The sequence below is a fragment of the Biomphalaria glabrata genome, chromosome 11 (assembly GCF_947242115.1).
Source record: "Biomphalaria glabrata chromosome 11, xgBioGlab47.1, whole genome shotgun sequence".
NCBI classification, from domain to species: Eukaryota; Metazoa; Mollusca; class Gastropoda; family Planorbidae; genus Biomphalaria; species Biomphalaria glabrata.
The window spans coordinates 19,074,002-19,133,827 of record NC_074721.1 but is presented as its reverse complement, the minus strand read 5'-3'; the positions used below and the strand labels follow the sequence as shown (position 1 = coordinate 19,133,827).

The 59,826-nt window shown below is 32.7% G+C and overlaps 2 protein-coding genes across 3 annotated transcripts; both read right to left on the bottom strand.

Annotated features, from left to right (window-relative positions):
• Positions 1–12,449: 12,449 nt before the first annotated feature.
• LOC106054803 (collagen alpha-1(XII) chain-like) lies at positions 12,450–20,797 on the bottom strand. Of its 2 annotated transcripts, none has more exons than XM_013210833.2 (8): positions 20,714–20,797; positions 20,252–20,352; positions 20,052–20,084; positions 18,591–18,820; positions 18,077–18,233; positions 15,961–16,143; positions 15,373–15,402; positions 12,450–12,580 (listed from the first exon to the last, which is right to left on the bottom strand). In XM_013210833.2, exons 2-8 carry the CDS (start codon positions 20,316–20,318, stop codon positions 12,576–12,578), a joined length of 705 nt encoding a protein of 234 aa, XP_013066287.2. In that variant the 5' UTR covers positions 20,319–20,352; positions 20,714–20,797; the 3' UTR covers positions 12,450–12,575. The 2 variants fall into 2 exon arrangements, with proteins under 2 accessions (XP_013066287.2, XP_013066288.2); XM_013210834.2 differs by having other exon boundaries at positions 20,252–20,335; positions 20,714–20,784.
• A 5,866-nt stretch (positions 20,798–26,663) lies between these two features.
• Positions 26,664–37,639, bottom strand: LOC106054789 (chymotrypsin-like elastase family member 1). Its single transcript, XM_013210818.2, has 6 exons — positions 37,526–37,639; positions 36,907–37,055; positions 35,567–35,791; positions 32,387–32,620; positions 27,487–27,621; positions 26,664–26,776 (listed from the first exon to the last, which is right to left on the bottom strand). Exons 1-4 carry the CDS (start codon positions 37,590–37,592, stop codon positions 32,396–32,398), a joined length of 666 nt encoding a protein of 221 aa, XP_013066272.2. The 5' UTR covers positions 37,593–37,639; the 3' UTR covers positions 26,664–26,776; positions 27,487–27,621; positions 32,387–32,395.
• Between the last annotated feature and the right edge of the window lie 22,187 nt (positions 37,640–59,826).

Here is a 59,826-nt window from a genome sequence, read left to right as displayed (position 1 = left end):
GACCAATCACACGAATTTGTGGAGATCAAGTAGTTCTGTTTAAGGACTTCTGGAGAATGACCCCAGTTTTCCTGAGGTAGAAATATTTAGAAGGACTAAAGGCAGCACCCTCAGCAAAATCATTGACAGCTAGTTGAAGCTCTTGATCTATATACGTATGAAGGGCGCAAACATACGAGCATCTTGATGCAGATGAAAAACATAATAGCAGTACCATATATTATATGTATACAGCAATTACCACCATTGTCCGTGCCAAAATGACCACAGTGCCAAAACGATAACAGTGCAAAACGATCAATGTGCGAAAAAAAATCAATGTAAAAAAAGCCAACACTGCACCAAAAACCTTCGTTGTATCAAAACGCCCATCTCAGCAAAAAACGCCCATTTCAAAATGACCTCTCTGCTATAAACGGCTACGTCAAAACTTTTATGCTTTGCCCCCTTTTCTATCTTTTTTATTTCTGCACAATACCTCTATTCAAGTCAGAACTTCATGGAAACTGCATCCAGTATCCTGGACATCTGATCTTAAAAAACGGCTCTAATGATTTTCCTAAAAATTGTTGATGTATATCTCTAAGAAAAGAATTACTAGCTCATTGGCCACATGGAAAAACTCTAGTTTGACCGTTATTAATTTTTCAAAGTAAAAAATAAATAAATGTTAATTTGGCTAGAGACACATCTAGGTCTAAATCCAGCATCGGTTTTGAAAGGACTATCGCGTTCTTGAAAGGACTATTGCGTTCGCGCATTTCCGAATATAAGGCAAGTCTAGATTTAAAGGCCTATCCTTGGAAATATCCAATAATTTAAAAAAACAAACACACGATGTAGTTGTCGTGCGTTTTTGCTTGGTTTGTTTCTTTTGTTCACCATAATAGTTTGTGCACTGTTGGTAAGGACGCGCTATTTTGGCTATTTTGGCGCCATTGCTTCTTTTTGTTTTGCTAGGGTAGCAGATCATTGGCTGGAGCTCTTTATTTGTTGTTTTCTTCTCCAGTATTGGGAAGGCATATTTTTCTCTGCTAGAGTCAAGCCTGATCTGTAGACTGTGTTATTGCATGAAACCTAGTTGGCATTGGGGAGTGGGCATCGCAAGCCCAGGTTGGACTGACGCACTTTAACTAATGTGTGCTTGCATACTAACAAGATCTATGATTTGTACTTATTACTTTTGGTCTAATCATCATTTATGTCATATAATATGATCGATTCATTAATGATTTGTTATTTAAACTCTCGCTATTGTCTGGTACTTATATATTAACTTGCTAAGGGTGCCCAGGCAGACGAGCCACGGAGAAATTTAATAACTGAACAGTAAGGGGGGGGGGAACCCGTTGGAGTATGTCATTCCCTAAATGAAACCGTAAAACTCACCAGTAGATGTCAACATAATAATATCAATAAATAATCGAAAAAATTTGCATTGCTGCTGGCCGATTCACTTAGCACGTACCTTCACGAGTTCTATACCCGGTTTTAATAAAATATTTTTAAAATTAATTTAAAAAAATGTTTTATTGTATTTAAGTTATATGATGCTGGTATTTTAATGTATTTTTTGATGTTTTCCTTTTTTACTTTTACAATATCTCTATTTAAGCCACTCCTTAATGGAGATTGATGATCTAAAAAATTGCTCTAATGACTTTCCTAGAAACTTAACAGTCGATTTTGAAAGGACTATCGCATTCTGAAATTTCCGAATGTAAGGCTTTACATATTCAAGAGTTTAATAAATTAATGTTCAGGAAAATTTTGCGCATTGTCTTCTAAGTCTAGATCTAAATGTTTATCGTTGGAAAATTAAAAGGTGTGCAAAATCTATACATTCGCTGCACCAGAATTCTTTCCCGTGGAGAAGAGGGAAGGAGGTGGGTGTACAAAAATGTTTTTCAAATCTAATATTCATTAATTTCAGTGAAAAACAATAGCTCAATAATTGTATTGTCTGGAACAAAAAATTTATATTGTTTTTCCTTGGTTTGTTTCTCTCTTATCACTTTGATTTAATACGTAAGCTTCTTGTTATACAAATTTTTATAAAAAGTATGCCTAAGATCAAGTGCAAATTAATAAACAAGCTTTTTAAGTGTAGTCTTTGTACAAGATACGAGAGTTTAAACAATATGTATTTTAAAAATGTACACACTATTTTGTGTACATCATTACAATTTTTGTATCAGATTGTTGTGCTTCGATCCTTGTAGTATACATATGTTTTACTTGGCCTAAATGATATTTGAATAGAGTTTCCTTATGTTGTTTTTGTACGTATTTCAAAATTCTTCATTTCTTTTTTATTCATTTCTTACATTTTTCCTACATACAGCACTAATTTGAATCCATTTCGATTTCTCTTTTTATTTCTGTTACATATTGCTAAAAAAAAGATGCCCATAGAAATTGGAAAGGTTCTTATAATTCAAAACGGAGATTTCAACAAAGTGAAGCAGTTATTAAGTTAATTAAATTCTAAAGTATAAATAATATTTATGTATAATATCCTCCTCCTAATAAATTAAATATTTGCATCAACAAAATAAATAAACGTAATTGAAACTATAGACGTATGCAAACTTTAATATTTCTATTGAGATAAAATGTCTGGTTTAATGAATACCAGTACATTGTAGTATCACTGTACAAATTTAGAACCGTTGTCATAGATCTTATTCAAGAAACTAATTAATTTGAGACATAAAATCGAAATCGAAATTCGCTGACTGAAGAAAATGGTTTACTGAAATTGGGTCGCTCTGTCACGTATAATTAAAATACAAAAATCATGTAGTTGTCTGTAAATGCACGTTTTGAGACGTGGCGTTGATATTGTGTGACATGTATTACTAGAAGGAAAATAATAATAATAATACTGCACTCCTTGTAAGTTACACAAGTCTATAATAAACAATCCTATCCGAAAAACAGTAGTATCAAATATATCCAATACGTTAAACTCTCTAGAGTAGATTGCAAATAACTTTCGCATCTCAGCGGGTAACACTGTACAGAATAGCTACTAGAAATACATGTCTCCAAAAGACCACTGGCATCAACTGCCCAAAAGTTACTACCTAACTGAAATTATCGCTCGACTTTCTAAGTCGCTATTGTCCGACCAAACGATACTACTTGACTGCCCGGTCCAAATGATACCACTTGACTGACTTGACTAAACTCAAAGTCAACTTTATTCATTTTACTTCCTGTTTTCTACATCAGGAATTCCACGTGTCTTTTAACCTCTTAACATGAGGTGAACATTAAATCAGGCAATGTCAACTGAGACTGTGACAATGTCTTATCTTATAATTTACAGCCGTGACTTCAAGAGAGAAGAGAATTACGTCTTATGCATTTTATTTCATGTGTCAATCATTTATGTTAATCAGTTCATTAAACTCTGCTTAGTTATTGGTTATTGAGGATGATTCAGGTAACCCATTCCATGTTAAAACTAAACTAAAAAAAAAAAAAAAAAAAAAAAATGCCTCTGTAGCGGTAGCATATGTAACGAAATCTGCCTTTATCTTTGTGTCTTTCTTAGTATTTAAATAGGTTTTTGTATTTGTGAATTTTTTTTTTAAAGTTTTATGGACTATTGCTACCCTATTTCTGTTCTGAAGTGGCTCTAAACCTATATATTTTTCCTTCGTTACTCTTTATAACGGATATTTTTTCTGAGTGGCAAAAACATGCTCCAATTTGATTCCCATTTCTGTAGTTATACTAATTTTCTTTATAAAATTCAGTATTTTGTGTTGGTTTTTATGTCCTATATATAATGCAATCGTCTGCAAATTATCTGAATTTTGTTCCTGAACTAATGTCCTTTGGAATGTAATTTATGTAAATCAGAAGCAGTAGTGGGCCAAAGCTGTTCCTTGAGGTACAGTAATTAATTTTATTGGTATTGATTTAGAGCCCTTTATTATTACAGTTTATAATTGCTTTCCCTATTAGAGAAAAACATGAATGCATTAATGCAATGAACCAGGAATGCCAAAGTATTTTAATTTTTAAGAAAGCTATGGTGGTGAAATTTGTCAAATGCCTTTAAAAAATCTAATAACATGGAATCTACTTGTTCATTAGTATCTAGATCTAGGCCCTTTGAACAGTCAGAAATTCGTCCTATTAATTAACCTAACTCAATGTTTCCTAAAGGACATTATGTTTATATACTCTTCTGGTATGGCCGTTACATGTGTTCTAGTACTTGACTTGTGATGCTGGTTAGTGATACTGGTCTATTGTTTCCAGGATCTGATTTGTTTTCATTTTTTTTCAATAGGGGAGTGGCGTTAGCTTCTATGAAGTTCATTGGTACTCTATCCTGATTTAGTGATGCTTGAAAAAGTATGTTGAGCACTGATAAAACTAACGTTTCCTTTAAGACCATATGATTTATGGGGCTGATGGAGTAAAGGTAATCTTTTTCTGTGGCCTACGGTTAACGAGGGTGTCATGTGGACAGTGTCAGGAACATAGACACTTATGATTGTAATAATAACTGACGCCCAAGGATCATAAACATAACATAAATTGTTGATATATATATATTAAACAAAAACAAATAAAGTAATGATAATCTATTCAATGGGTAATCACCAAAAATTGACAATATTCAGAAAAAAAAACAACAACTAAACTTAACTACATAAGGTTTGAAGGTTTTATTCAGAGGTTACAACCAAAACTTGTCTTTAGTGTTGAAGTAACTCAAGAGTCTTCTATCAACATACAACTACACAAACATCAACTACCTCTCGTGTAAGTTCTTCATTTTTTTGGAATATACAAAATTTCCGTCATCTTCTCACAAGGCAATCACAGTTAAGACCCAGGCACTTGACCTATGAAAGTAAAATTGTAACAACTCGATATAGTCTAACCAGGGGCGTAACTATGGATTTGGTGGCCAGAGGGGGGTTGTCCTCTTTTGGGTCCCTTGCATTTTGACATTCGACATCATAATAGATATATATAAGGCTAAATTCAAATTGGTATAGTATATCAGTAAAATTAACAACAAATAATCATTAAGATTCTTTTAATGAATATTGCCGTTGTTTATTGGCGAAATAATGCACCAGTGAGAAATCTCAATTCATAGAGGTTGCAAGGTTTGAGCACACATCATTACCATATGAAGCCAGCTTCCTCAAAATGTCATTTGGTGATTGTGGTACTGTTTTGTTGATGAAAAGTGCTCATGCATCAATGACATCATTGAACAAGCAATTTGCCTGTATTTTATCATAAAAACAGGAAAAAATAACACCGTGTTTTTCATAAGCGTGTCATCATCCTTAGACTCCAAGAGGTGTCTTGGTTCAAGAAGAAACATAAAGGTGTCCACATGGTTTTCCATATTTTGAAATATGTCCTTTATCTGCAAATGAATTCTGTCCAGCACTTCTGTCACAACACGTTTGAATTGCAGTTCTATTAACAGTCCTATGCTGAACTCAACTCTTCATCAAGTCTTTTCTTTCTTCTGTTAGTTTTGATTACAGAAAATCCATAGCATTCATTTATTTTTTCAACAGCTTCCAGTATGTGCAGACCAGACGTTTGTAGTTTCTTCTGAACTATATTAAATGGGCGCAGAAGATTTAATTATAATTCCAGATAAGCAAAAACTTCATAATTTTCCACTGCATGAAGAAGATTGTGTGCACTGCTTCTAGTGTCCATTCTTTCAGTTGTTGATTCAGAAAGTTTCTCCAACAGCTTGATGAATTTGTCGAGATACAAGGAAACTGCCGACGTAGCTTCTTCTCTTGCGTATCACCTTGTATTACTCTTCTTTTTTAAACTCCAGGCGTCAGCTTCTTTCAGTTAGCCCATCTCTGGGGTGAATTGGAAAAGTTGAACAATTCATGTACAGTTTTAAAAAAGATGAAGATTGCTGGATCTATCTCAGCAGAATGAAGAGCTGCCAGGTTGAGAGAGTGATTATCACTTTTGATTTATGTCTAAGAGACGTTTCGGCAGGCAAGACAAACGGCCACTCTGCGTTATCATAGATTTGCCCTCTGCACAGATCTGAGTCCAGTCCAATGTCTTTAAGAATTTTCAGAACAAGTTCTTCATAATGTTGTTCATCAGGTTTCAAAATTTCAAAGTAACCAATGAATGACTCTTTTATTTCGAAATTATCAACATCCAAGTAACGAACTATTAGGGATACATGTTCTTGATGAGAAACATCTGGGGTGGAATCAAGCATCAGAGAAAAGTAACAAACTTGCTAGACTTTCCCAACAATTGATTCCCTAACATTATTGCCCATCAAATAAATGAACTCATTTTGAATTTCTGGTAACAAATAATGTGTCTTCCCATACTCCATTCTATGTAAGTGCTGTTTCGTAACTTTATCAAATTCTCAAGAAACTTCAAAGATGCTAGGAAGTTTCTAGGATTAGGTGAATTCAGTATTCGTTATGACCACGAAAGCTTGAGTTTTGTTTTTGATAATTACTTAATAGCTGCTGCTACAATGTTTTCAAAATTTGCGCTTGAAACATATGAGATAGTTCATCTGGTTCTGCTTTAAGCTTTTCTCCTTATAACTACCACTTTAAAAAGCTTGTCTGTGGTGGACTCCTTCTTCATTTTTTTCAGTCTCTCAGGTTTCTTCCATTTAGTGAAACCAACTCCAGGTTAGCTCAATGCACTAGATGTCTTTTCTTATGCCTCAGAAAAAATTACACATGTAAATAAAACATACATCTCAAGTGTGGAGATCGGTTGCAAATTTCTTCTGTTGAAAGCTTTCTAAAGCACCATTATGATGTCAAAAACAAACAAGTGAGGGACCGGAGGAATCTTTAAATTCTCCGCACACGCTAGCTACGCCAGTAAGTTCAACTGAACAATTAAATAATATCCTCTACAACAGTGGTCTTCAACGGGGCGCTATCGCCTGAAATTGGGGGGCGCTGGGAGCCAATATGGCAATATGGGGGCGCTGTGCACAATAGCAGGCGGTAAGGGGGCGCTGGTCGTAAAGAGAGACGTAGAGATGAAAAAAGAAACCTAGAGGTGCACTGAAACAAAACAAATAAAACATTTCTTCAAAATTAAAGCTAACAAACTAAATATAGATAAATTAGAGTTAGCTTTCTTCTAATTTAAAAACAGAAACAACGTTAGAAATTGAGTTCGGGAATCCCATTTTCTATTTTTAAAATTCTTACTCTGTTGCTGTAATCGGACGGTATCTATTGTCCTTAGATCTTGCGCGCGAAAACGTTTATGATTTGATAACAAACTAGTTAATACACCTTTTAGATTATAGTTTATTTATCTACACATATGTTAATATATGAAAATGTAAATGTTAATTAAAAAAAAAACGTTAAAGCTAATATTCAAATAGAATAATTGAACCTTTTTTTAAACAAAAAAAAAAAAAAAACATTGACCAAGTGTTGCTACGAAAACTCGCTGGTATATAGAGTAGTACGGGGTGGGCAGATTACGGCCCGCGGGCCACATGCGGCCCGCCGGAGGGTTTTATGCGACCTGCCGACATCTCCAGAAATCAGGTGTGCCCACAGTATATACACATAAAATGCAAGTATTAAAAATAATATCCATATAAGTTATTGAAACTTTCTCATTATAAAAATTTCAAGTAAACAAAGATTATGTTTATTGCCTATACATCAATACACTCAATTGAAGACATAATCTCTGAGTGTTGGGTAGGCTAAGAACAAGTTCACAAGTGTGTGTTTTTTTAATAAAAAATATCCCAACCATAAACTCTAAACAAGAAAGTTTGCATGCAGCTGCATAAAATTTCCTCCTTATATTGGGAGGTTTTATTGTAGTTATTAATATTTTAAGAGCTAGGGGTTAACCACTGGTAGTTCCGACTGATGAACAAAATAATGCAATGTATCCGCTTGCAAATGATAAGAATAATGTATCTCAAAGAAGAATTTGTTCTGTAACTTGAAGGACATTGACTGTGACTTTGTTACCAATATTTCTAAAAGGAAGAATGGAAGACACATTTAATGTTTTTAATCATTTCTATTGCAATTGGTTGCTTGCAGATAAATGCAAATGAATGTTAAATCTTTTCAAACAAGGCTTTCCCATTTCTACAAGCAAGAAAAATAAAACCTTTTGTTGTCATTTTCATTTGCTGAAAGGCGAAACTATTTCTAGTGAAATGATCAAAAGTACAAGACTTATTTAGATTTCTTAATTGTGCAATTTATAAAAGCAAAGTTCAAGTCAGTACTTGCATGGGAGTCTTATGGGTGCCAGAAACTGTATTTCCACACTTGAAAAACCTTGCTGCTGTTCACACTATTCAATTACACATACATCTGTTCTTCTTCTTCGTTTTCACCTTACATGTTGCAGGGTTCAGATCAGCAATCCTATTATATCTGAGTTGAACCGCGCAGTGGGTCAGGCAGTCTTTAAATGATCTTCCGGCCAGAGTCTTCTTCGGGTCTCCTGATTTAGTATGCACCATTGAAGGGCATGGTCAGCATTATCTGGCGATGTTCCCACAAGGGCAGGTTTCGCTCGTCCCGACATTTAACTTCCGGAACATATATTGACTCATTCAGTGAGCAAGCATTTTTTTTGTGGAAACTAAACAAGTATAATCACTGGTCAATGTTGACTGACATTAATTTCACAGCAGTCACAAGGTTAACAACTAGTAAGCAGGTTTCACAGTTCCGGAACATTATGCATAAGTGTAAAAAGTAAAATACTGCAATTAAGTACAATTGTATATTTGTGGGGGATATTGTGGTATAAAATGACAACTGCAATTTATAAAAATAGTTAAATTAGTTTCAAAAATTCCTTAATCTTGTAATTTTTCAACGAGGAGTGTGGGTAAAAAAGAGACAAAATCGTGACTATAATACAGTGTAAATATTAAATAGAAGACATTCTACACCGTTAGCTAACTTTCTAAGTTATATATATATATATAAATATATACATGTGCGGCCCGCCATTCCGAATTTTTTAAAAATGTGGCCCTCGATACTAAAAGGTTGCCCACCCCTGGAGTAGTATGTTTATGAGTTTTAGTGCATCGACACTAGATAAAAAAGTTTTCCAATGTTCTACTTTGAATGACGACATTTTCAAGTCTGCTTGACGAACATATAGCAATATCCAAAAATAATATAAGAATATTCATGAACAATTATAAAAATCTACTATTCAAAACAAAAAAACTGCCAAGCAGGATATGCTTTTGTTGCGTCTTACAAAAAATGCATAGCTTTTAAAAAAAAAGTCTTATAATATTGTTTGACAATTGATGGAAACTAAAAATTAAAATTGTTAAAAACTTATCAGTGACACAAAATAATTTTTTTTAAAGTGATGAAATATTATTTCCAAATTGTCTAGTTATGTAGCTTATGACGACATGTAGGGAACCATCAAGTGGTTGGACGCTACAATGGCTTCATAAGTAATATAGAATAAACAAGGTTACAAAGACAGTTTGTGTGGACACAAAATTAAAATCGGCCCCCGAAGTGGTCCAACTAGAAACAGAAGGACAGATCTAGACATTGGTAGAGGATAGAACATATTAGGCTGTAAAAAGATATCTAGACTAGAACTCGTATATCTATGTAGATCTGGCCTCTATTTATTGTAATTTAGATTCAGATTCTTGTCAAGTGTATAGCCTAATGAGGATGTGTGAAAACTGCGAGGTAAAAAGTAGTGTGTTTTTTTTTAAACTTACAATTGAAACGAAGTTCGTATCAAAATTCTTTTTAAATATAATATTTGAATCAGTATTCTATTCAATGAGTTTGATAATTAATGGAAAATATATTTTATAATGATCCATTGACACTTTTACCATTGTGACCTTAGATGCAAATGTTTTGTACCAATGCGCGAATCTATGAATGAAGTTGCTTTATTAATGAAAAAGCTTGTGAAGTTTTTCATTGAAAAGTGGTGTAATTTTTTGAAAAATCTGCTTGCATATATAATTTTTTAAATTAGATGGTTCACTTTTGGAAAAGAAAAAAGTAGCCGTTGCATCAGAACTTTGAATGATCTAAAATATCTTGATGTCCGATTATCATTTTCTCTTCTAGTTTCTGAGATCTAAACGGGACGACGGACAGACGGACAGACAGGCCACACACAACTAATAGCGTCTTTTCCCCTTTTGGAGGCCGCTAAAAAAACAGATCTATCCACTATTAACCTTGTGAGTTATGATACACAGGCAACATTTTGTTAAAATGTTAGCCCGCAGTTTTATTTCTATTTGAATCTAAGTATAAATATTGTAAATAAAATACAAACCAAAGCCGAAAATAAGCTCATCTTTCAAAATGCTTTGAAACAAATGATGAGCAACATGTTAAACTTTTGTTGTAAACTGAAGTTCACTGGATTTCGAAAGGGAGTTGTTATTGTTTATTTTGTTAAGCTCTTAAATACAATTTTGGAATTTTTTTTTTTTTTTTTTTGAGATACAGGAAGATTCATCTGTTGGCGATTACTTAAAGCAGGCTAAAAATGTGTTTTACATGGTAGGCATCTAATGCACAAGAATAAAACCAATCTCCGACTGCAAGGAAAGAAATTTACTTTTATTGAATAAATACTTTTCTCTTTTATCGAAATATTAAATCTATTTTTAAACGCTTTACAGTCTCACATAGCTTGTTTGTTGACAGATGAATTACTGCCTATGGACATCGATATCTTTGCAATTCACACAACAAGGCTCTATGAAGAAATGACGATTCGCTTCTAGGATGTAAATAAACAATATTAAATATAAATGACAATTATTAAACTTCTGTTACTGATGTTTAAATTAAGCTGCAGGAAAAAATTGATTTACAAAACTATGTCTTCAGTAAAACAAATAACAACATAAGAGACACAACAGGTTGCACTTAAATGTTTCATTAAAATTCCAAAACTATGATTGTAAATGAAAGTAGCTTTAGCGTTTCCATCAACATAGATGGTTAGACTAGATTTAGTGTGTAACAAAGTTAATGAATAAGCAAAGAAATTGGGTGTAGCCACTAGAGGAGACTTCGCTTCGCTTTGGCTAATTTAAAGCTTGAATTTTCTAATATTGTCTGACTGCAGGAGGCGCAAGGTTCCCATTAGCTTAATTTAATTTTGTAGTGAATTCAGCAATAATAATGTTTATATAAAAAATAAAACTAAATTTACAATTAAACCTAAAAACAGTAGGCCCTAATGTTCAATAAATTTAAAAATGGACTATTCTTAGGATTAATGACAATAAGATTAATTTTTCTATGTAATCACTGCAAATAATTTGACATTATTTTTGTATAATGATAATAATTGCAATGTCTTCGATTTCGAAAATTCCATAAATTAATAACTAAATGACATTTTGTTCGAATTTGCCTTCTCACACTTCTGTATAAGTGTTTTTCTTAGAGGGGAGCGCTGTCGGATTTAAAAAAAAATACGAAAAGATGGCGGTAGGCCAAAAAAGGTTGAAGACCATTGCTCTAGAAGATGTAGCATAAACCAAAATCTAACAAGACCGACATCTGCAATTAACTTACCCACTAAAAGTGGAAAGATGACAATGGTTATAAACAACAAACTTAACATATGACATTAGTAAAACAGGGTTACGTCAACAGCATGGCCCCTTGTTACAAGCTAAGGGTCCACTTACCCTCTATTTACAAAATAACACAATGGTCATCTTCACAAATCAAAACATTAAGGAGTCATTAAAAAAGAGGTCATTCAGTGTCATCTAGACATAAAGTCACTATTAATAAATGGAATAAAAATAAGTAAAAAGATACTGACAGCCAGCATAACGACTAACCGCCTTTACTTTAATTCTTTGAGCAATCTAGCTGGACACTGACAACATTACACAACTAACTTAATTAAGAATATGTCAACTTGAAATCCAAATAGCGTTAGACTGAACTATACTGTACCTGACCGACTTCACTCTGAACTCAAAGTAGCGGACGGAATTGACTCTTCTATTTCTTTTTAAAGGGTCTCCCAGGCATTCACTAAAATGACAAAATCGCCACGGTCTTGTTGCCAGCTCTTTCTAGCGTCTAGACGATCACAGGACCATTGCATGGCCATTTTCACGAGCAATGTTCAGTGTTCATGTCAGATCCTGAAGGTCTATTCCTCATCACGGCTGATCATCCACGTCACGTTGACCTGATTCACGGCTACTCCAATCTACGTATCTTACCTAGGTATCGTACTTGTCATCGTATCTTATCAATGTACCCTACCTAGATATCGTACTTGTCAGTGTAACCTATCAGCGTATTCTATTGAATTATCGTAATTATTCACGTGTCGTATCAGCGTATCGCATCCATGACGACTGCTACTTGCTTCATACAAAATAAAACTCAAGTCAATTGTGTTGTTTTAATACATTTTATTTCATGGGTTCATTTTGATATCAATTATTTGGCGAGTGTCTTGTAAGTATTGCCAACTCTTGCTTAACGCTTTGTCCAGCTAGTCTCAGAACTGATTCACTTTTATGCTAAACGAAATAAAAAAGAAAAGAAATTGTTAAGGTAGCATTTAAAAAAGTAGCAACATTAAGCTGCTTGCACTGTGGAGTCAACACAATCTGTTTGGGATACAGGAGGAAATCGGAGGAAATCTACTCAGTATATTCATCAATCTTCAATTAACTGAGAGGAGGATATTTGTAAGATCCCTGGCCACGTGACTAAGCCAAAATTTTATTGAGTTAAGCAAAATGAATAAGAATAAAAAAAATGGTCTGATTAATTAAATTAAATTATATTATTTTTTGTAAACATTACACTGTTTGAGACTTTCCCGGAGTCTAAAAATATTTTGAAATCAATTACTGACATATAAAGCATATGGTGTATAACTATATCTTAACTCATCAGGGGCGGACTGGGTATCAAAATCGGCCCGGGCATTACCAAATAAACTGGCCCACAAATGGTATGTCATATATTTTCGGTGTTGGGGGGGGGGATTTTTACCCCACTCCGCAGTTTATATATATATATTAGTGTGTGTGTGTGTATGTAATTAATCTTCATTACATTCTGATCTTTCATTCTTTCAAACATTTTTTCTACCCTAGAATACTCTCTTCCTATAATTAGTGGAAAGACAGTACACAGCGCCTAAGGGCAGCTAGGGAGTCCGGGGGAGCGCTGTGAGCTCCATCCAGTGGGCCCCGGAACCAAGCATTATTTCCGTTATTTTAAGCTTTAAAAATGCATATTCTGAGGTATCTACAGTCCAATTAGCCTGCTACTCTTCCGCTAAAAAAATTAAAAAACCAAATCTGCTATTCAATGGAGTCCAGCGACTGGTAGAAAAAGCTAAAATGCTTTAGTTTTTGTATTGGAGGGGAAAGGGAAACCACAAAACCCCTTTTGGCTACGCTCATGAAATTAGGAAACTGTAGTTTGCTTACATTGGCTGCACTGGGGTGGTAAGTAAAGTTTCCCTTTCAGACAATGAGGTCTGAGGCAAGTGATGGTTTGAAGACCCTCCCCTCCCGGCTACGCCCATGTGTTATATTATAGGTGTAAGCCTATTTCTCTACAAAATATATAACGTTTGATAATGCATCGAAAACTGGATGTACGCGATTTGAATATGAATATACCATGACCCATTATTTAAAATATAAATCTCTTTTCATTAAATATCGGATGTGACAGCGCTATATAAATTATTGGAATTATTTTCATCGTTAATGACTTCATACTAAGCCAAAGTTTGCCATTAATTACAATAGTATAAAAATTGATTTAGATCTAGATTTATTTTGTAATAAATTTTTTTTTTGTAAGCCTTAGCCTTAAGTGTTGTATTTTTAGATCTATGTTATTAAAAATAAACAAAAAGAAACCTTTTCTTTTCAAATCGCAGAAAGTAGAGCTTTATAACCATATTGAGCTGTGAATAAGTTGGGTGGTTTGCAATTTCGCGGCTGTGTGTATGTGTTAAAGTTAATTTCTATTAAGTATTGTTAAAGAGTCGCGCCTATCTTTTTTTTTTTTTTTTGCTGCGTTATATCAATGTTTTCTAACTTAATCATCCCTCTTTTTGGTTAAATTTCAATGGACCATTAAAAGAAGAGGGAGGGAAGGAGCCAAAAAAAATGGTAGTGCCATCAAAGGCCTATGCCGACCAGCAAAATGATTAGGCCAAACACAACCTCGAAGACATCAAAGCATTCCATGCCGCTCGTGCATAGCAGAAAGTACGGTCTAACGTTTTGCTAATGATAATACATACAGTGTATAGTGTATTTTTTTTTTTTTATATTCTTGTTGAATTTCAAACAAAATTAATTGTAATAAGAATTTAAAAAAAAGAAAAGAAAACGTGTTCGGGCCTTTGTGTCTTGCTGCTGTCACTTATTTTTTAAGTTGTCTGCATTGAATTTTTTGTTCTTTGGTCGTGACCAGACCGGCCCATTTTGTACCGGCCCACCGGACATTTGCCCGTTTGCCCATATAGCCAGTCCGCCTCTGTAACTCATCTTATATAATACAGACGTTACTTCAAACTATATTTCTCCTTCCCTGGCTGTCCCCTCCTCTTTCCTTTGTTCAACAAAAGCTGGTTTTGTTGTAATTTCCAAATAAGGAATATAAAAAGAAATTGTTTCCTTTTTTTTTAGTAAGCTAAATATTTAATTTTTATTCTTATAATGTTCTTAACCCTGCATGAGAGAGGCTATATGCAAAAGAAATATTGTTAATACACGGTAATAAGAAATAACAATATATTTGTTTGCTCCAATAAGTACCATTGGGTATAACGGAAAATTTGGAGCTTCATAACATTCAGATATTTAAAAAAATACCTTATGTTTTAATCAAATGCGTTGTGTTGTATTTGATCCGCATGAGCAAAATCTCAGCTCGATATGATATCAAGTAAAAACAAATGATTTTATGGATTTTTTTTCACTATTTTGAAGATTTGAGGAGTAAAATAGTTGAAATAAAAAGGATATACATTGTACGTTTCTCTTTTAAAAGTTTTTATGAAAGAAACTTACAAAATCATCTATTAACTGCGTTTTTTTAACAATAAAAACTTCCAGAAATGTGTTTATACGCTCATGTTACATTCATTTGTTTTTTTACTCGCTTACATTTCCTTTTTAAAAATGAAACACAAAGAAAGCATTTTATCCACTTATTGGCCTCTCTTATTGTACGTTATCAAAGAAGATTCTCACACTAGAGATATGTTACACTAAAGATGCACAGAAAACAGTCACTAAATACTATGTGACAATGAGTAAGCAAATAGCAGACTTACGTTCTTCTGGAACCTGGATCCCTTTAATCACTGTGGGAAAATACAAAGTTAAATATCAACATTGGACTTTTTTGTTTTGACTTAAGATAGGCTAGGAAAGGGGACAGTGAGCTCGTGACTTGGCTGGTAGGTCCATAGACTTTGTATTAGCATATGAATCTAGTGATGTCATAATTTGTGCAAATGTGTTGGTTTGACAGGAAAAGATAGTGTGGATAAGGAAGCTAAAAATAGTTTGACCTAGATGTGGCTATTTCGTCCACTCTATTCTTAAAATTTATTATTTTCAATATATTTCTTTAAACATAAAATTTGCTACTTTTATTCTTCTTTAGAAAAGCAAGAAATTGTCGACATTCAAAAAAATATTATCTTGATTGTGAATATTGATTCTACTAGTGTCCGACTTGTCCTGTCCAAGCAAAAAGTCGATTTAAGTGGGCTTTGTCTAACTACGCATCTACTTATCTATTATGTTTTACATAAAAATTGATATTTTCGTGCAGTTCAATATGTTTAGTATCCATACAAAGAACAATAATCCAAGAAAGCTTACATCAGGCCGTATTAAGTATTAGTCTCCCCTACCTTCACATGTTTTTAGCATCAGACTAGACAAAGAAGAGTGAGCAGCGTCAAAGCTCGTAGCCTTGAATATCAAGGTGCAATCTCGGGTCAACTTCATTAGCTCTTCATCACTAGCATCTGGACCAATGCCCACACCAATGACCTTGACATTGTTCTTATGAAGAAGTTCAGCGACTTGATAAGCTGTATGTATAGAATAAAAGGATATGTTTATTGTGGGTGTGAGTGTGTGTGTCTGTGTTGAATGGGATAAATGGATGTGTGGTATAAACCGCTTAAATACACAAAAGGCTTTAGTTTATATCCCGATGTAGACCAGGAATTTTAAATCGAGATAAGACTCGAACTTGTGTTTGCTGAGCGAGCCAAAGCGCGGATATTTCGTCGCACTCCATATCTCCATCCACGTATTCACTTACAAAGAATGGACCATGACACCAAGTCCTTTTACATTTTAAGTGCCTTTTAATTGTGAAGCATTTCAACATAACATATATACACGGCAGACATTGTATACAGATACCCAACTTCACTAGCTGACTTCCTCTCTTCTTGTTTACACACTCGTCACTTCCCCCCAAGTCCCCTAACTCTCCGATACCCAACACTTGACCATGTGTCACGGTTGACCACACAGTAACCGTATCACAAGATTCTATATCTAGATCTAGAATTAGATATAGACTTAAATTTAACTCTAGATCTAGACTTAGATCTATTTCTAGATCTAGGCTTAGACTTAGATCTTGAATCTAGATTTAGATTTAAAACTAGGTCTATATTTAGCTAGATCAATGTCTAGTTTGTATGACAAATGACAATGGAGATATTAATTTTTATTTGCGAGTGGAAAGTCTTGCCATCTGTACACAATTGTAGCTTAAAGAAGTTCAAGAATTTTTGTTTCCTGTTGCCAATTGATCTAATTTTGTTAGAAGAATATTTTTTTAAAATTTCTCTTATTACAATTTAACATATTATTAATTTTGAATGTATGGATAAGGTTAAAAATTATTATTTTAAAAAATATAAGTGTACGTTAAATGAATATATGGAGATGCTGTGGCTGAGGGGTAAAGCACTTGGAACTGGATGTCCCGTGTTTGAATCCTGGTGAAGACTCTAGGTGGACAACTTCGGGAGCCGATTTTGAGTTTGTGTGTCCACACAAACTGTCTTTGTAGCCTTGTTTAATCACAAAATAATATGATTGTATACTTCACTATATTACTTGGGCATAGAGAATAATTTATTTTTGTAGAGATGTCAAGCTTTAAGTTTTTTTAAACTACAAGACTAAGTTTTTTATTGTTATCTGAACTGCTTAAAGTAATGTAGTTTGTGAAACGCATTTATTTTTTTGCAACGTATATTTTATATGCAATGAATCAAGAGACTGAATGAGTCCTATGATCTTTTTTATTGAAGATTTTCATATATGGATCCACATCAGTACACCTCAATCTTCTTGGTGTACCCGGGGTACAAAATGATGACCTGTTAATAAGCGAACTATTTAATAAACCATAACATATTTTTTTTTTCATAATTGTTAAATTTCTAATTATTTTTTTTTTTAGTAACTAACAGGGATCTTTCAATATTACGTCCTTGACATAATTTCTTTGAAAAACTCTTGTGATCTTCCTCCATTCATTTTCTGAGGTTTTACTATAAGCTCCATTACATCGCCACAGCATTTCTTAACTTTAGTGCTAAAATCCCCAATGGTTTATCTTATAAATTATATTCTTACTTAATTATAGTGTAACCCCTTTTCATGTTTGTGGCTTCGGAAAATGCAGATATTAAAGTGTCGATAACGATTTCCTTTAGTCAAAAGAATGTAGACCCAATTCTTACCACAGCAAGTCATAACACGACAGTATTATCACTTATAACACGACAGTATTATCACTTATAACACGACAGTATTATCACTTATAACACGACAGTATTATCACTTATAACACTACAGTATTATCACTTATAACACGACAGTATTATCACTTATAACACGACAGTATTATCACTAACTTGACATTGTTCTTCATATGCAGTGTTTATTTAGTATTTGTAAAGAAATGAGAACTCTTTCTGTCGCAACATCACTTACTTCTTTCTGGGTTGCTGGAGCGTCCATCAGTCATTACTAGGACTGTTTTAATGGCTTTAAGTCTTCCGCCTCCAATGGGACTCAGAAGATTATAAGCAGCGGTCAGGCCTCTGTCTAAATAAGTGTTACCACCGAGATACTTAGAACTGATCATTGCCTTGATAAAATCAAGTGTGTATATTGGTCAACGAAAAGTAAAACAATAACAGGTCTAAAAGTATAACACACTAAACCTAAAACGTCTATCTATAAATACTATATATAAATGTACAACTAGAAAACATAAATACACACACACACATACAAACAAATATATATACATATATATATATATAATATATATATATATATATAGATAGATAGATAGATAGATAGATTGATAGATAGATATAGATATAGATATAGATAGATAGATAGATAGATAGATAGATAGATAGATAGATAGATAGATAGATAGATAGATAGATAGATGGATAGATAGATAGTGTAAAAGATAAAATAAAATTTCAAGTACCAAGCGAATCAATGTCGGATCGTAATAACTGTTTAAATTGAACACTGTTTTCCCTTCATCAGAAAACATCACCATGGCAACCCTAATTCCGTCTCTACCGATTCTAAGACTGGATGTTATTGTGGCAGCCACGGTCAACATCTTCCTGAAATTATCCGGAGAGATACTGGTGGAGGAGTCAATGACAAAGACCACATCAGCTTCAGCACGGCACGAATACATCGGGATAGCTGAAGGAGAGATGAACTGGATGAAAGCATGTAGGGGACATGACTACACGTAAAGTATTGTGAACTACACAGAGAGAACTATGAGTCAAGTACAAACAGCATAGCTAAATGATTTCAAAGAGAAACAAAGATTTAATTCTCGCTGAGCATTCTGAATAAAAAAGAAACATTTTAAATCGGAGTATTTGTCAGCAATTTTTAATACACTATAGGGTCAATAATCCAGCAGAGCATTAGAGAAACAATGACATCAGAGCATACTTGGTCTTAACTTGAAAGAGGTTTAAATCTAAACCTATAGTGACCTACATTTTTCAAGAGGCAGAACATTTCAAATACGTGTGTTACCGATCACATAGCGCCCTCCTCAGAAAAGGGAAAAAAAAAGAAGTAAACAATTCGAAGAATATGAATGAAATTTTGGAGCTTTACATTTCTCTTCTGTAGGAGTTTTAAATATCTGCAAGCACAGCAACACTGGCAGTAAATGTTTACCTCATCAAAACACTGACCTATAACATGAGGATGGGCTGTTCAAAAGAAGTTTTTAATCATTTAAAACACGTATTTTAGTTTTTGTGAAAATAAAATCAATATTCAGTCCCTGTTCTGGAACTAGCTGGTATAGTAATCTTGGAATGGTGGCAACGACAGCCATATTAATCGTTCGTCACTGGCCTGCTCAGGTCGCGAATCCTGGACGATAGCTCTGCTGATGTCTCCAACAGAACGGAAGCTACCGGATACAGTTTGGCATCATTGACGTCACTCAAGGTTAACTCCCAAAGATTCTGATGTTTGGCATGTAGGGATTGTCCTAGGTGGGTAACCAGCCGACCCTAACGACCCCCCAAAAAGCCCAAATCTTACTAGCTTTGGGATAGTAGCCCGTCTTCCCCAGTTCTTCGGTCAATAATACAATTCAGCCGGTTCCAATATTTGAGAGTAACGTGAAAGTAAGGAGTTGAACTGGTTGTAAGAGGCCATATTTATATACAAACAGAAATAATATTCATCTATGCTTGCTTACAAAAAGATCTGGTTAATTACTATGTATATACATGCAAACAGAGATTTAGCATTACTTATAAAAACATTAAAGTAACATGTACGTCTTAAAACCTGACAAGTTATTAATTCTATTCCGATCAATAAGATTACATTTTTGAATAATACAAAATAGTATAAATGTATAGAAAGTATAAATGTGAAATATTCAATATTCTCTTACATAAATCGCCATGAGTTGCTGAAGACTGTGTCCCTGAAAAATAAAGTCGGCTGCATAAAAATAACATCTTTACAAATTATAAACTTGGTCTTGAAAGTGAATATATATGTATAGACTTCAAGTCTTAAGAATAGATGTGTAGACTTAAACTTTTAAAGGTTGTTTAACAGGTAAACCCATTATAACCAAAGATTACTTACGCCCCAGTGTTCCAAGTGAATGCAAAATGGCGAGGACTGTAAAGAGAATGGCAGAGTTCCTTCTCATGATGCTGCTCTAGGGCACTAGTAGAAGAAGTGTGCTGAATTATAATGTCAAAATGTACACTGTGATATTATTTCAATGCAATTGTTTTATATTCTACACAAGCCTTATTATTATTATTATAATTATTATAATGTTAGAAACGAATGAGTATTCATTCTCTGGCGCTGTAGGGCCTTATTATCATTATCATTATTATTATTATTATTATTATTATTATTATTATGTCGTATAAACTAAGTAAAAAATCATTAACTCTGTACTTAGTAATCTATATGTCAATATTTCTATCATACATATATTGTAAAGTTTCCTTGGCATTATTTACAGAATTCCAAAAGGAAACTACTAAGAGCATTCTGTATAGACTTTGTAAAACAATAATAAACTTGTCTCACCTAATAAGGGAAAAATAGTCCAAGCAAAGAGGACATAAAGACAATGAACTGTATCATTAGTAGTTCAATAGTTGCTTTCTTTTTTTTCCATTGCATAGGCGTTTTTTTAGACACAAAAAAAGTTAAATGTTAAATAATTATATTAGGAGAAGTCAGTGTTAAATTTCACTACACACAGCATTAATGCTCCTAATCTTCTCTTATTTTGTTCTTACGTTTCTCCACAGTTCTTATATATCGTTCTCTCTTCTTTCTCTATGCAAATGGTTTAATACTTAGAAATGAAGACTGGATCTTATACATTGAATTCAAACAAGAGAGACTAGTGCTGTTAGGATATAGCGGAAATATCACAAATATAATTATTTTGACGAATTAGCAACGTAGGGAATATATAGTACTTGATTTCAATAAACGATGTAGTTATTTAAATTAGGGTGATGTCCAGGTGGAATACAAAAAAAAACTAATTAAATATGAAGCAAAGTCTTAGACTTTCCATCGGAAATACCAAAAAATTACTAACGTAGTTTCGTTTAGATAACCCGAGGTTATACAAGTCTCTATAGTTTTGGGGTATACAACGTTGAGAAGATTACACAATTTATTTTACTTAAAAACATAGCATATAGGAAAGTTAGGACACACAGATGGTTCTTTATACCTCCTATTGTTCATTTTACGGTTGTGAAATGAAAATGAGAAATCTTTCTGAACATCTCATTATAAAACTTAACAAAACCAAATAGTAACGATGAAGCCAGGAATCTTAAGTATACCAGTAATCGATTGTGACAAGCAGGTCAGCAACCAAACTACTTTGCCGATACCAGTAATCGATTGTGACAAGCAGGTCAGCAACCAAACTACTTAGCCGATACCAGTAATCGATTGTGACAAGTAGGTCAGCAACCAAACTACTTTGCCGATACAAGTAATCGACTGTGACAAGTAGGTCAGCAACCAGACTACTTTGCCGATACCAGTAATCGATTGTGACAAGTAGGTCAGCAACCAGACTACTTCGCCGATACAAGTAATCGATTGTAACAAGTAGGTCAGCAACCAAACTACTTTGCCGATACAAGTAATCGATTGTGACAAGTAGGTCAGCAACCAGGCTACTTTGCCGATACCAGTAATCGATTGTGACAAGTAGGTCAGCAACCAGACTACTTTGCCGATACAAGTAATCGATTGTAACAAGTAGGTCAGCAACCAGACTACTTTGCCGATACCAGTAATCGATTGTGACAAGTAGGTCAGCAACCAGACTACTTTGCCGATACAAGTAATCGATTGTGACAAGTAGGTCAGCAACCAGACTACTTTGCCGATACAAGTAATCGATTGTGACAAGTAGGTCAACAACCAGACTACTTTGCCGATACCAGTAATGTTGAAACGGATACATGCTGGGTCAATAGTAGGGTGCGGGTTATACGAATTTGTTAAATACTTATTTTTAAAATTGTGTAGTGTACTCGGGGTACATGGACAAAATTGTGTAGTGTACTCGGGGTACATGGACAAAATTGTGTAGTGTACTCGGGGTACATGGACAAACTTGTGTAGTGTACTCGGGGTACATGGACAAAATTGTGTAGTGTACTCGGGGTACATGGACAAAATTGTGTAGTGTACTCGGGGTACATGGACAAACTTGTGTAGTGTACTCGGGGTACATGGACAAAATTGTGTAGTGTACTCGGGGTACATGGACAAACTTACAATACGTTCTATTTTAAACTTGCCAGATGTAGTAGTGGGATAGCAGAGGGTGAAGTTAAAATGGCTACCTGAGTCACAGTTATGTTTTAAAGGGAAACGGTAATTTTTTAGACATTAAATGTCACAGAATTAGGTATTGTAAAACAAAACTCTACCAGAAATAATAAATATTTAACATTTTATTTTATCTTGATGTCACTATTTAAATATCGTGTCTCTCGTAGGGGATTTATCCAGACTAGTTTTACTTATTGTTTGTATTCTCTGCCCCTGACATTAAACATTCATTAACCAGGGTAGATAATTAGTTGCTTTATTGATTTTACGGTGTAGGATTATAATCAATTAACGTACTTGTTTTCTCTGTCTTTACTAGTCTAAAATATAACAAATGTAAGATACTGTGATCTGAAATGTAATAACTTGTATGCCATAAAATAATACACAAATATTTTACAATAGTCTCCAATAATATGTCGGATTGTGGAAGTCATCATCGTGGCCGAATAATACATACAAACATCTACATTACATACTAATTATGGTGATCATACATTGAGATACCTATATATGCCTATTTGTGAATCTATACGGACAGTTACAAAGCCATATATCCATACATTAACTAAAGCTGTTTAAGTAAATTTGCTGTTGTTGTATCACAGCTATGAGAAATTCTTTAATTGTACACGTCTGAAATATACGACTGTTAAAGACGGCGCAGCCGCACAAAGACACACACTTAAAGGGGCCACCCCAAAAAAAAAAACAACAACAAATATACATATTATATTTAAGAAAAGGGAAAAAACAGTATAATAAAATGTGTTATAATTCTTCGCTTATAGGGTATATATGGCATGATATCAGTTTTATTAATATTATTAAATGAATGTGCAATAAAGTTTGAAAAGAGTGGAGGTCTCCAAAGAAATGATGTCCAAGGCCTCCACGTACTAAATCTGGCACTGTAAATGCTTAAACTATTAAACGGAACATGATCTGATTTACGGAAGTAGAGACTGTGAAGCTGCCCTGGGTCTCACTATTAAAGTGAGGAATCCACATTTTAAAAAAGTGGAAAAAAACTTAATTTGCGTAAATATTATATTGTTAACAAAAGTAAATTTAACAGAGCTTAAGTGTTCCGTTATTGTCATAGTATTGTTTGTGACAGGAAGTGAACGAGATAATTATCTTATCTTATATAATACAGACGTTACTTCAAAAAAGAAGATGATTACGTCCTACGCGTCATGCATTTAGTCATGCATATTAACCAATGACTTAAATTCTGCCAAGTCACTGGTTTTCCTGGCTAGCTCAGGCAACCCATTCCATGCTCTAATAGTACTAGGGAAAAAGGAGCATTTGTACAAATTTGTCCTAGCATATGGGAATAGGAATGTGCATTTTTCTTTGTGTCTTTCAGAGTATTTTATTACCTGTCCTGAAGGCTTTCTAAATTTAGTGATTTTACTAAAGGTGTTACTCTAGTCAAATGTGAATATTCGTTTGTTATGAATCTCACTGCTTTATTTTGTGTCTGTTCCAGTTTCGTAATGTTTTCTTGAGTTGAGGGGTCCCAAACGGAGGATGCATATTCTATTATTGGCCTAACCAAGGTTAAATAACATTTTAGTTTTATGTTCTAATTTGATTTATAGAAATTTCTTTTAATAAATCCTAATGCTTTGTTTGATTTTTTGTAGTTTCATCAATATGTGGATTCCATGACAGTTTTTCATTTATTATAACACCTAGGTATTCTGCGTTTTTAGTCTGCGTTACTGGTTTGCCATGAATAAGATAAGTGGAATTAATTTGTTTTAGTTTTTTTGTTACTCTTAACAACTGACATTTTTCTGGGTGGAAAGACATGCTCCAATTTGATTCCCATTTCTGTAATTCATCTAATTCTCTTTGTAAAATATCTGTGTCTTGTGTTGTTTTTATTGGTCTATATATTATGTAATCGTCTGCAAATAATCTGACTTTTGTTCCTGAAGTAATGCAATTTGGTAAATCATTTATGTAAATTAAAAATAGTAGTGGTCCCAAGACTGTTCCTTGAGGTACACCTGAGATAGCATATATTTGTTCACTATTATCTAAACATTTTGAAAAATCATCAATTAGTTCTATTAGTTGTGTTTCACATGATCTATATTTCCTAAAGCCATGTTGGTATGGGGTGAGGACATTATGTTTGTCTAAGTGGTTAATGATGTTCATACATATTATGTGTTCTAGGATTTTACATGTGATGCTGGTAAATGATACTGGTCTGTAGTTTCCTGGGTCAGATTTTTCTCCTTTTTTAAATAGGGGGGTGACATTAGCTTCTTTCCAGTCCTTTGGTACTCTGCCCTTGTTAAGTGAAGCCTGAAAGAGTATTTTGAACACTGGGGCTAGCTCATTGCTTAGTTATTTGAGTAATCTAGCTGGAATACCATCAGGTCCAGACGCTTTATTTGGTTTGGTGTTAGCTAATAGTTTTTGAATTCCATTTTCTTGTACTACTATAAATTCTATGTTGTCTACTTGGTTCAAATTCAGTAATATGTCTTTGTCTCCTGGGGCTGAGAATGCTGATGCAAAGTATTTGTTTAGGATGTTTGCTTTAGTTTCATTATCATTATGTGTTATGTTATGTTCATCTTTACTGAGAACACTTATTTATCTTATTTCACCTGGAAAATGAAATTTAGTGGGCAATCAATATGAACTTTTTTTTGAATATTTTTGTTGTTGTTTTTCTTGTTAATACACTAATTTGAAGGTTTACAAATCTGTTGAATAAATCACGTACTTAAAGAACTATTTGCCCTATTGGGATGTGAATTTAAACGCTGATGAAATTTCTTGTAAAAACTACGAGCACTAAGCTTTAGTTTCTATTGAGATTGCTTGACTATTACAAACTCTTATGTAGATTTATTGATTCTTGAAGAAGAAACGAGCAAACTAATTTTTAAAAATTCATTTAAAAAAAACAACAAAGCGTAACTTAAATTTTTTTTAACTATGTATAAGTTATTTCTCTTATTCCATATTAAACAAAATATATAGTTGCCAATAATTAATTGTCAAATTGTTTAATTTTTAATTGATTCATGTTTTGCAGGGTAAAATGAATACTTGTTTAATATTTCAACTTGATCCGAGAATTAGCATGGAAGAAATAAGGTGTTCAATTACCTACGAGGATGAAACCCTACATATTTAGCCATGTCATTGAATACTGAAGGATTAATTTGCTTTGCTATACACATTTTTAATTAATTACCAGTGTAAAATGGTCTGAAGTCTGTGTGTTGAGGTGTCACCGCTGCTGGGTTCATGTGTCTGAGCTTCAAATATTAAGTTGCGCTACACATTTAGTAAGTGACTGATATAAATCTTACACACAGACTTAAGTCTGATTTCAGCACACAAAACAAATTTATGTAATGAAAATAAGATAAAATACTGCAACTTCTTTAAGTGTCCAGCTAGAAAATCACTGTAGCGTAATGTAATTACAGATGCCCAACCAGTGAGTGAAGTTTTAAAACAAAGACTGACCAATTTAGTCACATGAATATGAGCAAGGAGAAAAGATTTATTTCCTGAGACGTAGAGTGGCACACAGTGTCACAGACAGACTTACTTTGTGGTCAGTTGCTGACCAGTTGCCTATGAAGAAAGTACAAAACTTTCAAAGTTGTTTACTACGATCAAAGGTTAAACTTCTTTACAGGAAAGTGAAGGCCTACATTTTCTACGATTTCTAATGCTAGCTTCAACTCTTTTTAGGGCGGAGTAAAAATACAAACTAAAAAGGAAATTGTGAACATGAAAAACTATCATGTAGATTCTAGTTCTAATCGCTTAGTCAGTCTATATAGCTGAGTCTTAGAACTACACTCTAAATTAATTTATATCTTAAATACATTAACACTTCCAGATTATAGAATTACAATCCACACTCACTACCAGACCTAAACATAAATCTGTCACTTAAACTTAATGTTAATGTTATAAACTGTTAATGTTTATTTCACAAATGCAACTGAAGCATCAAATGCTTTGCTTGGCTTTAACAGTATCTAATGATATAATAGTGATATAATAGTTTACTAACCAAATATCAAGGATGAACCATTTTTTTTTGCTTTAAATTCGGAGACTATTGAAAGCAACCTAGCTACAAATTAAATTAACAAGAATAAAGAGGTTTGAGGAAAGTCAAATTTTTATTACATTGTCTTGAAAAAAAAGTTTACAATTTGTCTGACAACCACTTCCGGTAAGCAGGAAGATGAACGTACACAGAAGGAAACGCAGAAGCTGAAATATAAATATATATATAAATATATAATTATTTTATTATTTTATATTTTTAAAAAACATTTTTACAGTCTGTTATGATACAATTAAAACAAGCTATAGGGCTTGTGTCAAGTTATTTAATCTCCGGTTACTTTATAGCATAGCCATTTATCTTCTTCCATTTTAACCCCATGTCGCTTAAACTCACAATCAGGTCACTTGACCTTTGATATTTAAAATAAAAAATGTATGAATTCAAACATGGACTTCTAGACATGACGTTTAAATATATTTAGAACTTGGAACTGTTGATAGCTATTGCCTCTGGTCTAAATAGAATTAGCATATAACATGGGTAATTACATGTATTAAGAAAGATATTAAGATTATTCCCGATAAGTAATCAATCCATATTAAGGCTCTACATAGCAATATTATTTTCTCCTCTGTTGTTAAAGAGAATTAGGGGTATGTGAGGATTTGTTTATCTTACGGATTAAAACTAAATCTTATTGGCATAAAAATAACTACCGAGCATTTCTATGATTTCTTTTACTCTGTACAGGAAAAATATCAAACAATTCCAGAAAGAAAAAACGGTTAAAATCAAACTTACTCGTACACAAATTTGATATCTCCAGATAAGCAACTATTGATCCCAAATGGCAAAAAAAAAAAAAAAAAAAATTACGCCACAAAGTGCATTTTATAATTAAACAAAATCTTACGCATACAAGTTGGTTCTACATAAGATCCTATTCCAACCAGCTCAAGGTTTTGATTGTTTGGTCCACACATTAAAGGGCCGCCGTTATCTCCAAAACAGGGACCATTAGATTCAACTTCTTCCTGCGTGTCGAAATCTGAGGAAAAATAATTGAATTAATTAATTAATCTTGGTGAAGACTGGAATTTAGAATTTCGGGATTTTTAAGGGTACCTTACTTTAGTTGGGAAAGTTTAGTCGGTAGATCGTTGTACTTGCCACATGATACCCTGCTTGTTAACCGTTGGATAAGGAAACAGATGACCTTAATGTCATCTGCCAATATATATATAGGGAAATTAAAAACAAATATTTCACGCACACGATGTTAAATATGTAAAAAAAAAGTTTTATCGCTGATAATTTACGTCTAGATATCATTCTCCTATGTTGACTAATTAGCCTCATACCATCTTGATTGTCTCCACATCAGAGAGAGAGAGAAAGAGTCGTCTTTGTTCTACTTAAATCTCGCAAAGCGCTGAGCGTGGCTGTAATCAAATGTCGCTAGTCAACCTGGCCCGTCGAATGTTCTAGATCTACCCTTTTGTCTTGACGGTCTCATTGACCACATCAATGTTTGATAACCAAACAGGCGATTTCCTGATTTTGTTCCTTGTGACTTGTCACGTGTTTGCATAAGCATGCCCATCACTTCCTTCCTCTAGCTATTCAGAACAGTTCTTGGTCAATCAAAGGTGAAAAATCGACATCATTTATATTTGGTTAATCAGGCTATTTGAAATTGGCCTCCTCCCACCACAACCTTTCTAGAAAATAAATTCACACCCAAACCTCTCAACTAAGCCCATCTACATTGAGGGGATCACTAAGAGATGTAAATACATGCAGCCTCGAATTCCTTCTATTATTTCCTTGGACTTTTGCCTGATTGCTGCTACAGACACTAGCTAGTTCTTGTTCCTGTCATCTCCACGTCTGACAGATGTTCCTGTTATCTCAGTGACTCTCTACCCAAGTATTATTCTGATGACTACATCACGGGAGAACCCTTTCTTAATTAACTCTGTGGCCGGAAAAAAGGAATCTATGCATCAGCAAGTACCAGTTAAACCCTGAGTTCTCAGTTTCACACCTGCAATTGATTCTCAGCACCCATGGCTATTGAGCTATTTCGCTACCTAGCACCCTACTCCTGCCTTTTCATCGTTCAAATGTACCCCGACAGTGTAGCTTCCGCCAAACCGCAAGGGTCCTTAACAGTGGACTGTCTAGTTTCATCCGAAACACAAAGCCTTTAGTTGGAACACATCCAGACTCACAGACTTGAAAATCAAAAGGGTTTATCTCCGAGCTGGCAACAAGTGAACACAGTACATCAAACAAATAACTGAGCACTCTTATCAACGTCACCGATCAGGTAATGTGCTGAGATTGACTTCTCTTACTTATCTCTATACATACTCAGGTTACTGTAGATTTTGTGATTTCTGCCCACCATTGTTAGTCTTTCCCCAGTGTTGTTATATGACACTTCTATTGAGTCGCTCTGTTTCTTTCTTGAATCTTGTTCACATTTTCACCATAGATTTACCGACCACTTCTGTTCATCTAATCAAACAGCAAATTTTGCAGTAAAGCTCATGCTCCTTGAGAACACTTGAATTAATCAAATTATGAACTTATTAACCAATCAAATAGTCGCTATGGATTATTTTTTAAATAGAATATATAGATAAGAAACGACACTACGCTAACGGGAGATCAGCCACCTTGTGTAGAGAATAAGGAATATAATTGAAATATACCAATCGTTAGAGAAGATCTGAACACTGACCTGCATTGTTGCAACCTGTGGGCAGAGGAAATTAATAGCTCGTTGCTGCGTCACAAGGAACCTGTCACAGTCTCATTTGACATAAAGTGTTATTTGTTTACATTGGGTCAAGAAGGTAAAGGCACAAGAAAACTTCTGAGTAGAAAGAGGAAGTAAGAGGTACTTAACTCAATTGAAGTCAGTAGTTTTCTGGATTAGGGGTGGTACTCACCTAATAGGGTGGCCCCTTTGTTACCCGCTGTGAAGACGTAATTTAGTATTATAGTTGTACTTGGTGTGAGACATGTTCTAGATTCTAGAGGACTTATTATTTTCTGTCTTTTGTGATGCGGATGTGATTGTTTTACATTATGTTTAATTGTGTTTATATAACTGGAACGTAATTACTTGTCTAACCAGTGATTTGTAATTGGACTCATCAAGACGATGCAATATTTTATCTTGTATTTTTTTTAGTAAATAAACGTTATCTGTGTGTAAGATTTATATCAGTCACGTACTAAATGTGTAGCGCAACTTAATAGGCAGAGCTGAGACGCACGAACCCAGCAGAGAGTACAGCACATACCTCTCTGTTGAAATTCTGCTAGAAACAGCTGCTTACCTTGAAAAGTGGAAGGAATCGGTTACATCAGTGATGCCCAAAATACGGCCCGCGGGCCAGATTCAGCTCGCGATGTGGTTTAATCCGGCCAACCGAAACGTCTGCACAAAGTGTAGAATAGGTTGAAAAATGTATCTTTACCCACGTTAGGGTCCTGACTTTTCCCTGATAAATTGGTACCATGCCATTTAAAATGTGTAGGTTTATGAAATGAGAGAGCGGAAGAAACTACAAGTTGACTGAATTTAGAATCATACCTGGAAAATTGAACGGATCTTTAATTATTTTTTTTTGGAACATGATAATAAACCAACATTTTTTTTGTGTGTAAATTGTAGCTGTTTTAAAAACAACAACATATCTACGGCTTTATTAAACAAAAATGACGTCATTCTTGGTTTGAGCCGCGAATAAAAAGTTGTTAAACTGCGCCTAGAAATTAGAGGATCGATATGAATATTTACCAAATAGAGACAAGAAAATGAGTCGTTGGTAAAGCTAGTTACAATGTCGCTCACATTTTAAGAGAGAAATGAAGTCAGTTAATAACTTATTAATATGCTTTTAATTAATGCAAGTATTAGATCCACTGGTTTCTAATAAAATTCTTTTAGGTCAATTTCATTTCGTTAAGTACATTTTCGGTCATGTGGTCCGCGACACGAGTGCCGGAAATAAAAATGACCCGCAGGTCGAATTAGGCTGAACATCACTAGGTTACATGAAATATCACAGCCCCCCCCCCCCCTACGACGAAAGTCAAGGGACAGATGATTATGATGATTTAATGTTGGACATAAACGAAGGCAGGCTCATTAGTGCTTTATATGTTTGTCTTTATATTACAAAGAATAAAAACTCCAAATATCTATACTATAATTTACAAAGAAAATAAAACGAATAAAATACTCAGTAAGACACACAGATAGAGGCACATGTCTTAATTTCATATTGTAGGACAAATTTATATTAGTGCTCCTTCCTCCCAAGTGCCACTACAGAGCTAAATGGGCTGCCTTAGTAAGCCAGGAGGACAAGCGACTTAGCAGAATTGAAGCTACTGATTAATTTTTTTTAAGAAACGTCAGTAATCTATAAGATAAGAAAAAGGTAAATGACTAGGGATTGATTGACTGCAATGCGATATGAACTTTTTATTTATAACTAGACATATGTTACCCGCGACCCGCGGGTCTTAATTTGCGCATTACTGTCGATATAGTCACTGAGAGTGTTTTGTAAACAATTAAACGAAATAATAATGTAATAAGTAAAGCGAATGTGTCAATGTAAAATTAGTGTGAATGAAGCTATGAAATCAAAGTAGCTAATAGGCTTAAATCCATTTTTTTCAAATTAAAACATTTGCTTTTAGGCCTACATATATTTGATTAAAATTTGAGATGAATATACTTAATTTTGTATCTTCATGTGTTAAAGTATAAAGTAGATCTTGAGGTAGACATAGATCTAAATCTACACTAATCTAGAGTTAAAAATTGGCTTTTATAGAGTTCATTCTGTGTTGCACATGCGTGACAATTTTCATGAAAGAATATAGGCCTATCTCAACACGGCTACGCAACTTTAGCGAACAGCGAACGAATGTTTTAAAAATGCTTTAGAAAAACAAATTTGAATGTTAAATTGATTAAAATATGAAATGAATGGACAATAATTAGTATGTTTATGTGTTAAAGCATAAAACTATCTTTGCGAAAAGAAGTTTTATCATCTTAGTGTTCAATAAGAGTTTTACACCTAGACCTAGACTCAGTAGAGAGATGTGTTAATGTGTAACCAATTGGTATTGTCTAATGAAAGAATGTTCGCCAGGAAATCTGTAGTCACATATATCAGGAATTTATGTAAAAAATGCTTTTGAAACACAAAATTGAAGGTTAATTTTATTATATAATGATATCAATGGATCTTCTTTTGTATTTTCATGTGTCAAAGTAAAAAACTATCTGCGCAAAGTGTGTTTCTTAAAATTAGATCTAGGTCTAAATCCTTTCTATCTTTTCTCATGTCAACATTGTAGACATGGCCTAGATTCATAAATACTATAGCTTTAATAGAGTCGGACAACTTTTTTTTTTTTTTGAGGGTCTTAAGTTTGTTTTAGGGCTACAATACATACACTACGGTCTAAGTTAGTACCCAAGGAACATTCCTGCCTAGTTTTATCAAGATTGGTCGAGCGGTTTTGATGTCTATAAGTAACATACATACATACATACATACATACATACATACACCTCACATTCTACTTTATAATATAGATGCGATCATGCTTAGGACTTGTACTGTGATTTAAATCGCTTAAAAAATTGTTTAATTTTTTTTTTTATGAACACATTTTTAAAATCAAAATCAGTTCCTACGTGTGCTGCACCTTTATATTCCAAGACATTGTTTGAATAAATATTGAAGATGTTCAGAACTAAAATACTTGACCACTCTTGTTTAAAACGCAACTAAACAGAGTCCATTATTGAAAGCATCTTGAAACCAAGGGAACCAATGATGGCAAATATTATTTGGCAAGATTCTTGTTGATGCTTTCTGTAGCGTATTGGGTAATATTGAATTCTCGGTGTAACCCCAGCCAGTTATCACGCAGGGTGGTTTCATCTTTTCAGGAATTTTGATATTAATATATTGAGTAGTATTTTGTGCAAACTTTGCAAGCTTTAAAAAAAATGTAATAAAATAGTGTTTAAAGAAACCTGAGAGAAAAATGAGGACAAAACCTTACAAATAAGGACTCAAAAACATTTAAAAAATAAAAGTAAACATAAACAGCTAGGCTTACATCTGGGAATAATGTATATATGTCAAAACATCAAATGTTCTAAAACAAAAAATATATTAGAACATGGGTTTAACAGAGAGGGGGGACTCGGGGTTCAGCCCCAACCTCTAAATGAAATCGCACCCCGCTTGAAGAGTTGGGAAGTTTGTGAGTATTTTTTCGCTTTAATTTTGTTTATTGTAGTTGAGATTTTAGTGTTCAACGATCACTTGCCTCAGAACAGCTAATGGGAGTTTGAGTTTAAAATTCCCCTCTTCTATGAAACAAAAAAAAAATCAATCTAGATTCATCAATTTCTATTTGCATTAAAACGACATTTTCAAAATAAGACTAAACGCAGATTCTATAAGAGTTTATAGTTTAAAACCTTTCTCCAGTGGGTTTCAAGGTAAAAAAAAACAACTCTTTACAATAAATTTTTAGCAAATTACGGACATAACATAATATCAGCGTAGCCGAAAGGTGTAGGGAATAATTTAAGGTTCTTTTAAAAAAAAAAACCTACTGAGAGTTTTGAGATTAAAAACACCCTCTTCAAGATAAAACTAAAGCGATTAACTACAGTCAACAAATTTTATGAGAGTTGTTAAATGGAGTTTAAGTTTAAAAAAAATCCAGTTGGTTTTGTGTTTGAAAGCTAAACCCCCAAACAGATGGTTTTGACGATAAAACTTCACTATTTAATAAACAAATCAAGCAAACTACGGTCACCAAATCTCGAGAGCGGTCTTGAGGTTTAAAACCTTCTCTTCCTACAAAAGGAAAAACAAAGCTAAAACAAGAAAGCTAAAAAAGAAATACATTTTCAAAACAATGCGTATATTAATTGTATCACTTAGTTTAGATCATTCATGTAATTAAATGTGTAATATTTGTAATCTAGACAAACAAGAACAAATTTGAGCAATTAGAAAAAATTTATAACCAATAGTTTCAGTTTAGCTTTCTCAATACGCAATGATCCTATCACTTGTCTGGACCAGCTGGAAAGGCATAGGGGAAGAAAGAACGGGGTGTATGGGTGATCGCTTTTTAAATGTTTTTTTTAAAAAAGGAACGACCTAAATTCGAACTTATGGGTTAAAGCATTCTCAGGCTTCATACTAAAAAAAAACGCGGTAACCACTCTGCTAGCAAAGAGTCTATGAAAATAGAACATTGTAGAGCTATCTGTTGTTTCTATTTCATGTTTGTGTTCAGACGACAACCTAATATAAAGGGAACTAATTCAGCTTTTACCAAACATCAGTCTTATATAATTTCTTTCCCCTGTTTGAGATACCAAACAAAATAATTTATTACCTATAGTTAATTAATTAATTGTTTTTTTAAATATATACTTGTGTTGTCAGGAAAAAAAATTTGTGCAAATTTCATTTTGATCCGAGATTTGGGGTGTTAGAAATAACACACTTTTGGCCAAACAGACAGACAGAGTGAGTTGATAGAAGATTTGTAATTACTAAATTTCAAGAGCGAATCTAAAATGGGTTTTGTTGTTACTCTCCGACTCCAATAAAAACTAAAGCAATACTCTGGTTACCAATTTCTACCATTCGCTGTGTTCCATATATAAAGTGCAGTGAATTGCAGATTTGGTATTTGTACTACAATTTTAAACAGAATGGTAGTCATATGCTTTTTTGTGTTGTAAATACTGCTCCCCCAGACCACCAAGCTTGCAAGTGTGGGGAATCCATTGTCTTTCCACTAGCTCCAGAAAAAAAAACTATTCTATGGTGCAATATACGTCCGAATGAATAAAGGGTCTGAATGCATATATTATATATATATATATATATATATATATATATATATATATATATATATATATATATATATATATACAAAAAAAAATATCCTGCCTACGCCCATGTATTAGTGTTTCCTAATTTTTGGAAGAGCAACTTCTAAAAGAGGTACTTTTAGCACAATGATACGTCTGGAATTTGGTGCACAACATTTTGTTTCAATTGTGGGAACAGTGACTTTTACTGAGCATATTAGAACATAGTCCCTTTCCTACAAAGCTTCTATCAACTCACTGTATCTGTCTGTCTGTCTGTCTGTCTGCCTGGTAAAAGGTTTCTACTCGTTATTTCCCCCACACCAATCTCTGGTCAAACTGAAACTTTGCAGATTTGTTTTTTATTTTACCTGATAATTCAAAAATCAATATTAAAAAAAAAACTAGTTATTTAACTATTGGTAATCCAACCTATTGTTTGGTATCTCGAACAAGGAAAATAAATTGAGCTTGACTTTAGTGGTGGTTAAAAGCTTAATAAGTCCCCTGTGTATGTCTCTCTAAATTGAAACAAAATTAAAAAACTATACAATCTTTCAGTCATAACTATCTCACTAGCAGAGTTAGCACGTCGGCCCCTTTTGTGTTCGAATTCAGGTCGTTCCCGTTTTTTTTTTCGTTGTTGTTTTTTTTTGTCAATGTTTTTAAAAATGAATGACGATGACGTTTTCACAAATGGTCCTGTCAAAAGAGAGGATCATCGCGTATTAAAGATTAAGGCATGAAATAGCGCTTTACAAAAACAATTGGTAAAAATGCTATTAATCGCAGCTTTATTGTTTTTGGTCTAGCTCTATTACAAATGTAATTACATGACTGAACCAAACTAAATGATACAATTACATTTGATATAAGCTTTGTTTTAAACAATATTTTTTTACCTGTCTTTGTTGTTTAACAAGTGTGCTTTGGTTTAAATACTATAAAAATACACGTTTATACATGTTCAAATCATGTAAAGAAATGAAATAATTGAAAAGAAAAAGATCCGTTTAAATGTTCTACATGTACTTACCTGCACATTCAGGTTAAGTTTAACTGCGGTGGCCAGTGTTATTACAGCAATATTATGGGGGTTCCAGTATTGAAGCTCATCATCGATACTTTCATGCTTGTAGATGTTGGAGACGTAAATAGTTTGTTCATACTGGTTTGGTGGCCCATATATATCTAGCACCCCAACAATCACACGGACATTGTAGGCTCTCAAGCGGTCAAAGCAATCGGCAGCGGTCAGAACCTAGTCACCATTAAAAAAATAGTACTTAAGAAAAAAACAAGATTACAAAGACTGTTTGTGTAGAAACACAAACTCAAAATCGGTCCACCCAAGTCACGTACAAAGGCAGGTTTCAATATTTAAAAAAAATTATCAGAATGAAATTCTATCAAAGGAAAATGGCAGAAGAATGGAGATCTAAATGGGACGGACGTTGGTTAGCCCATACATTTTTCAGATCTGGTAGAAACTGGGCATTAATGACTGAAGCTCTTCCTTCCTGTGTGCCATATTAGGATGTAGATAAGACAGCAGATATGCTTATACATAGAATTTGTGCACTTTAGTTAGCTACAATAGAAATAGTTCAACAATATATATGACGACGTGAAATTAATTGATGTGATGAATAGGGTTCCAGAGATTGTTTATAGTTATTAACAGTTGGCGTTTGTTTGACTTTTGAGATGACTACATCGTTTAGACACCGCAACGTTGCGAGGCCTTTTTCATTATGTTATAGATAATTATCGACTCGGTGATCTGAAGTTACTCTAATCTAGGAGAGTGACATATTGGCGTTGGTGCATGCACCAAGTTATTTATCAAAGTTTGTAAAAAATGCCAACATCGCAACACACTTTTTCAAACACAACTTCTGCATTTGTTCGCGAAGTGCATATATCTGAGAAGAATGCTTGCCGTGTTTGTATCTACTCCATCTGTCATTATTGAATCAGTTTCGGTCTATTTGAAACACGTGATGGATGAACGAGTATTCGAAGAATGCAAGAGCCAGGTCGCATCTTTGTTTTACACCCCCCCTCGAAGAATGCTAGAGCCAGGTCGCATCTTTGTTTTACACCCCCCCCCTCTCTGTTTAGTTCACATGGACTTAAAAAAAACCACAACATATAAAACTGTACATATGGCACTTTGGACTCAAATGTATTCAATTAAATGTATTGCATTCGTTTTTAAGAGACTTTTTAAAGCATATGTTTAATGTGTTTTTTTTTTAAAGTTTTATCTTAAAATTTCCAACATTCAGCTGTAAGAAACGATGTATTAATCTAACAAGGTGCTTGATTTTAAAATGTGCTTCAAAATAGTATAGACTTTTTTTTACAAATTACTTTTTTTTCCGTGACCAAAACTCCTCCACAGAGAAGGACCCATCTGTCGTTTAGTCTTTGTTGAACAGCAACTTGAAAAGGGAACTCGAACAATAGAGCCTTCTGTCCAAGCATAACACGCTTTCTCAATTGACCATAGGACTCGATGGCTGAAAACATATTAAATTAAAATCATGTTTTAAAGTTGCTTACACTATTAAAAAAACCCACAAAAGTTAATAAAAAGAAAATATCAGATTGTGAAATAGACAAAAAAAAAAACAAGTTTCAGTATTTTTTTTATTGAGATAACGTGTTTTGTCAGTGTGGTTTGGTTATTGGGAGGCCAATACGAGGAAAGCGCAAACAAGGACGTCGTCATATAACTTGGCGTCACACCTTCATGGAGGACCTCAGAACAGAGGACACCAGGTGGGTGGAGACCTCAGACATTTTTGTGTAGGCAGCTTGCCGCCCAATGCGCCGAATGGCACAGGAGGACGTAAGTCTAAGTCAGATTTGGATAGTCTAGACATAAAGGTCAAATAAGTCAACTGTCTGTAGCAGCGACCTAAGATGCTGTAATGGAATTCTTTGTAGTAGCATTACCAAAAAAAAATACAAGAAAAAAAAAACTTACCTACTCCGTTACTCAAATAAATAACAATTAGTAAAATGAAAAAATGAGAATAAATGAACCAACACATTTCATTTTTTATGACTATCTCTTGAGATTTAATTATTTCTTGAGTGGTCTGACATTTGGAAACTATAGCTCCAGATCTTATATATAAAACTCTTATGCTATTAACTACAAACAAATCACTTTATTAAATGTTCATTGCTCTGACAGTTCCAAATAAGTTTTTAAATCTTTCAATCAGTCTGAAACCAAAATAGTTAATTTAAAAAAATGATTAAGTTAAATTTACATTTATAGATACAGCTATGATAATGATTCGATTTTTAATGCGAGATTTATCTAGTATTTTTTACGGAAACTTCACAAAAATGTAAAATATTAATATAGTAACAAAATACCATAGACATGATATAGTGATAGATGTAAAAAAAACAACACGATTAAAAAGCTTATTAATTTAAACAAAATTACAAAGAGATTGTTTTGTTGTCTTACGAAGTCAGAGGCGGCCCATACTGAATCCTCTCATATGCCTGGTTTTGTTTTGATTATTTCAAGAAATAAAATCTGAAAGAATCCCTTGACGTTGTTTTTCAGATTAAAAAAAAGCATAACCTTTGGACAAAAAAAAAAACCCTTGATGTAATATTACAAGTCAGAAATGGGATTTGAAAAACAGTTTCTGTTATCTCGCAAAGTCAGAGGCGTCTGCTTAAATTTCGCCAATGAACAAACAATATTTAATTCTTTAATTGTTAAAAATTATACAATTTTAAGGAATCATTTGGATTTTTTTTACTTGAAAACCAACTAGACAATCAACTAGCATTAATAAGAATACAAGAATTGCTTGGATTAGAGCTCAGGTTTTAACTATTACATTATTGAAACACATACATGCTCTAATTGACTAGTTTTACTTCCTTGAACTAAATAATTGCCAAAGTATTTGTTCATTTTGTTTGATCATATACTTTTTTTTTTTTGCACTTTCAAAGTTATCCTGAGAGTTCCACACATGTTTGTTAGATTACTGTCTGTGGTACAAACATTATTCTGAAGTTAATTTGAAGAAGTAATCTTCTCACAAGTTATTGACATGTCTAATAAAAGACTCATTATTTAGAAAGGATTATATACAGTTTATAATAATAGGCCTAAAATCCATTTTAAACTCATAGACTGAATTTTTTAAATCAAATTTTAGACGTATTATATATAAAATATTTAGTTTACTGTACACATCAACTTAATTGAGGGTGGAAGGGCAGACAACATTTGAAAAGTTTGTTACTAGTGTGGTGTGGTAGCAGGTGGCCCTGTCACGTTTTTAGGCCTTGGCTCTGCAAGTTCATCATTGGCGGAAGTGGTCAAGCGCTCTACTACCTATAAAATGCTTCCTAATGGAATGCGCCTCAAATAGCCTCTGACCAGTCCAACAACTGGCTATCACGTGTGGCACATATATTGGTTCAGCGGAATTGTATTCAATAGCAGGAGAAGGGGCGAAGGCGAGTAACTGGCACCTAAACCGGTAGGCTTCGGGCAGGAAGGGCTCATTAGCTTTGGCTGGCGAACCACCTAAGAGAAAGAAAACTGAATTGAAAATTCTGCTTCTTTCCAGATATATCCAATCATGCGAGAGGCTTCAGAAGTCAACCCGATGGAAAAATCAGAAGCCGGTGACCCTTAGACAGCTTGAAGCACCCAATGCTTTCAGAACCCGCGACGCCGCTGACTCCAAACTGTATTGGCACTTGTCCTTCCTTTGGATACATCAGCAGCGTGGAGATGGGGAAACTGATGTGTGGGCGACATTGTTCCGACCACAGCTAATGCATAGGCATTCATCTCATTTCCACGAGATGATCCATAGTCGCTTTACGGCTGAAGGAATTGAATTTTTATTTTGGTAGTAACTATTTTCTATTTTTTTATTGTTATTCGAAGATAGACAACTGATTAATAATCATTTCAAACATTTTCATTGTTGCAAATTAAATATTTGACACATTTCTAATGACTACCAATCCATATAGTCAATGTATTTTGTGTCTTCACGATTGCGCTCCAACTTCCATTTCTTTGACATTGAAGCGTGAGATTTGACACTGAAGTGAGATTTTGGCACTGAAGTGAGATTTTGGCACTGAAGCGAGATAATTGACAAGAGGCGTGTCAACGACCTAGATTCTCCCCCTCTCTCGTCACTACCTCATTTTAATATACCAGTAGTATTATTCTTCTAGTGATGACTCTCCCCTTTAGTGGGTGTAATTACTTTGTCTGCATAATTATTATAGTACTTGAAGGTATATAAATTAAACTAATGACAACAATGTTATAACATCAATGACCACATAATGAATACTCATAAAGTCCAACTCTCTTATTAAAAACTAAAATTTAATATTCTAAGTAGGGCATCGATGGCCACTTTAAGATTATATAATAAATGCATTAATTGATATACGAATGGATTGTTAACTGCAAATATTAATTTACTAATAACATAAAATAATAAGACGAGTGGCTTCAATACTATATACATGTATTAATAAAACTATTGCATCTGTTAATATATTAAACAATAAAGACATAATCAACAATACAGTAATTAATCACCCATGCCAATCAGACCACTACGGTTACTCCATCCTCCATGCACTGGACCCAGCGCCGCAAATTGCATCAGAGTTCAGTACCGCTGTCCATGTCATCTGATGTCAATCACTGCATGTCTTTCATTGTCTTGCTACTTGATCTACGCCACTGTCGCTGACATCTATTCAGACCCTCAACGCTAGATTGTCACATACTCAAGAATGCTACCCAGACTGCCATCTACCGCCTCGGACTCTGGCTGACATCGACTCTAACTCTGACTGAGACTGTCACTCAGACTTTCACTAAGACTGTACCTAAATTGACAAATAATCAAAATATCGCTAACAACTAGCTAAAGCGCCTTTCTATTTAATCATAATCAACTAACATCTAATGCTAGATCTATAACTAATAAAAAACATTTGTTCTTACCCTGGTCCCTTAGAATTAATTCACTACATATTCTCTGGCAAACAACTCACACCTCTTAGAGCCAAGATCGTGAGCGAGCCTCTGCGACTTGCTCCCAATGTCTGTATGTGTCGTTCACCAGAAAACGCCTAGCACACGACACACGCCCCTGCTAACACTGCATGGCGCTGTGTCCCGACTTCCCCGAAACTCTACTCTATATATGCGGAGACCCTAATCCACGCCTAAACTAACGCTACTAAATCTTCCATGTCTGTCCCATCCTACGGGTATCGAGACGCCCTACAAGCTAAACATCTAAGTGTCACACTATTCCTACCCTTTGTTTGTACTCTGTCAAGTCTGTTGGTGAGCCGTGAAAACACCTAACAAAATAATTAAATATCTGTGACAAGGTGAAGTTCAAATACTTTGTTTTGTAACCTTGTTGATGAGTTTTTACAATACGTCTATTCAAATCGCAGCTTCAAAGTTGGCAAAACGTGAGTGGACATGGATTTCGAAAACGGCTCTAACGATTTTCCTAGAAATTTGACAGTTTATGTATATCTTTGGAAAAAGAGTCACTAGCTCGTTGGCCAGACTGTGAAAACTCTAGTTTATAGTTTAACCTTTTTTTTTTCAAGATATAAAAAGACATTAAATTGGGCTCTAGTTGACTAGAAAATCTGTAGTTTCATCATTCCATTTTATTGCTATTGTTATTCCGACTGGGGCTTTGCTTTTGTATAAAAACAAGAACAAAACTTTTTTAGAAGACAATGAGAGTCCAATGTTGCAGTAATTTTGTTCTCCACATGTAGAATATCAAGTAATCTTTAGATTCATCGTTTTTAGGCATGTGACATTTAGTATATAGCTCCTCCTTCGTGATCGAAGACAAGTTAATAATCGATATCCCGTGCTTACTCTAAACATTTCGTGGAAGAAGCCAAGGAGTGCCACATGAGACCATAGTCGTCCTAGTGCCTAAGTATTGATTACAAATATTAAGATGTTTAGAAAATATTGCGAATCAAAATTTGAACAGCAGATTAGGATTTTTCGAATGTATATTATAGATCAACGTTTAAAACGGCAGGCTAGGATTTTGAGTATAAGAAAAATGAAACAAGATTACAAAGAGAGTTTGTGTTACACAAACTCAGAGGCGGCCCCCGTCGAAGTCGGATCCCTGTCGGATCTGCATATTCGCAAATAATATTCAAGAGGTGATTTAATTTTGATGGTCAAAAGTAATAATGTTTCAAAGATTCATTTGCTGTAAACTTAAATTTAAATTAAATACAAAAATTTTAGATTAGTTTTAATTTATTAAAACATTGCAATATTGATCAAAACGTTTGGAAATGAAAATCTACACTTTTTTTTTTACACTTTAAGTTTAGAAATTGAAATTCTACATCTTAATCTAGTCTATTTTAGTCTAAACTAGATCTAGAAATTATAGATCTAGACTCTAAAATAATTTTAATTAGAATATAAATCCAGATCTAGATATACTGTAATAAAAATCTAGATCTAGTTTAAAAAATCTAGATTAGATCTAAATCAAGATATTCCTTTTTTAAACGCGAGTTACATAACGAGGCTTAATAAACATTACTATACCGAGTTCTTTTTTCATTTCATTTGAAGAATTCATTCCATATAACGTCAGAGGAAAAAAAAACACTACGTCACACGGCCTAGCAAGACTAAAAATCGCCTTCATCATTACGAGCCATTTATCGAGTGTTCATAGACATTGGTGCACCGAGTGCGTTCTTTAAGCATTTCATTTAAAGAATTCATTCCATATGACGTCAAAGGAAAAAAAACACTACGTCACACGGCCTAGCTAGAATAAAAATCGCCTTCATCATTACGAGCCATTTATCGAGTGATCATAGACATTGGTGCACCGAGTGCGTTCTTTTAGCATTTCTTTTAATTAAAGAATTCATTCCATATCACGTCAAAGAAAAAAAAAAACACTACGTCACACGGCCTAGCTAGACTAAAAATCACCTTCATCATTACGGGCCATTTATCGAGTGTTCATAGACATTGGTGCACCGAGTGCGTTCTTTTAACATTACTTTTAAAGAATTCATTCCATATGACGTCAAAGGAAAAAAAAAACACTACGTCACACGGCCTAGCTAGACTAAAAATTACCTTCATCATTACGAGCCATTTATCGAGTGTTCATAGACATTGGTGCACCGAGTGCGTTCTTTTAACATTACATTTAAAGAGTTCATTCATATGACGTCAAAGAAAAAAAAATTCCATTACCTCACAATAGGCTAGTACCGGTACCATAAAAATGTCTTTATTTACACGAGATATTTGACGAGGGTTCATATACATTGGTGCACTGAGTTCTAATAGAATTTATTTAAATATGATCAAAGCCGCATTGTTTTTGCGTTTTGTCTGTCAGTCGGTCTGTCCGTCATCTTGATATAAAAAAACAACTAAAAGTTATTAAAATTGATTAACCTTTATTTTACGTTTCAAAACATCGCAATAATTTTTAGGTATGAACACAATTGAAAAGTTTATATAATAGATTGTTCCGGATGTTTGTATAAATAGTAAAAGAAAAAGAGAATTTCAGATAAATGTAATACCGTTAATTAAATTTTTTGGATGGTCTCGTATAAAAATTAGATGTACTACAGCCATGTGGAGAGATTTTCATACCTTACTTTGGTGTTTGGATTCTGTTTTCCTTAAAAATCGGAACATAATATTAACGATAATTAGATTTTTTAATGTTTTAGATAGAAAGTTAAATGTACTGTAAGAGAGTAGTGAGTTAAAATATTTTTCATAAAAATCCGTAAAAACATTATTTCGTAAATGAGAAGATTATTTGTTTATTAATTAGAAGAGAGGAGTTCAAACAATTATTTGGCGTTAGTAGATTTTTAAATAAATTCGGAAATTCTGGCGACGATTTGTAAGAAACAAAATCCGGAACTTTCTTTATCGATTACAAAACTTCTATGTTATGTTTCAGCAAGAAAATTAAATGTCTAAAAAGTAATTTTCAGTAATCAATTCTAGTAAATTACTTTTTTTTTAAAGCCCTGAACAACCTATTGTCGATATTTTTAAAATTTGTTTAAAGATGAAAATACGGAACAATTTGATATTGATAACCAAATTATAGTGACACATTGTCAAATAATATAAGTGTAATATTAGTAAATTATGCGATTTCAAACAATCATTAGGCATAATTCATGTTTTATAAATCAATATCCGGAACATTTTTACACTTAATGAAATATAAGTCAGTATAGAGATTTTGATTTAGCATTAATATGCTATTTACATAAAAAACGGAACAACATATTATTGATAATGTGTTTTTGCAACGTTTAAGAATGGAAATTGAATGTAATATAAATTAGAAGAGCAAACACACATTTGTTGGGGTTGATTAGTTTTGCAAAATAAAAAAAATCCGGAACAATCAATTTTTAGATACTTAAAACTATTGAGATGATACAGGAGGAACATTAAAGGATAAATCACATTTTCAATAACTTTTAGAGTTCTAGTTTTTTAATCTAATCGTGACGGACAGACCGACCAACAGACAAAACGCACAAAAATAATCTTCTTTTATTCGGATGGGGGCACTAAACAAAAAATAAATAAAATCTGATTTTTTTAAAAAAGTTTAAGGAATTGGTTTAGCACCTAAACATGTTGCGACGTTACGCTACTGCACGAAAATCGCTGCATAAAAAGTCCATTTAAAAAAATGTGCGTGATATTTACATACAAATTGCATTATTAGCCTTTATAAACAAACAGAAATGTTTTCTTTTAATTTTAGCAGCTAGTTGACCAGAAAAAACATCTTTAACTATTATTTATATTTGTTGTAAACATTTGCTGTACATTTTATAAATATATTTGACTTTGTGATACTGAAAATACACAAAAGTCAACTATCTTTTTAGCATATTGTGACATTGCCTCCCTAAGATTTACGTAATTGTTTTAGAATTGGTGTATTTTTATGAAAAAATCGCTTGCATTATTAATTTTATAAATTAAACGGTTTGCTTTTAGAAAACCAAAAGTAGCCGTTGCACCTAAACTTTTCAAGCCGCATTTAATGATGAAATAATATTTTTCATATCTCTTCTAGTTTTCGAGATCTGAGTGTGACAGACGGACAGACGGACATTTTGCACAAACCTAATAGCGGCTTTTTCCCCTTACAGGAGCCGCTAAAAATAGAACGAAAATGCTCAGTGTCTTATAAATTGCAAACCTTTTTTTTTTTTGGTGACTATCAGCTTGACCTTTTTTTGCACACACACACACACAAAATAATAAATAACAAGATTACAAAGAGAGTTTGTGTTACACAAACTCAGAGGCGGCCCCCGTCGGATCCCTGTCGGATCTGCATATTCGCAAATAATATTCAAGAGGTGATTTAATTTTGATGGTCAAAAGTAATAATGTTTCAAAGATTCATTTGCCGTAAATTTAAATTTAAATTAAATAAAAAATAGTAGATTAGTTTTAGTATATTAAAAAATTACAATATTCATCAAAACGTTTGGAAATGAAAATCTACACTTTTTGTTTTTACACTTTAAGTTTAGAAATTGAAATTCTACATCTTAATCTAGTCTATTTTAGTCTAAACTAGATCTAGAAATTCTAGATCTAGAATCTAGAATAATTTTAATTAGAATATAAATCCAGATCTAGATATACTGTAAAAAAAATCTAGATCTAGTTTAAAAAATCTAGATTAGATCTAAATCAAGATATTCCTTTTTTAAACGCGAGTTACATAACGAGGCTTAATAAACATTACTATACCGAGTTCTTTTTTCATTTCATTTGAAGAATTCATTCCATATAACGTCAGAGGAAAAAAAAACACTACGTCACACGGCCTAGCAAGACTAAAAATCGCCTTCATCATTACGAGCCATTTATCGAGTGTTCATAGACATTGGTGCACCGAGTGCGTTCTTTAAGCATTTCATTTAAAGAATTCATTCCATATGACGTCAAAGGAAAAAAAACACTACGTCACACGGCCTAGCTAGAATAAAAATCGCCTTCATCATTACGAGCCATTTATCGAGTGATCATAGACATTGGTGCACCGAGTGCGTTCTTTTAGCATTTCTTTTAATTAAAGAATTCATTCCATATCACGTCAAAGAAAAAAAAAACACTACGTCACACGGCCTAGCTAGACTAAAAATCACCTTCATCATTACGGGCCATTTATCGAGTGTTCATAGACATTGGTGCACCGAGTGCGTTCTTTTAACATTACTTTTAAAGAATTCATTCCATATGACGTCAAAGGAAAAAAAAACCACTACGTCACACGGCCTAGCTAGACTAAAAATTACCTTCATCATTACGAGCCATTTATCGAGTGTTCATAGACATTGGTGCACCGAGTGCGTTCTTTTAACATTACATTTAAAGAGTTCATTCATATGACGTCAAAGAAAAAAAAATTCCATTACCTCACAATAGGCTAGTACCGGTACCATAAAAATGTCTTTATTTACACGAGATATTTGACGAGGGTTCATATACATTGGTGCACTGAGTTCTAATAGAATTTATTTAAATATGATCAAAGCCGCATTGTTTTTGCGTTTTGTCTGTCAGTCGGTCTGTCCGTCATCTTGATATAAAAAAAACAACTAAAAGTTATTAAAATTGATTAACCTTTATTTTACGTTTCGAAACATCGCAATAATTTTTAGGTATGAACACAATTGAAAAGTTTATATAATAGATTGTTCCGGATGTTTGTATAAATAGTAAAAGAAAAAGAGAATTTCAGATAAATGTAATACCGTTAATTAAATTTTTTGGATGGTCTCGTATAAAAATTAGATGTACTACAGCCATGTGGAGAGATTTTCATACCTTACTTTGGTGTTTGGATTCTGTTTTCCTTAAAAATCGGAACATAATATTAACGATAATTAGATTTTTTAATGTTTTAGATAGAAAGTTAAATGTACTGTAAGAGAGTAGTGAGTTAAAATATTTTTCATAAAAATCCGTAAAAACATTATTTCGTAAATGAGAAGATTATTTGTTTATTAATTAGAAGAGAGGAGTTCAAACAATTATTTGGCGTTAGTAGATTTTTAAATAAATTCGGAAATTCTGGCGACGATTTGTAAGAAACAAAATCCGGAACTTTCTTTATCGATTACAAAACTTCTATGTTATGTTTCAGCAAGAAAATTAAATGTCTAAAAAGTAATTTTCAGTAATCAATTCTAGTAAATTACTTTTTTTTTAAAGCCCTGAACAACCTATTGTCGATATTTTTAAAATTTGTTTAAAGATGAAAATACGGAACAATTTGATATTGATAACCAAATTATAGTGACACATTGTCAAATAATATAAGTGTAATATTAGTAAATTATGCGATTTCAAACAATCATTAGGCATAATTCATGTTTTATAAATCAATATCCGGAACATTTTTACACTTAATGAAATATAAGTCAGTATAGAGATTTTGATTTAGCATTAATATGCTATTTACATAAAAAACGGAACAACATATTATTGATAATGTGTTTTTGCAACGTTTAAGAATGGAAATTGAATGTAATATAAATTAGAAGAGCAAACACACATTTGTTGGGGTTGATTAGTTTTGCAAAATAAAAAAAATCCGGAACAATCAATTTTTAGATACTTAAAACTATTGAGATGATACAGGAGGAACATTAAAGGATAAATCACATTTTCAATAACTTTTAGAGTTCTAGTTTTTTAATCTAATCGTGACGGACAGACCGACCAACAGACAAAACGCACAAAAATAATCTTCTTTTATTCGGATGGGGGCACTAAACAAAAAATAAATAAAATCTGATTTTTTTAAAAAAGTTTAAGGAATTGGTTTAGCACCTAAACATGTTGCGACGTTACGCTACTGCACGAAAATCGCTGCATAAAAAGTCCATTTAAAAAAATGTGCGTGATATTTACATACAAAGTGCATTATTAGCCTTTATAAACAAACAGAAATGTTTTCTTTTAATTTTAGCAGCTAGTTGACCAGAAAAAACATCTTTAACTATTATTTATATTTGTTGTAAACATTTGCTGTACATTTTATAAATATATTTGACTTTGTGATACTGAAAATACACGAAAGTCATCTATCTTTTTAGCATATTGTGACATTGCCTCCCTAAGATTTACGTAATTGTTTTAGAATTGGTGTATTTTTATGAAAAAATCGCTTGCATTATTAATTTTATAAATTAAACGGTTTGCTTTTAGAAAACCAAAAGTAGCCGTTGCACCTAAACTTTTCAAGCCGCATTTAATGATGAAATAATATTTTTCATATCTCTTCTAGTTTTCGAGATCTGAGTGTGACAGACGGACAGACGGACATTTTGCACAAACCTAATAGCGGCTTTTTCCCCTTACGGGAGCCGCTAAAAATAGAACGAAAATGCTCAGTGTCTTATAAATTGCAAACCTTTTTTTTTTTTTGGTGACTATCAGCTTGACCTTTTTTTGCACACACACACACACAAAATAATAAATAACAAGATTACAAAGAGAGTTTGTGTTACACAAACTCAGAGGCGGCCCCCGTCGGATCCCTGTCGGATCTGCATATTCGCAAATAATATTCAAGAGGTGATTTAATTTTGATGGTCAAAAGTAATAATGTTTCAAAGATTCATTTGCCGTAAATTTAAATTTAAATTAAATAAAAAATAGTAGATTAGTTTTAGTATATTAAAAAATTACAATATTCATCAAAACGTTTGGAAATGAAAATCTACACTTTTTGTTTTTACACTTTAAGTTTAGAAATTGAAATTCTACATCTTAATCTAGTCTATTTTAGTCTAAACTAGATCTAGAAATTCTAGATCTAGAATCTAGAATAATTTTAATTAGAATATAAATCCAGATCTAGATATACTGTAAAAAAAATCTAGATCTAGTTTAAAAAATCTAGATTAGATCTAAATCAAGATATTCCTTTTTTAAACGCGAGTTACATAACGAGGCTTAATAAACATTACTATACCGAGTTCTTTTTTCATTTCATTTGAAGAATTCATTCCATATAACGTCAGAGGAAAAAAAAACACTACGTCACACGGCCTAGCAAGACTAAAAATCGCCTTCATCATTACGAGCCATTTATCGAGTGTTCATAGACATTGGTGCACCGAGTGCGTTCTTTAAGCATTTCATTTAAAGAATTCATTCCATATGACGTCAAAGGAAAAAAAACACTACGTCACACGGCCTAGCTAGAATAAAAATCGCCTTCATCATTACGAGCCATTTATCGAGTGATCATAGACATTGGTGCACCGAGTGCGTTCTTTTAGCATTTCTTTTAATTAAAGAATTCATTCCATATCACGTCAAAGAAAAAAAAAACACTACGTCACACGGCCTAGCTAGACTAAAAATCACCTTCATCATTACGGGCCATTTATCGAGTGTTCATAGACATTGGTGCACCGAGTGCGTTCTTTTAACATTACTTTTAAAGAATTCATTCCATATGACGTCAAAGGAAAAAAAAACCACTACGTCACACGGCCTAGCTAGACTAAAAATTACCTTCATCATTACGAGCCATTTATCGAGTGTTCATAGACATTGGTGCACCGAGTGCGTTCTTTTAACATTACATTTAAAGAGTTCATTCATATGACGTCAAAGAAAAAAAAATTCCATTACCTCACAATAGGCTAGTACCGGTACCATAAAAATGTCTTTATTTACACGAGATATTTGACGAGGGTTCATATACATTGGTGCACTGAGTTCTAATAGAATTTATTTAAATATGATCAAAGCCGCATTGTTTTTGCGTTTTGTCTGTCAGTCGGTCTGTCCGTCATCTTGATATAAAAAAAACAACTAAAAGTTATTAAAATTGATTAACCTTTATTTTACGTTTCGAAACATCGCAATAATTTTTAGGTATGAACACAATTGAAAAGTTTATATAATAGATTGTTCCGGATGTTTGTATAAATAGTAAAAGAAAAAGAGAATTTCAGATAAATGTAATACCGTTAATTAAATTTTTTGGATGGTCTCGTATAAAAATTAGATGTACTACAGCCATGTGGAGAGATTTTCATACCTTACTTTGGTGTTTGGATTCTGTTTTCCTTAAAAATCGGAACATAATATTAACGATAATTAGATTTTTTAATGTTTTAGATAGAAAGTTAAATGTACTGTAAGAGAGTAGTGAGTTAAAATATTTTTCATAAAAATCCGTAAAAACATTATTTCGTAAATGAGAAGATTATTTGTTTATTAATTAGAAGAGAGGAGTTCAAACAATTATTTGGCGTTAGTAGATTTTTAAATAAATTCGGAAATTTCTGGCGACGATTTGTAAGAAACAAAATCCGGAACTTTCTTTATCGATTACAAAACTTCTATGTTATGTTTCAGCAAGAAAATTAAATGTCTAAAAAGTAATTTTCAGTAATCAATTCTAGTAAATTACTTTTTTTTTAAAGCCCTGAACAACCTATTGTCGATATTTTTAAAATTTGTTTAAAGATGAAAATACGGAACAATTTGATATTGATAACCAAATTATAGTGACACATTGTCAAATAATATAAGTGTAATATTAGTAAATTATGCGATTTCAAACAATCATTAGGCATAATTCATGTTTTATAAATCAATATCCGGAACATTTTTACACTTAATGAAATATAAGTCAGTATAGAGATTTTGATTTAGCATTAATATGCTATTTACATAAAAAACGGAACAACATATTATTGATAATGTGTTTTTGCAACGTTTAAGAATGGAAATTGAATGTAATATAAATTAGAAGAGCAAACACACATTTGTTGGGGTTGATTAGTTTTGCAAAATAAAAAAAATCCGGAACAATCAATTTTTAGATACTTAAAACTATTGAGATGATACAGGAGGAACATTAAAGGATAAATCACATTTTCAATAACTTTTAGAGTTCTAGTTTTTTAATCTAATCGTGACGGACAGACCGACCAACAGACAAAACGCACAAAAATAATCTTCTTTTATTCGGATGGGGGCACTAAACAAAAAATAAATAAAATCTGATTTTTTTAAAAAAGTTTAAGGAATTGGTTTAGCACCTAAACATGTTGCGACGTTACGCTACTGCACGAAAATCGCTGCATAAAAAGTCCATTTAAAAAAATGTGCGTGATATTTACATACAAAGTGCATTATTAGCCTTTATAAACAAACAGAAATGTTTTCTTTTAATTTTAGCAGCTAGTTGACCAGAAAAAACATCTTTAACTATTATTTATATTTGTTGTAAACATTTGCTGTACATTTTATAAATATATTTGACTTTGTGATACTGAAAATACACAAAAATCAACTATCTTTTTAGCATATTGTGACATTGCCTCCCTAAGATTTACGTAATTGTTTTAGAATTGGTGTATTTTTATGAAAAAATCGCTTGCATTATTAATTTTATAAATTAAACGGTTTGCTTTTAGAAAACCAAAAGTAGCCGTTGCACCTAAACTTTTCAAGCCGCATTTAATGATGAAATAATATTTTTCATATCTCTTCTAGTTTTCGAGATCTGAGTGTGACAGACGGACAGACGGACATTTTGCACAAACCTAATAGCGGCTTTTTCCCCTTACGGGAGCCGCTAAAAATAGAACGAAAATGCTCAGTGTCTTATAAATTGCAAACCTTTTTTTTTTTTTGGTGACTATCAGCTTGACCTTTTTTTGCACACACACACACACAAAATAATAAATAACAAGATTACAAAGAGAGTTTGTGTTACACAAACTCAGAGGCGGCCCCCGTCGGATCCCTGTCGGATCTGCATATTCGCAAATAATATTCAAGAGGTGATTTAATTTTGATGGTCAAAAGTAATAATGTTTCAAAGATTCATTTGCCGTAAATTTAAATTTAAATTAAATAAAAAATAGTAGATTAGTTTTAGTATATTAAAAAATTACAATATTCATCAAAACGTTTGGAAATGAAAATCTACACTTTTTGTTTTTACACTTTAAGTTTAGAAATTGAAATTCTACATCTTAATCTAGTCTATTTTAGTCTAAACTAGATCTAGAAATTCTAGATCTAGAATCTAGAATAATTTTAATTAGAATATAAATCCAGATCTAGATATACTGTAAAAAAAATCTAGATCTAGTTTAAAAAATCTAGATTAGATCTAAATCAAGATATTCCTTTTTTAAACGTGAGTTACATAACGAGGCTTAATAAACATTACTATACCGAGTTCTTTTTTCATTTCATTTGAAGAATTCATTCCATATAACGTCAGAGGAAAAAAAAACACTACGTCACACGGCCTAGCTAGACTAAAAATCGCCTTCATCATTACGAGCCATTTATCGAGTGTTCATAGACATCGGTGCACCGAGTGCGTTCTTTAAGCATTTCATTTAAAGAATTCATTCCATATGACGTCAAAGGAAAAAAAACCACTACGTCACACGGCCTAGCTAGAATAAAAATCGCCTTCATCATTACGAGCCATTTATCGAGTGATCATAGACATTGGTGCACCGAGTGCGTTCTTTTAGCATTTCTTTTAATTAAAGAATTGATTCCATATCACGTCAAAGAAAAAAAAACCACTACGTCACAAGGCCTAGCTAGACTAAAAATCACCTTCATCATTACGGGCCATTTATCGAGTGTTCATAGGCATTGGTGCACCGAGTGCGTTCTTTTAACATTACTTTTAAAGAATTCATTCCATATGACGTCAAAGGAAAAAAAAAACACTACGTCACACGGCCTAGCTAGACTAAAAATTACCTTCATCATTACGAGCCATTTATCGAGTGTTCATAGACATTGGTGCACCGAGTGCGTTCTTTTAACATTACATTTAAAGAGTTCATTCATATGACGTCAAAGAAAAAAAAATTCCATTACCTCACAATAGGCTAGTACCGGTACCAAAAAAATGTCTTTATTTACACGAGATATTTAACGAGGGTTCATAGACATTGGTGCACTGAGTTCTAATAAAATTTATTTAAATAGGATCAAAGCCACATTGTTTTTGCGTTTTGTCTGTCAGTCGGTCTGTCCGTCATCTTGATATAAAAAAAACAACTAAAAGTTATTAAAAATTGATTAACCTTTATTTTACGTTTCAAAACATCGCAATAATTTTTAGGTATGAACACAATTGAAAAGTTTATATAATAGATTGTTCCGAATATTTGTATAAATAGTAAAAAAAAAGAGAATTTCAGATAAATGTAATACCGTTAATTAAATTTTTTGGATGGTCTCGTATAAAAATTAGATGTACTACAGCCATGTGGAGAGATTTTCATACCTTACTTTGGTGTTTGGATTCTTTTTTCCTAAAAAATCGGAACATAATATTAACGATAATTAGATTTTATAATGTTTTAGGTAGAATGTTAAATGTACTGTAAGAGAGTAGTGAGTTAAAATATTTTTCATAAAAATCCGTAAAAATATTATTTCGTAAATGAGAAGATTATTTGTTAATTAATTAGAAGAGGGAGTTTAAACAATTATTTGGCGTTAGTAGATTTTTAAATAAATTCGGAAATTTCTGGCGACGATTTGTAAGAAACAAAATCCGGAACTTTCTTTATCGATTACAAAACTTCTATGATGTGTTTTAGCAAGAAAAATAAATGTCTAAAAAGTAATTTTCAGTAATCAATTCTAGTAAATTACTTTTTTTTTAAAGCCCTGAACAACCTATTGTCGATATTTTTAAAATTTGTTTAAAGATGAAAATACGGAACAATTTGATATTGATAACCAAATTATAGTGACGCATTGTCAAATAATATAAGTGTAATATTAGTAAATTATGCAATTTCAAACAATCATTAGGCATAATTCATGCTTTATAAAACAATATCCGGAACATTATTACACTTAATGAAATATAAGTCAGTATAGAGATTTTGATTTAGCATTAATATGCTATTTACATAAAAAAAGGAACAACATATTATTGATAATGTGTTTTTGCAACGTTTAAGCATGGAAATTGAATGTAATATAAATTAGAAGAGCAAACAAACATTTGTTGGGGTTGATTAGTTTTGCACAAAAAAAAAATCCGGAACAATCAATTTTTAGATACTTAAAACTATTGAGATGTTACCGGAGGAACATTAAAGTGTAAACAGATTTTCAATAGCTTTTAGAGTTCTAGTTTTTTAATCTAATCGTGACGGACAGACCGACCAACAGACAAAACGCACAAAAATAATCTTCTTTTATTTGGATGGGGGCACTAAAAAAAAATAAATAAAATCTGATTTTTAAAAAAAGTTTTAGGAATTGGTTTAGCACCTTATCATGTAGCGACGTTACGCTACTGCACGAAAATCGCTGCATAAAAAGTCCATTAAAAAAATGTGCGTGATATTTACATACAAAATGCATTATTAGCCTTTATAAGCAAACATAAATGTTTTCTTTTAATTTTAGCAGCTAGTTGACCAGAAAAAACATCTTTAACTATTATTTATATTTGTTGTAAACATTTCCTGTACATTTTTAAAATATATTTGACTTAACTTAGTTATACTGAAAATACAAAAATAATGTCCATCTTTGTTAGCATATTGTAACATTGCCTCCCTTACATTTACGTAATTGTTTTAGAATTGGTGTATTTTTATGAAAAAATCGCTTGCATAATTAATTTTATAAATTAAACGGTTTGCTTTTAGAAAACCAAAAGTAGCCGTTGAACCTAAACTTTTCAAGCCGCATTTGATGATGAAATAATATTTTTCATATCTCTTCTAGTTTTCGAGGTCTGAGTGTGACAGACGGACAGACGGACAGACGGACATTTTGCACAAACCTAATAGCGGCTTTTTCCCCTTACGGGGGCCGCTAAAAAGTCAGCACTAACAATTTTAATTCATGGTCTCAAGTTTAATTTTTTGGGGTTATTTTTACAAAGCTTATATCAACTCACTCTGTCTAAATGGAAGTCTGTCTGTAGGTCTAGTAAAAAGTTCGGACATGTTATTTCTCCTAAACCAATTTCGGATCAAGTTGAAACTGCACAATTTTTTATTGGCATAGATAGAACATAAACTATGTTTTAAAAAGACCCAATTAGTCAATTAATTACTTGTTATTAATTATTTAGTTTGATACCAAGAAGGGAAATTAATCCTTAAGTATTCACAGATACAACTATATATGTATTGTTTTGTGTCCTTAGATAATTCAACACATTTATTTCTCCCATACCAGCTCTCGGATCAATTCGAAACATTTAACAACTATTCATTGTACCTAGCAAAACATGAATCAATAAAAAATAATAACCGATTAGTCAATTAATTATTAGTAATTAATTTTTTAAATCAAATCTGGGACATAACTTATACATAGTTGAAAGAAATAAAGTTCTTTCCCTTAGATAAGCTGTGTCTTTTGAAAATGATTAAGGAGAAATTTCATCAGCGTTGAAGTTCACCTGCCAGGTTTTAAGTAAGTGACTTTTTAAAAAACTGATTTGTAAACCTTAAAAATTAGTTTGTTAACAAGAAATAAAAAATACTTTAAAATAGAAAAAGCCGACACGCAATTTAATTGTATCTATTGCTTTGTGTCGGTCATGTGATACACTTTGTAATAGATATAGATTAACAATAGTAAATGTGTGCGAATAGAAATATTGGCATCAATTGTTTTTGTTTAGAACAATTTTATACTTTTAGCTTTGTCAATGCGCTATGAGCCTATCACTTTATCCGCACTAGATGGAGAAAAAATAAGGTAAAGGGACAAGGTGTTTCCTTGTGAATGTTACCGTAATCACGTTTTAAATGCATAAAAAGTAATTTGTTCACTAACCGCTCAATCCTCCTCAAGGGGACTAACTCAATTTATACCACCACATCTATCAAGATTTCTTTCCTTTGTTTGATACCAAAGAAATAATTGATTACCCATTACTTTTTTTTTTTATTAATTCCTATTTCGTCATGTAAAAAAATAATTATGCAAATTTTACCTTGATTCGAGATAGGGGTTGGGAGAAATAACGTGTGCATTTTTTATAGGAATTATTGATAGAACTTATAATTTTCTATTATTTCTGTTTTAATTGGCATAAAAAGTATATAAATTATAAGTTTAATAAGAAATTTTTTAAATTTAAATTTTTTGTGTTGTATGGGGGAAAAAATGAAGTTATCTGATAAAAATAGATGGCGTTGATTAAGAGCAGCTTCTTTTAAAATTGACTATTTTCTAAATTTTTTAAAATGTTAATAAAATTAATGTCTTTACTAAGCAAGTTGCTGGAATACATAACATTAAGTATAAAAAAATATAGAAATTGCAAAATGTTTGCTTTTATCGTTCAGATATCACATGACCTAAACCTGTCAAGAAATTTTAATCTTTGTATAGTTTAAGCTCAAGTAAGGGTTCTAATTAACTCTGCCACAATCTTGTCAATCAATATTAGTTTATATTAACGTAATGCATCTCAATGTTTTCTAAATCAGTGCAATCTGTTCCTACAAAGTACATAGCGTTCAATTACCAGTGGTAATAGAATCGTGATCTTAATTTGACATTTGTTTAGTCATTTTATATCTTTTCAGTTAATAAGAAATAAATTCTACTACAAATAGTTCTACCTTATATATAGCAGAAAAAAACACATTTGGATTCAAAGACTGATCTACGAATGGTCATTAAAAAGATCATAACAATAATCTGTTCAGTTTAACATTAAAAAAAACAGTAGTTAAGAAAGGTAATACACTAAACTGATAATTTTGATCTAGAAAGGAAATAGTAACACGCAAAAGACCAAAATTTTTTTTAAAAAGCTTCTATTAATATGTATCAATTAGTTCGGATCAGTCAAGTAATTAGATTTGTAATAGATCTAAACTAACGATTTTGAGTCTGAGCGATTATAATTTATTTTTTGCCTATTGTTTTTGTTTATCTCACATTTATGCTTTTAGCTTTCTCGATACGCTATGATTCTATCATTTGTATGGAGCTTTCAAAGTTCTGATGCAACGGCTACTTTTTTCTTTTGTAAATAAATTTAATTTTTAAAATCAACGACACAAGCAGTTTTTTCATAAAAACACATCAAATATTCTTTATTAATAGTAAGAATACAAGTACAATTAATAGACCATATTTAATATATATTGCAGAGCATCATCTCCCTTACAGTAAAAGTGTATACTCCTTTGTTAAACATTGATGCAAGCAGTTTTAGATTTTTTTCCATTTTTTTAAATGGTATTACTAAATTGTATAATTTCTGTCACAGATTTGAAAAAAAAAGTTTATTTTTTTTAAAAGAAAAAATGTCTACTTAGTATGCATATAAGGGGATTATAATTTAATATTAATGAGTAGTGTTTTATTTTATTCACGTGAATCACAGGATTGACATTGTGTACTGAAAGCATAACTAAAGGGAAAAGTTTTTTGTTGTCTTTTTATACTGAAAAGTTTTCTTTGTTGAGGCTTTCATTTAGAGATTGTCCCTTTAAAAGACAATTAGATTTATCAGATAATCATTCAATAACATCAGTTAGGTCAGGTCACATAAGGTTCACCTTCACCTATTCTTTAGTCTATTAGACTATTGGGGCAACACACCCGATCTTTCTACTGTCTTTCTCCATTTCTCTTTGTCCTTTGCTTTTGATAGAAATTCATTCAATGTCTTCCAGTCGATTTCTTAGTCTTCCTCTTCAGTTTTTTCCTAGTACTATTCACTGAAGAAAGGTCTTTTAGAGCCTTGAGAACCTTGTGATGTGGCCATAGAGTTTTGGGCAATGGTTAGCAGGTCATCGTGGGGCTCAATAGCTGTATTAATCCTGTTTCTAATCTCTTTATTACGCAGTCTCTGTAAGTGACACCTAGGATTTATTTATATCTTTATAACTATTAGTTCATCGAATACATATGAATATTACCAGTGTAATAATAATAACATTGATAAATCTCCGTATCCTGTGATATCAAGTCGTTAGTCGCACTAACAATATAATAGATGTCTCTTCTTTTTTTTTGAATCGACGGAAATAGGTTTGTAGTTGTTGATAGTTTGTAGTTTATAGTTTCTGATATTCTTTCTGAAAATATTGAAACTTGCGTTTTTATCTGACGAGCGGAACACTTTGAGAGGCCAATTTAGAGTTGGTATCATCACACAAACGTTTTTGTAACAGTGTTTCAATAGTTAAGCCGAAATCGTAAAACCCCAGCACGTCATTTGTAACGAAGTTCTATAAGCTGAATCTTTGAAAATAAAATATCTGTAACTTCATTTTTACAGAAGCATCCAAGTATTACTGAAAATAATTCCTTCCATTTTAGACGATTTTAAAGATGCTTTTCTCTATTGCAAACCTCTTGAAATGACTATTATCTTCTTTATCTTCTTAATTATATAATACAGACGTTACTTCAAAAAAAGAAGATGATTACGTCCTACGCGTCAAATTTGTCCTAGCATATGGGACGAGGAATGTGCCTTTATCTTTGTGTCTTTCAGAGTATTTTATTAAATTTTGTTTTTGTATTTGAAGATTATGGTTCAGTGTTCTATGTATAGTTGCTACTTTACTTATGAGTCCTCTGTCCTTAAGGCTTTCTAAATTTAGTGATTTTACTAAAAGTGTTACTCTGGTTAAGTGTGAATATTCGTTTGTTATGAATCATACTTCTCAATTTTGTGTCTGTTCCAGTTTCTTAATGTTATCTTGAGTTGAGGGGTCCCAAACGGAGAATGCATATTCTATTATTGGCCTAACCAAGGTTAAATAACATTTTAGTTTTATGTTCTTATTTGATTTATAGAAATTTCTTTTAATAAATCCTAATGCTTTGTTTGATTTTTTTGTAGTTTCATCAATATGTGGATTCCATGACAGTTTTTCATTTATTATAACACCTAAGTATTTTGCGTTTTTAGTCAGTGTCACGAGTCGAGTCTGTGACCTATTTCGACCAGTTTCTAGAAGCAAGTTCAAACCAGTGCAAGTGTCCAGCGTAAACAAGTTAATTTTAGATATCCAATCAAAGAAAGAGGTTAAGGGAAAAAATAGCACACGTCAGCTTCTAGAAGGTCAAAGTTACTAAAATAATTATCTGAGAAGGTTCCATGATTCTGGAACGTACGATCAAAGAAAGTATAAATAAAGGGAAAGTCAGTTAGACGGGGTCCTCGCATAGTAGTAGTTCTTGTAGAGCGATGGTCCTCGCTCAGTTCTTGATTAGTAATAAGTTTTGTGATATTAGCGGGTCCATTAAGTAAAGTTTTAGTAGTTGAAGTTGAAGTTATACTAAGTGAAGTTTTATGTATCTTTAAGTTTTATTTATGAAGTGTCAAGTTGTTATTGAATTAAGAAATTAATTTGATGTGAAAGTTGAAGAAGTTATTAAAGAAGTTTGAAGAAAATACAGAGAGATGTTTCTTTCTTCATTTCATTGATTTGTCAAGTATTAATCATATAATCCCCGGCAAGTGTGATCGTCATTTCATATGAATTCATCAACTTATTAATACAATCCTTCGGCAAGTTCGTCACAGTCAGTATTACTGGTTTGCCATAAATAAGATAAGTGGAATTAATTTGTTTTAGTTTTTTTTTGTTACTCTTAATAACTGACATTTTTCTGGGTGGAAAGACATGCTCCAATTTGATTCCCATTTCTGTAATTCATCTAATTCTCTTTGTAAAATATCTGTGTCTTATGTTGTTTTTATTGTTCTATATATTATACAATCGTCTGCAAATAATCTGACTTTAGTTCCTGAGGTAATGCAATTAGATAAATTAAGAATAGTAGTGGACCTAAGACAGTTCATTGAGGTACACCTGAGTTTACTGTTATCGGTGTTGATTTAGAACCATTTATTATTACAGTTTGTTCTCTCCCTATCAGAAAATCTTTAATCCACTGATGCAATGGACCATTAATGCCAAAATATTTTAATTTTTTAAGCAAACTATGGTGATTAACTTTGTCAAAAGCCTTGGAAAAATCTAGTAAGATAGCATCTATTTGTTCACTATTATCTAAACTTTTTGAAAAGTCATCAATTAGTCCTATTAGTTGTGTTTCAGATGATCTATATTTCCTAAAGCCATGTTGGTATGGTGTGAGGACATTATGTTTGTCTAAGTGGTTTATGA

Bases quoted from the DNA above. Each gene is read 5' to 3' on its own strand.
- LOC106054789 (XM_013210818.2), bottom strand. From the start codon at position 37,592: ATGTGTTGGTTCATTTATTCTCATTTTTTCATTTTACTAATTGTTATT. The intron at 35,792-36,906 runs GTAATTTGTAAA...AATGGTGACTAG, and splicing joins TTTTGGTCACGGAAAAAAAA to GTTCTGACCGCTGCCGATTG. The intron at 32,621-35,566 runs GTAAGTACATGT...TTTTTTTTAAAG, and splicing joins AACTTAACCTGAATGTGCAG to CTTGCAAAGTTTGCACAAAA.
- LOC106054803 (XM_013210833.2), bottom strand. From the start codon at position 20,318: ATGAGAAGGAACTCTGCCATTCTCTTTACAGTCCTCGCCATTTTGCAT. The intron at 18,821-20,051 runs GTAAGAGAATAT...TCTCTCCTTCAG, and splicing joins AGCAACTCATGGCGATTTAT to CTATCCCGATGTATTCGTGC. The intron at 18,234-18,590 runs GTACTTGAAATT...GATTTTATCAAG, and splicing joins ATCCGACATTGATTCGCTTG to GCAATGATCAGTTCTAAGTA.